This window comes from Aethalodelphis obliquidens, unplaced genomic scaffold, assembly GCF_003676395.1.
Source record: "Aethalodelphis obliquidens isolate GAN/ISIS:26980383/991018 unplaced genomic scaffold, ASM367639v1 scaffold60, whole genome shotgun sequence".
Taxonomy (NCBI): Eukaryota; Metazoa; Chordata; class Mammalia; order Artiodactyla; family Delphinidae; genus Aethalodelphis; species Aethalodelphis obliquidens.
In genome coordinates, this window is record NW_020838004.1 from 2935370 (window position 1) to 3007458 (window position 72089).

Consider the following 72089-nt stretch of genomic DNA (forward strand, 5'->3'; position numbering starts at 1 on the left):
TCAGACAAAGTAGACTTTAAAACAAAGTCTGTAATAAAAAAACAAAGAAAGGCATTATATAATTATAAAGGGATCAATACAGGAGAGTATTTAACATTTGTAAACATATATGCACCTAATTTGGAACGCCTAAATATATAAAGCAAATATTAACAGCCATAAAGGGAGAAATTGACAATAATATAATGAGTAGGGGACTTTAACATCCCACTTACATCAATGGACAGATCATCCAGACAGAACATCAGTAATGAAACAGTGGCCTTAAATGACACATTAGACCAGTTGGATTTAATAGATAACCTCAGGACATTCTATCCAAAACCAGCAGACTACACATTCTTTTCAAGTGCACATGGAGCATTCTCTAGGATAGATCACATACTAGGCCACAAAACAAAACAAGTCTCAACAAATTCAGAGAACAGAAAATTATATTAAGCATCTTTTCCAAGCAATGGTATGAAACTAGAAATCAATTACAGGAAGAAAAATGGGAAAAACTCAAACATATGGAGACTACACAATATGCTACTAAAAAAACCAATGGGTCAATGAAGAAATTAAAGAGGAAATTAAAAAAATACCTTGAGACAAGTGAAAATAAAAACAAAACTTTCCAAAATATATGGGACAGAGCAAAAGTCATTCTAAGAGGGAAATATACAGCAATACAGGCCTACCTCAAGAAACAAGAAAAATCTCAAACAACCTAACCTTTTCATCTAAAGTAGAAAAAGAACAAAGCCCAGGGCTTCCCTGGTGGCATAGTGGTTGAGAGTCTGCCTGCCGATGCAGGGGACATGGGTTCGTGCCCCGGTCCGGGAAGATCCCACATGCCGCGGAGCAGCTGGGCCCATGAGCCATGGCCGCTGAGCCTGCGCGTCCGGAGCCTGTGCTCCGCCATGGGAGAGGCCACAACAGTGAGAGGCCTGCGTACTGAAGAAAAAAAAAAAAAAAGAGCTCATACAACTCAACATCAAAGAAACCCCAAACAAACCAAAACAAAACCAGAAACAACCTGATTAAAAAGTGGGCAAACCTGAATAGACATTTTTCCAAAGAAGACATACAAATGACCAACAGGCAAATGAAAAGATGCTCAACATCACTAATCATCAGGGAAATGCAAATCAAAACCACAATAAGATATCACCTCACACCTGTCAGAATGGCTATTGTCAAAAAGACAACAAATAATAAATGTTGGTGAGGATGTGGAGAAAAGGGAAATGTAGTTCAATGTTGGTGGGAATGTAAGTTGGTACAACCAGTATGAAAAACACTATAGAGGTTCCTCAAAAAATTAAAATAGAAGTACCATATGATTCTGCTACTGGACATATACCCTAAGAAAGCAAAAATACTAATTTGCACCCCAATGTTCATAGCAGCATTTTTTGCAGTAGTCAAGATATGGAAGCAACCTAAGTGTCTATCAACAGATGAATGGATAGTGATGTGATACACACACACACACACACACACACACACACACACAGAGGAATATTATTCAGTCATAAGAATGAATGATATTTTGCCATTTGCAACAACATGGATAGACCTGGAAGGTATTATGCTTAGTGAAATAAGTCAGACAAAGACAATATTGTGTTTTCACTTATATGTGGAATCTAAAAAATAAAAATAAATGAATATAACAAAACAGAAACAGATTCATAGACACAGAAAATAAACTAATGGTTACCAGTGGGGAGAAGACTGGAGAGAGGGGCAAGATAGAGGTAGGGAATTAGAGGTACAAACCACTAGATATAAAGTAAATAACATACAAGGATGTAATGTACATCACAGGGAATATAACTAATATTTTACAATTACTTTAAATGGAGTATAATCTATAAAAATATTGAATCACTGTGTTGTACAATTAAAACTAATATAACATTATAAACTATACTCCAGTAAAAAATAATGAATGGAAATAGATCAATTAGACACTCAACCCAAAAAATCAGAAAAAGAGAACCACAAACAAACCTAAGGAAAATGTAAGAATGGAATTAATAATAACTAAAAAAAGAAGTTGATGAATTAAAAACTAAAAAGGCTTCCTTTTCCCAAAAGATCTTCCCCATTCACTTCTCAAAGTACCAAATTTTACCCTTGAAACAATGGAAAATTTTGTGATGGAAATGACAGATAAGGTGAAAAACAAAAATAAACAAATACATGACCCAAAAAACCAAGATTTAGATTTTTAAAAAGCAGAGAAGGAATGTGAAAACACTTTTGATAAAATGATACACAAAGAAGAAGGTCCGCTGTTAGTCTGATGGGATAGTTAACATAGGTTATCAAATTATTATCATTTTTGAAGATAACCTGCCCGTTACGCTAAGCTCCATCACATAGTCATAATAACAACTAACACTAATTTAGATTCTACAATACCACAGCACAGAGAAGTGAAGGAACCTGTCCCAACTCACACAGCCAGGCAGTAGGGACAGCCGAGGTTTGACCGCAGGTAGTCTGGCTCCAGAGTCTGTGCTCAGTGTCTGTGCCTCTGATAGTCTTTGACCTCATAATCCCACTCCTAGGCTTTTATTCCAAGAAACAAATTCAAAACTTAAAGAAAAGCCAATGCACAAAAATGTTAGCATTAGCATATTTGAAACAAAAATTAGTAATAAACTAGATGTAAAAGAGACCCAGAAGTGTTAATAATAACAGCAACAATTTATTGAGCACATGTCCTTACGTACCAGACACCAACCTTATGCACATCACTGTATTTAATCCTCATAGCAGAGTGATCATCCCCACGTTATCAATGAAGAAATGGAGGCTTAGGAAGGTTAAGTCACCTGCCCAAGTTCATAGAGCGAGTTAAGTGACAGAGTAACAATTCAAACGCAGGCTTGCTAATTCCAAATCCCCTGCTTTCAACCTCCGTTGAGCAGTGATTGCATCTTTCCCAACCTGGCCCTGACCTTAACTAACTAAAAGTACCTCAAAGAGCAAATCAAGGAAGGTGGGGCTTTGGGGAAAGCAGAATAGGGTCAGGTCATGTAGGTCCTCTCCACTCCCTGGTGGCAGAGACCCAGGCATTCTTCTGTGTCCCAACAGGACTTCCCTCCGTCATTTCTGAAAGGATATATAGGGGATTTGCTCTGCCAGCAAGTGTGAAGGGCAGTGTCTGCAGTGCAAGTCCCAGGTAGAGGCAGCAGGACAGAATGCAATAATCTAGAAGAGAAGAGAAGAGAAGAGCATCTTCCTTTCTGAGCCTAAAGGAGAGCCATGTCTTCCCAATCTCTATACTCCTCTGGATGTAGGGTGAGAACTGGACATAGAGGTGCCAGATATAGCAATTAAAAATGCAGGGTGCCCAACTAAATCTGAATTTCAGATAAATAACAAATAGTTGCATGAACCATGCAGTATTTTATCTGGCAATCTTAACTGGGCATCATGTTTTTCTTTTGTAAGAATGGGACTGCCACTTTCAAAAGATCATGTGTGCACATGACATTGCTCTGTCTTGTTTCCTCACTAGAGGGTCAAACCTTACTTCCTCACTAGAGGGTCAGCGCTGAGGTCTTCTTTGATACCACCTCTGTGCCTAGCCTGGCACACAATAAGCACTCCCTAAATTCATCTCAACCCTAAATGTATTTTGAAATGGATGAATGGCAGAGGAATTGACAATTTATAATTATGAAGTAGAATATTTAGAAATAGATTATCCATGATTTCAACATCTCTCTGAAGAGTGACCTCCTCTGTGAAGCCTTTCCAGATACTCATCTGTATTAGAGCTTCCAGAGAAAAAGCACCAATAGGATGCATATATAGAGATAGAGATACAGATGGGGAGAGAGAGAGAGATCGATCGATTGATTGACTGATTATAAGGAATGGGTTCATGCAATTATGGAGACAGACAAGTCCCAAGATTGGCAGTCAGCGAGCTGGACACCCAGGAGAGCTGGTGGTGTAGTTCTAGTCTGAAGGCCAGCAGTCTTGAATCGATGTCTCAGTTTGAGCGAGAAGGCAGGAAAAAAAGATCAGGGTCCCAGCTCAAAGGTAGTCAAGCAGGAGGAATTCCCTCCTATTCTGGGGAAGGTCACCCTTTTTGTTCTATTCAGACCTTCAGTTGATTGGGTGAGGTCCATCCACATTAGGGAGGGCAATCCGCTTTACTCAATCCATCATTTGAAATGTTAAACTCATCCAAAAACATCCTCACGGACACACTCAATATAATGTTTGACCAAATATCTGAGCACCAGTCAAGTCAACACATAAAATTGAACACCACACCATCCCCAAGCAGAATTAGCTACCCCCCTATGGGCTTGTGTAACAGTATGAAGGACAGGTGTATTTAAGGAAAGGTACAGGCATGGCTGTAGGCACTTTAAAGTGGTTAGTAGCACCATAAGTGCTGGCTATTCTTAACTCCTCTACCAAAAGACTCTTCTAGTATTTTTGAACCTTTACACGTGCCCCTGTGATGACTCCATATATATGCCCAGCTCATTGTGAGTTCCTTCAGAACAGAAACTTAGTGCCTAACACAAAATAAAATCTCTTTACTTTTCTTTTAAATCTGTCTGTCCTCTTCTTTGAGCACTGCTTTTATAGACAAGGTGCATTTGATTCGGGTGTCCTCAATTAGGAAGGCATCCCTTTGAAAACTCATGTCAATGCTGCTATTAGCCTTGCTATCATTAGCCCCATTTTACAGACTAAGAAACAGAAACTTTGTATTACTTTCCCAATGCTGTTTGAGAAATTACCACAGACCTAGTGGCTTAAAACAATGCAATTTATTCTCTTACAATTCTGGAGGCCAGAAGTCTATCATCAGTTTTACGAGACTAAAATCAATCAGAAGGGTTGGTTCCTTCTGGAGGTTCCAGGAGAGTCTGTTCCTTGCCTCTTCTAGCTTCTAGAGGCTGTCGTGGCTTGTGGCTGCATCACTCCTATCTCTGTTTCCATCTTCACATTGCCTTCTCCCACTTTATCTTCAAGCCTCCCTCTCATAAGGGTTCCTCTGATTACACTGGGCACACCAAGATAATCCAGGATCTCCCCATCTCAAAATCCTAATGTAATCACATCTGCAAAGTCCCTTTTGCAACACAAGGTAACAGTCACAGGTTCCAGGGATTAGGATCTTTGGGAGATATTATTCAGCCTCCTACCACAGGCACTGCATGACTTGCTGAGAACCATAGCTAGTGAATGGCAGAGCAAGGATGTAAACCAAAGACTTTTGTTTTCAAATTGAAAATCACCACATTAAACTGTGTTGTCTGTTGACACATTATTGAGCACTGGTTCTTCAAATTAATTTCAAGTGGGAACTTGGATTGATTGGATGCATGACAGGACATTTGGAGAATAGGGAAAGGCTATGGATGCCCAGGTAGAAAGCCACAGTGAGAACCCTAAGCTTCCGTGAGGTACCTTGTAGAGGGCATTTAGAAAGATGAAGGGGGATGGAGAACCACCAGAAACTTTAGCTAACCTGGGGCAGGGCTTATATGCAATGCCACCAGCCTGTGGAACTTTTACTAGAGATGAGCCCTCCTTAAGACTCCAAAATTGGAGCACTTAAGAATACCCAGGGCTGGGCTTCCCTGGTGGCGCAGTGGTTGAGAGTCCGCCTGCCGATGCAGGGACATGGGTTCGTGCCCCGGTCCGCGAAGATCCCACATGCCGCGGAGCGGCTGGGCCCGTGAGCCACGGCTGCTGAGCCTGCGCGTCCGGAGCCTGTGCTCCGCAACGGGAGAGGCCGCAACAGTGAGAGGGCCGCGTACCGCAAAAAAGGAAGAAAAACAAACTGTGGACTCAGACCTGCAGCAGCTTGTTGAAAAGCAGAACCTCGGGCCCAACCCAAACCAACTGAATCAGAATCTGCTTTTTAACAAGATTCCCAGGTGACTTGTATGCACATTAACTTTTGAGAAGCATTGGCTTTTATCACAGCCTATCGCCTCTGTGCACATGGGAAAGTGGAGCTGTTAATGCATTTCAGCCCAAGGCATCATTATGATCTGAAACTGGTCATTCTTAAAGAGATGCTGTAAACTACACAGGCTGACTGATGTAAAACACAGAGGAAAGCTCTGAGTCAAAATGCCCTCAAGGTTATCTGCTGTAGAATTGGGATATCCTAGGTTCATTAAAAGAAACAATTCCAAGCCACAAGGACAAGCGTCAAGGACATCCTTTGAACATGGCCTCTGTTCAATTTAAAAAATCTGGAAAACATCCAAGTATGATCTTCGAGCTATAGCCAGGCAATGCTAAAAGCTACTGTTCGGTCAGAATAAGCTGAAAATAAATGTAAATGTCACCTGAATACAATATAAGAATGTATGTCATCCAAAGGTTAGCACATTAATAGAAGATGTAAAGTATGAGAAGTCATTATGAAGCTTTATTCAATTTTTTTTAGAAAAATCAATTACTTGAAAAAACTGTATATGAATTGTGTTCTGATTTGGTTAAGCCAGACATAGATACATTTATTCATTCAACTGGTAAAACATTTGTTGAATCCCTCCTGTGTGCCAGGTACAGTGACTATAAAGATAAAATAGACACAGTATTTGCTCTCAAGAAATTCACAGAAGAGACACATAGGGTTTGTTCCTTTAAAAAAGTGCAATACGAGATAATAATCACAGGGTAATAAGTGCAAGGTAGTTACTGTGGATAATAAGTACAGGGTAATAGGTACAGGGTATTAAGTCACAATCTATGAAAGAAGTAAAGAGAAAGAAGCAACAATGTTGTTGAGTAAAGTAGAAGCAATAGAAAATTTAGGAAATACAAAAAGCAGGAAATAAAAAATAAAAAGCGTATATTGTCCCACTACAGGATTTCACAGTTAAAATTTTGCCATATTCCCTTTGGGAATTTTCCCCATGCATGTATATCCAAAAGTATTTACTTCTGATTTACAGGTTGAACCATCTGGAATTGCTCCTTCTACAGGTTACAAATGATTGTCTACTGCCAACTTCAGATGGTTCAACCTAACACTTTCAAAAATGTCCGGGATAACGTATCATAGTAAAACATAAAAAACAGGTCATTTTTTTTTTAAGTGAGAACAAAAAGTACTTGAACAGCAGCTGTATAAATGGTCTCAGGCATCTGAGATCCATTATTAAAATTCTCTTTATGATTAAAGGAATTTACCTGGAAAAATGAACTTTTCCTTCCAGTGAAACAAAATGAATTTATTATTTCAAATGATGCTCCTTACATGACTCTCCTTTAGAGCAAAAACTATAATACTATATCTTCACTCAACAGTGGCCTAATTTAATGCTGGGAGAGAACTTCAAGAAGCTGAGGGGCTGGAAAACTACCAAGACTCTCAGTCTCAGAAACTGCTTCAAGTAAGCTTTTAACTGGTGTGAATTCATAGTCAAATTAGCTCTTAAATTCTCTTGAAATGCGGGTAATCTATGTCATTAATTAAAGAGCACTCCATGTGTTTTAGGTACCAGAGTTAACTTTCTTCTCTGACAGTTTATTTAGGAACCTAATTGTTGCCCAAGCCAAAGGTCATTTCTGTGTCACGTAGGGCTGCTCAGGGAGTGAGGGCAGAGATGTGCTCAGGTAACTTCTTTGAAGAGGTGTCACAGCATCAGGCCTAGTGAAGCTGGAATGCTGAATATCTTTCAGGGTCATTATTTTTTTTATTTGCTTACTTTTCTTTTTTAAAATTTTTATTTTATGTTAGAGTATAGTTGATTAACAATGTGGTGTTAGTTTCAGGTGTACAGCAAAGTGATTCAGTTATCCATATACACGTATCTATTCTTTTTCAAATTCTTTTGTCGTTTAGGTTATTACAGGATATTGAGCAGAGTGCCCCATGCTGTACAGTAGGTCCTTGTTGGTTATCTATTTTATCTTATTTTTTTTAAGTCTTTATGAATTTGTTACAATATTGCTTCTGTTTTATGTTTTGGTTTTTTGGCCAAGAGGCGTGTTGGATCCTAGCTTCCTGACCAGGGATCAAACCCACACCCCCTGCATTGGAAGGTGAAGTCCCAACCACTGGACCACCAGGGAAGTCCCCGGTTATCTATTTTAAATATAGCAGTATGTACATGTCAATCCCAAACTCCCAATCTATCCCTCCCCCCACCCTTTCCCTCTGGTAACCATAAATTCATTCTCTAGAGCTACCATGTGACCCAGCAATTCCACTCCTGGGCATATATTTGGAGAAAAACATGGTTCAAAAGGGTACATGCACCCCAATGTTCATTGCAGTGCTGTTTACAATAGCCAAGACATGGAAGCAACGTAAATGTCCATTGACAGAGGAATGGATAAAGAAGATGTGGTACATATATATATGGTGGAATATTACTCAGCCATTAAAAAGAATGAAATAATGCCATTTGCAGCAACATGGATAGACCTGGAGATTATCATACTAAGTGAAGTATGATATTGCTTATATGAGGAATCTTTTAAAAAATGATACAAATGAACTTATTTTCAGGGTCCTTTAGTGTGTTCAGCATTTCTGTGACCTTGCCTTATCCCTAATGACATAGCTATCATCTCAATCTTCCTGGTTTCTGCTAACGTCCATTCTCCTAAGCCTTTTCTCTTATTTTTACTTCTTTTATATTTCTGTTACTTCCATCCTCTCTCTCTAAAAATGTCACATTCAACATACCCTCCAGGGAGAGAGGATTTGATTCAGTCAAGCCAAACAATATGGAACATCCTTGTTGAACAGGCTGAGCTGACCACTCAGGCTAAGGGTGAGGAGTAAGGGCTCTAGAGTGAGGCAAACAGAAAGGTGGGTTCAAGCCCCAGCAGCCCCACTTACCAGCCTGTGACATTGGACCAGTTACTAAGCCTCTGTGATGATGTGGGCTGGTCATGAGACACACAGTTAAAGTTGGATGATTACTGACAACTTTTGCAATCCTGTCAGGGTATCTCTGTAACTATATGTGTATTGTTATTAGGATGCATTTGATAATATTCTGGCCAATCTCATAGGACTGTTGTGAAGATGAAATAAAACAATCCAACGGAGACCTCAGCATAGTGTTTGACTCACAGACTTAAGTGCTCAATAAATGTTTAGTTCTATTACTATGCTCAGTTCTTGACAATTACTTTTGACCCTGATTTCTGGTTCAATCAATTTTGGCCAGGTAACAGGGTCACATGACACTAATCCAGGTAACTTTGGGTGCGAGGAACCATCTTTTTTCTGGAAGAGAAGATGAACATGGCGTGCGCTTAGTGCTTTACACATTGTGTTCAGGAAATGGAATGCATTTAGCATCATCAGCCTGGAGATATAGTTTGGGCTTTACATAATTAAAGACATTATTACAAACTGTCCTCCTACACCATAAAAGGAAAGAAATAGGAAAACAGCATCCCAAGGGACGGTCCAGGTTTTGTCTACTTTTATTTCATAGTTATTTCCTAGGCATAAATCTTGATGCCACAGTTAGATTGAGAGCTTGAGAACAGAAAACCATACATTTTAATTTCTTTTTATTTCCTAAGTTCCTAGGCAAATAAAAAATAGATTTTTCAAAGAGCACTTGTGACCTGTCTTATTGAAGACAAACATTTGCTTAGCAGTAAATGGAAAATAACCTGCATTTTTCCTTCTCTCCTTTTTTTTTTTAACATCTTTATTGGAGTATAATTGCTTTACAATGGTGTGTTAGTTTCTGCTTTATAACAAAGTGAATTAGCCATACATATACATACATCCCCATATCTCTTCCCTCTTGCATCTCCCTCCCTCCCACCCTTCGTATCCCATCCCTCCAAGTGGTCACAAAGCACCGAGCTGATCTCCCTGTGCTATGCAGCTGCTTCCCACTAGTTATCGATTTTACATTTAGCAGTGTATATATGTCCATGCCACTCTCTCACTTTGTCCCAGCTTACCCTTCCCCCTCCCTGTGTCCACAAGTCCATTTCTAGTAGGTCTGCATCTTTATACCTGTCCTGCCCCTAGGTTCTTCATAACCATTTTTTTTTAGATACCATATATATATGTTAGCATACGGTATTTGTTTTTCTCTTTCTGACTTACTTCACTCTATATGACACACTCTAGATCCATTCACCTCACTACAAATAACTCAATTTCGTTTCTTTTTAAGGCTGAGTAATATTGCATTGTATATATGTGCCACATCTTCTTTATCCATTTATTATTATTTTTTTTTATGAGAACTCAGGTCTCTTTCTCCTATTCATATTAGTTTGGACCCAGAGGATATTTATTTATTTATTATTATTTTTTTAAACATCTTTATTGGGGTATAATTGCTTTACAATGGTATGCTAGTTTCAGCTTCACAACAAAATGAATCAGCTATATATATACATATGTTCCCATATCTCTTCCCGCTTGCATCTCCCTCCCTCCAACCCTCCCTATCCCACCCCTCCAGGCGGTCACAAAGCACCGAGCTGATCTCCCTGTGCTATGCGGCTGCTTCCCACTAGCTATCTACCTTACGTTTGGTAGTGTATATATGTCCATGCCTCTTTATCGCTTTGTCACCGTTTACCCTTCCCCCTCCCCATAGCCTCAAGTCCATTCTCTAGTAAGTCTGTGTCTTTATTCCTGTTTCACCCCTAGGTTTTTCATGACATTGTATTTTTTTCTTAAATTCCATATATATGTGTTAGCATACGGTATTTGTCTCTCTCTTTCTGACTTACTTCACTCTGTATGACAGACTCTAGGTCTATCCACCTCATTACAAATAGCTCAATTTCGTCTCTTTTTATGGCTGAGTAATATTCCATTGTATATATGTGCCACATCTTCTTTATCCATTCATCCGATGATGGACACTTAGGTTGTTTCCATCTCTGGGCTATTGTAAATAGAGCTGCAATGAACATTGTGGTGCATGACTCTTTGAATTATGGTTTTCTAAGGGTATATGCCCAATAGTGGGATTGATGAGTCATATGGTAGTTCTGTTTTTAGGTTTCTAAGGAATCTCCATACTGTTCTCCATAGTGGCTGTATCAATTTACATTCCCACCCACAGTGCAAGAGGGGTTCCCTTTTCTCCACATCCTCTCCAGCATTTATTGTTTGTAGATTTTTTGATGATGGCCGTTCCGACTTGTGTGAGGTGATACCTCATTGTAGTTTTGATTTGCATTTCTCTAATGATTAGTGATGTTGAGCATCCTTATGTGTGTTTATTGGCAATCTGTATATCTTCTTTGGAGAAATGTCTATTTAGGTCTTCTGCCCATTTTTGGATTGGGCTGTTTGTTGTTTTGATATTGAGCTGCATAAGCTGCTTGTAAATTTTGGATATTAATCCATTGTCAGTTGCTTCATTTGCAAATGTTTTCTCCCATTCTGAGTGTTGTCTTTTTGTTTTATATATGGTGTCCTTTGTTGTGCAAAAACTTTTAAGTTTCATTAGGTGCCATTTGTTTATTTTTGTTTTTATTTCCATTTCTCCAGCAGGTGGGTCAAAAAGGATCTTGCTGTCATAGAGTGTTCTCCCTGTGTTTTCCTCTAAGAGTTTTATAGTGTCCAGTCTTACATTTGGGTCTCTAATCCATTCTGAGTTTATTTTTGTGTATGGTGTTAGGGAGTGTTCTACTTTCATTCTTTTACATGTAGCTGTCCAGTTTTCCCAGCACCACTTATTGAAGAGGCTGTCTTTTCTCCATTGTATATTCTTGCCTCCTTTATCAAAAATAAGGTGACCGTATGTGCTGGGTTTATCTCTGGGCTTTCTATCCTGTTCCATTGATCTATATTTCTGTTTTTGTGCCAGTACCATACTGTCTTGATTACTGTAACTTTGTAATATAGACTGAAGTCCAGGAGCCTGATTCCTCCAGCTCCATTTTTCTTTCTCAAGATTGATTTTGATATTCGGGGTCTTCTGTGTTTCCAAAAAAATTGTGAATTTTTTTGTTCTAGTTCTGTGAAAAATGCAACTGGTAGTTTGATTGGGATTCCATTGAATCTGTAGATTGCTTTGGGTAGTAGTCATTTTCACACTGTTGATTCTTCCAGTCCAAGAACATGGTATATCTCTCCATCTGTTTGTATTATCTGTAATTTCTTTCATCAGTGTCTTATAGTTTTCTGAGTACAGATCTTTTACCTCTTTAGGTAGGTTTATTCCTATGTATTTTATTCTTTTTGTTGCAATGGTAAATGGGAGTGTTTCCTTAATTTCTCTTTCAGATTTTTCATCATTAGTGTATAGGAATGCAAGAGATTTCTGTGCATTAATTTTGTATCCTGCTACTTTACAAAATTCACTGATTAGCTCTAGTAGCTTTCAGGTTGCATCTTTAGGATTCTCTATGTATAGTATCATGTCATCTGCAAACAGTGACAGTTTTACTTCTTCTTTTCCAGTTTGGATTCCTTTTACTTCTTTTACTTCTGTGATTGATGTGGCTAAAACTTCCAAAACTATGTTGAATAACAGTGGTGAGAGTGGGCAACTTTGTCTTGTTCCTGATCTTAGTGGAAATGGTTTCAGTTTTTCACCATAAGGATGATGTTGGCTGTGGGTTTGTCATATATGGCCTTTATTATGTTCAGGTAGGTTTCCTCTATGCCTACTTTCTGGAGGATTTTTATCATAAATGTGTGTTGTATTTTGTCAAAAGCTTTTTCTGCATCTTTTGAGATGATCATATGGTTTTTCTCCTTCAATTTGTTAATATGGTTTATCACATTGATTGATTTGCATATATTGAAGAATCCTTGCATTCCTGGGATAAAGCCCACTTGATCATGGTGTATGATCCTTTTAATGTGATGTTGGATCTGTTTGCTAGTATGTTGTTAAGGATTTTTACAGCTATGTTCATCAGTGATATTGGTCTGTACTTTTCTTTCTTTGTGACATCTTTGCTTGGGTTTTGGTATCAGGGTTATGGTGGCCTCGTAGAATGAGGGAGGGAGTGTTCCTCCCTCTGCTATATTTTTGAAGAGTTTGAGAAGGATAGGTGTTAGCTCTTCTCTAAATGTTTAATAGAATTTGCCCGTGAAGCCATCTGGTCCTGGGCTTTTGTTTGTTGGAAAATATTTAATCACAGTTTCAATTTCAGTGCTTGTGATTGGTCTGTTTATATTTTCTGTTTCTTCCTGGTTCAGTCTCAGAAGGTTGTGCTTTTCTAAGAATTTGTCCAATTCTTCCAGGTTGTCCGTTTTATTGGCATATAGTTGCTTGTAGTAATCTCTCATGATCCTTTGTATTTCTGCAGTGTCTGTTGTTACTTCTTCTTTTTCATTTCTAATTCTATTGATTTGAGTCTTCTCCATTTTTTCCTTGATGAGTCTAGCTAATGGTTTATCAATTTTGTTTATCTTCTCAAAGAAGCAGCTTTTAGTTTTACTGATCTTTGCTATCATTTCCTTCATTTCTTTTTCATTTATTTCTGTGCAGATTTTTATGGTTTCTTTCCTTCTGCTAACTCTGGGGTTTTTTTATTCTTCTTTCTCTAATTGCTTTAGGTGTAAGGTTAGGTTGTTTATTTGAGATGTTTCTTGTTTCTTAAGGTAGGATTGTAATTAAACTTCCCTTTTACAACTGCCTTTGACGCATTCCATAGTGTTGGGTCATCATGTTTTCGTTGTCATTTGTTTCTTTTTTTTTTTGATTTCCTCTTTGATTTCTTCAGTGATCTCTTGGTTATTAAGTAGTGTATTGTTTAGCCTCCATGTGTTTGTATTTTTTACAGATTTTTTCCTGTAATTGATATCTAGTCTCATACCATTGTGGTTGGAAAAGATACTTGATACAATTTCAGTTTTCTTACATTTACCAGAGCTTGATTTGTGACCCAAGATATGATCTATCCTGGTGAATGTGCCATGAGCACTTGAGAACAAAGTGTATTCCGTTGTTTTTGGATGGAATGTTCTATAAATATCAATTAAGCCCATCTTGTTTAATATATCATTTAAAGCTTGTGTTTCCTTAGTTGTTTTCATTTTGGTTGATCTATCCATTGGTGAAAGTGCAGTGTTAAAGTCCCCTACTATGATTGTGTTAACTGTCGATTTTCCCTTTTATGGCTGTTAGCATTTGCCTTATGTATTGAGGTGCTCCTGTGTTGGGTTGCATAAATATTTACAATTGTTATATCTTCTTTTTCGATTGAACTCTTGATCATTATGTAGTGTCCTTCTTTGTCTCCTGTAATAATCCTTATTTTAAAGTCTATTTTGTCTAATATGAGAATTGCTACTCCAGCTTTCTTTTGATTTCCATTTGCATGGAATGTCTCTTTCCATCCCCTCACTTACAGTTTGTATGTGTCCCTAGGTCTGAAGTGAGTCTCTTGTAGACAGCATATGTACTGGTCTTGTTTTTGTATCCATTCAGCCAGTCTATATCTTTTGGTTGGAGCATTTAATCCATTTACATTTAACGTAATTATCAGTGTGTATGTTCCTGTTACTAGTTTCTTAATTGGTTGGGGTTTGTTATTGTAGGTCTTTTCCTTCTCTTGTGTTTCCTGCCTAGAGAAGTTCCTTTAGCATTTGTTGTAAAGCTGCTTTGTTGGTGCTGAATTCTCTTAGCTTTCGAATTCTCTTTTTTGCTTGTCTATAAAGGTTTTAATTTCTCTGTCAAATCTGAATGGGATCCTTGCTGGGTAGAGTAATCTTGGTTGTAGGTTTTTCCCTTTCATCACTTTAAATCTGTGCTGCCACTCCCTTCTGGATTGCAGAGTTTCTGCTGAAAGATCAGCTGTTAAACTTTTTGGGATTCCCTTGTATGTTATTTGTTGTTTTTCCCTTGCTGCTTTTAATATATTTTCTTTGTGTTTAATTTTTGATAATTTGATTAATATGTGTCCTGGCGTGTTTCTCCTTGGATTTATCCTATATGGGACTCTCTGTGCCTGCTGGACTTGATTAACTATTTCCTTTCCCATTTTAGGGAAGTTTGCAACTATAATCTCTTCAAATCCCTTTCTTTTTCTCTTCTTCTTCTGGGACCCCTATAATTCGAATGTTGGTGCGTTTAATGTTGTCACAGAGGTCTCTGAGACTGTCCTCAATTCTTTTTATTCTTTTTTCTTTATTCTGCTCTGCAGCAATTATTTCCACTATTTTGTCTTCCAGGTCACTTATCCATTCTTCTTCCTCAGTTATTCTGCTATTGATTCCTTCTAGAGAATTTTTAAGTTCATTTATTGTGTTGTTCATCATTTTTTGTTTGCTCTTTAGTTCTTCTAGGTCCTTGTTAAACATTTCTTGTACTTTCTCCATTCTATTTCCAAGATTGTGGATCACTTTTACTATCATTACTGTGAATTCTTTTTCAGGTAGACTGCCTATTTCCTCTTCATTTGTTTGGTCTGGTGGGTTTTTACTTTGCTCCTTCATCTGCTGTGTGTTTCTCTTTCTTCTCATTTTCCTTAACTTACTGTGTTTGGTGTCTCCTTTTCTCAGGTTGCATGTTCATAGCTCCCGTTGTTTTTGGTGTCTGCCCCCAGTGGCTAAGGTTGGTTCAGTTGGTTGTGTAGGCTTCCTGGTGGAGGGACTAGTGCCTGTGTTCTGGTAGATGAGGCTGGATCTTCTCTTTCTGGTGGGCAGGTCTGCATCCAGTGGTGTGTTTTGAGGTGGCTGTGACATTTTTATGATTTTAGGCAGCCTTTCTGCTAGTTGGTGGGGTTGTGTTCCTGTCTTGCTAGTTATTTGGCATAGAGTGTCCAGCACTGTAGTTTGCTGGTTATTGAGTGGAGCTGGGTCTTGGCATTGAGATGGAGATCTCTGGGAGATTTTCGCCGTTTGATATTATGTGGAGCTGGGTGGTCTCTGGTGGACCAATGTCCTGTACTTGGCTCTTCCACCTCAGAGACACAGGCCTGACACCTGGCCGGAGCACCAAGATTCTGTCATCCACATGGCTCAGAATAAAAGGGAGAAAAAAAGAAAGAATGAACTAATAATAATAATAAAATAAAGTTATTAAAATAAAAAATATTTATAAAAAATTTACAAGTAATAAAAAAGGAAACAAAGAAAGAATGAAGAGAGCAACCAAACCAAAAAACAAATCCACCAATGATAAGAAGCGCTAAAAACTATACTAAAAAATAAACAAACATAAAAAAAAGGGCAGACAGAACCCTAGGACAAATGGTAAAAGCAAAGCTATACAGACAAAATTACACACAGAAGCATACACATACACACTCACAAAAAGAGGAAAAGGAAAAATATATATATATCTTGCTCTCAACGTCCACTGCCTCAATTTGGGATGATTCGTTGTCTATTTGGGTATTCCACAGATTAAGGTACATCAAGTTGATTGTGGAGATTTAATCGGCTGCTCCTGAAGCTGCTGGGAGAGATTTCCCTTTCTCTTCTTTGTTAGCACAGCTCCCGGGGTTCAGCTTTGGATCTGGCCCTGCCTCTGCATGTAGGTCGCCTGAGGCGTCTGTTCTTCGCTCGGACAGGACGGGGTTAAAGGAGCAACTGATTCGGGGGCTCTGGCTCACTCAGGCCGGGGGGGAGGGAGGGGCACGATGTGGGGTGAGCCTGCGGCAGTGGAGCCCAGCGGGACGTTGCACCAGCCTTAGGTGCCCCTTGCGTTCTCCCGGGGAAGTTGTCCCTGGATCACGGGACCCTGGCAGTGGCGGGCTTCACAGGCTCCCCAGAAGCGGGGGTGTGGAGAGTGACCTGTGCTCGCACACAGGCTTCTTGGTGGCGGCAGCAGCAGCCTTAGCGTCTCATGCCCGTCTCTGGGGTCCGCGCTGATAGATGCGGCCCGCGCCCGTTTCTGGAGCTCCTTTACGCCGCGCTGTTAATCCCCTCTCCTCCGGCACCAGGAAACAAAGAGGGAAGAAAAATTCTCTTGCCTCTTAGGCAGCTCCAGACTTTTTCCTGGACTCCCTCCCGGCTAGCCGTGGTGAACTAACCCCTTCAGGCTGTGTTCACGCTGCCAACCCCAGTCCTCTCCCTGGGATCTGTCCTCCGAAGCCCGAGCCTCAGCTCCCAGCCCCGCCCGCCCCGGCGCGTGAGCAGACAAGCCTCTCGAGCTGGTGAGTGCCAGCCGGCCCTGATCCTCTGTGCAGCAATCTCTCCGCTTTGCCCTCCGCACCTCTGTTGCTGTGCTCTCCTCCATGGCTCCGAAGCTTACCCTCTCCGTCACCCGCAGTCTCCGCCCGCGAAGGGGCTTCCTAGTGTGTGGAAACCTTTCCTTCTTCACAGCTGCCTCGCACTGGTGCAGGTCCCGTCCCTACTCTTTTGTCTCTATTTTTCCTTTTTTCTTTTGCCCTACCCAGGTACGTGGGGAGTTTCTTGCCTTTTGGGAGGTCTGAGGTCTTCTGCCAGCGTTCAATAGGTGTTCTGTAGGAGTTGTTCCACGTGTAGATGTATTTCTGATGTATTTGTGGGGAGGAGGATGATCTCCATGTCTTACTTTGCCACCATCTTGAAGGTACCCTGCTTTCTCTCCTTTTTTCTTTCCTTCTTTCTTTCTTCCTCCCTTCCTTCCTCCCTCCCTCCCTCTTTCTTTCTTCCCTTCTCTCTTCCTTCCTTCCTTCTTCCCTTCCTTCCTTCCTTCCTTCCTTCCTTTCTTTCTTTCTTCTATTTTTTTACAGCGTTCAAGGTACAGCTAGAGCAGAAATTATCCAGAGTCCTTTAAAAATGTTGTGCTCTCCTAGCCCGAGGTGCCACTTTTATCACAGTGGCTTAACAGATCTTAAGGATTACTTAGACAACAATAGAGGCCCAGGTCACTTCTATTTTTTGTGCATTAAAAAATATTTTTAAGTCAAAAGAAGATTATAAAACACAAAACAATGCAATACAACTCTATTATTTCTAAGACAATTGAAAGATATACACAAGTATTAATCAATGAAGGAAGTATAACAAAAATAATTTAATGGTCAGTTTATAGCATTTCTATAGTTTAGTCTTAAAATTATAAAAGGAAAAGGAGAAAATATAGTAAGATAAATACATTAACTGACAGTATACTATAGATGGTGTGGTCTGGCAATGAGATACACATGTTTAAGTTGTATGATCTTTGACAACTTAGAATCTTGTCAGGGTGTCTCTGTTGAGACAGAGACATTATTATTATAGTGTAATGTATTATATTACATTATAATAACAATAATGTAAACATTATTATTTTTAATGGTAATGTTTACATTATTATTTGTAAACAAAGTCTTGAAGTCCCTCCCCAACTCCCAGTCAAGTATAATGATTTCATCTGTTGCAATGTCAGTAGTGTCTACTCATAGATGTTCAGAATTTGAAGGACCTTGGAAGTCTTCTTGTCCACCCCCATTCTCCCATTCAGCTTTCTTCTCCTCCCTCCTCCCTCCCCACTCTGCCACATCTGCTTTTAGTATTCAGTGAAAATGAGTCAACATTTTTGGTAATCAGCAAAGTGATCCAAACTCTCTAAACCTGCGAAAGCAAGTCTATAATCTGGCCCCTCCTTGCATTCTGAAAACTGTGCACTACAGGTGGACTGTTCTGGGAGTCCTTCATGCTCCTGTGGTAAATCTTAATCCATTTTACCTCCTCTGCCAGAATCCCTTTTCTTCTACTCCTTTTCCTCTCTCCTCCCTCATTATCAGTCTGACATCAAGCCTTGTCTATTCTTTCTTATTATTTATTTATTTTTATTTATGTTATTTTATTTTATTTTTTTGGCCGTGGCACGTGGCTTGCGAGATCTTAGTTCCCTGACCAATAATCGAACCCAGGCCCCCAGCACTGGAAACTCAGAGTCCGAGCCACTGGACCTCCAGGGAATTCCCATCCATTCTTTATTTAAAGTATTGATTTTTATCTTTTGGATAATGGACCGTGTAGAATAAAAACAGTTGGGTTATAGGTACTTTACATCGTTGCTCTTTTGTTGCTTTGTTATCTCTAGAAGGTTAAGTAACTCTACTAAGGTTTCAAAGCTACTAAGTGATATAGTGTTTGAACCTAGGTTTTCTAACTCCAGTGTCAGTGATTTTAAAACACTATGCTATATTGCCCTACAGGGAGGCTAATGAAACTTATAAAACTTACTGTCCATAGAAAAATACATAGATAAACTATACATAAAGTCTAAACTTGAGGGTTCAGAATTCTATAGTTATCCTTGTAGCCCCAAATGGTCCACAGATTAAGAAATTTTGCTTTAAAGTATTTCTTGGGTTCACTTTTTTCTCTATCCTCATTGCCATTACCCATGCCCAGCTCCCCATAACATTTATCCTTTTCAATTTATTCTGCTGGCATCTTAATCATTCTAAGCGCTGCTTTCATCATATCATGCCTCTGCTGAAAACATCCAAAGCAATGGTGGAGATGAACCTTTGCACATTTTAATCATCTACTTAACAATATATAATTTTTTAGGTGCTGTTTTATCCACTATACTGTAAAATCCATGGAAGGCAGGGATAATGTTTGATTTGTCTACAATTATATAGTAATTCATAAGCACACGATAAATATTTGTTGCGTGGCTGGATTTTTGGACACTCTCCTACATGAATAGTGGTAATGTAAACTGTAGGGAAATTTGCCAATGTATTTCTATGCATAGAAAAACTGCTGGGGAGACACAAATAATGTTCATAGTAGATAACACTGAGAAGTGGGATTATGGAGGGCTTTTATTTTCTGGGTCATCTAAAAAAATAATCCAGCTCCAGTCTTCTCCCTTAACCTACTTAAGCATATCTTTTACTTCCTTTCTTCCTTCCTTCCTTCCCCCCATCCCTTTGGCTTGTCTTTAAAAGGTCCTTCAAAGTCTGAACCCATCTTACCAGATCTCCCACTGGTCTCTCATTTGAAAGCTCTCCTGCAGTTAATTTATCCATCCACCCATACGAGCAGCATTTAATGAGGGCTCATGCCTTGCCAGGCTGCATGAAGTGGGGAAGCAGACACATGAACGATTCATTACAGTGCAGCGTGGTTAGTGCTGCATCTGAGACACGTACAAAGGGCTGTCGGAGCGCTAAGGAGGAAGTGATTAACTTCTGCCCGGGTGCCGAAGGAGGTGGGGAGCACCCTGGGAAAGGAAGCCATCTTTAAACTTGACCTTGAAGAGGGATTCAGCCAGGCTGAAAAGTGGAGGAAAAATATTCTAGGCAGAGTGAGCAGCCCATGAATAACTTCATGACACCTATAATTTCATATATGTCGCAGGAAATATATGTGTGTATTTCACATGGGGTGAAGTACTGTGTGCCTGGATCACAGGAGTCCGAAGGCAGGAGTGAGTGTCCAAAACTAAGCAACCTCAAGTCTCGTTCCCTTCATTAAGTCTTCCTAGGAGCTCCTGGTACCCTGTGGCCTCTCCTTTCTTGTAGAGCTATTGACCGATTATTTGACACTTGATTCAAGACTTCTTTCATTATCCTCTTATACTGCCCCATCTGGTTTGCATCCTTCTTAAGAGCAAAGAATACTCCTTATGTTTGTTTCTCTAGTATCCATTTCAATGACTGACTGATGTACTCTTTGGTGCATAGTAAGTTGTTAAAACTCAATGCTGACTGATAGGTGGCCTTTAGCTTCTGTGTTTTCAGCTACAAGGCTGTCTGGATAGCCACACGAAGATGGTTAATCCTGAAGGTGACTGCCTGGGGCATTTTGATATGCCACTGAGATAAGTACTGACGTGCAATCACCCTAGACAGTCTTTTGAATCTTCTCTCACAGTAAAAAGGGCAGACCCATCACTGGTGCAGAACCAGAGTTTCTATAAATAAGGGCTGCTGTGGCCCCATCAGACCTTTCAATACTGACTGGAGAGCTTGCAGTGTTTACTAAACTCCTGAGATCACTGAAGTCCGAAGTAATATCTCATGCCTCATTAATCTCCAGTGTTTGAAGTAATCGCTAATGTGCAATAAATCTCTAGTCTCTGAAGGTTTAAACCACACAGATGTGTTGTTTCAGATGAATAATGACCGACCTGACTTTGCCATTCAGTCAATGAATGCTTAGGGAATAGCTACCATGTTCAAAGCACTGCATTGGGCTTTTTCCCTGTGACCCATGCTTCTGTGTCCTATCTACTGTATGTCATAGTGAAAAATGAACTGTCTCACACAAAAACATATAGTGGACTGGAAGGTCTATGAATGCAAATTAAGGGATTATTTTAGTGCTCAAATAGATTAAGGAAACTTTTCCCGTTAGTTTAAAAGTAAGGACTTAGAGATTCTTTCCTCCCTTCCTCCTTCCTTCTTTCCTTCCTTCCTTTCATAAATGCTTATACAGAACCTATAATGTATCAGATACTGTACTTGAAACCACAGATATGATTATAAAAAAAAGGGACATGAGAGGTACAGATTTCCAGGTATGAAATAAATGTCAGGGGGATGTAATATACAGCATAGTGACTATAGTTAATAATATTGTGTTGCATATTTGAAAGTGGCTAAAAGAGTAAACTTTAAAAGTTCTCATCACAAGAAAAAAAAATTTTTAACTATGTCTGATGATGAATGTTAACTAAACTTATTGTGTTGATCATTCCACAATATACACAAATCTTGAATCATAACATTGTACATCTGAAACTAATATAATGTTATATGTCAATTATACCTCAATTTTTTAAAAAAAGAGAGAGATGCAATTTTTGCCCATATGGAGCAAAAATACCTTGTGCATAGTAGGCAGGGTCATCTAGAGCTTTAACATTTTACCATCCTTTACTGAATATTGATTTTATGCCAGCCATTAATTATGGATAAGATATGTGGAGTGAATTATGTATGTTCATTACTTTAAAATGTGTTTTTTGTTTAGATGCTAATGATGTGTATTTAGAACATAGAATTAAAAGACTTCAGTTCTAGTCTCCATTGTAGTAAGTTTGTGAGCTGAGAAAAATCATTTCCTCCTTTGTACCTTAGTTTCCTTACCTATACAATTGAGAGAGTGGCAAGTACCGAATTCCTGGAGGTTTGGGAGAACATGTAAGATAACTCTCTATGCCTTTTTACTTGCTTTTCTCACTCTCTATATTGTCTTTCCCATCTCCCCATCCCTTCTGCTTGATAAATTTCTACTTATCTTTGAAACCCAGACTTAAGTAAGTATCACTTCATGTAAGAAGTCCTCCTCTTTCTTTCCCTGATGATACAGAGCACTCTCCTTCTGGCCATCATTGTACCCATCCAAGCTTTGATATTGCAATTACCACATGATTATCATGCAGAAGGGCAGAGCCTCTGTCTTATTCACATGTTCTGTACCTAGCATAGTGCCTGGCCCATAACCATTGCTTTAAATTCTGCTGAATAAATGAATGAAAAATATGTTGAGAAAATGCTTCATAACTTCCAAAGTATTAAACAAAAGTAAGATATTACCATCGTCATTATGCTTGCCATTTGAGTAGGACTCAATTCATCTTTACAAAATATAACATTAATTTGGCCTAATTCTTCTATGTAATGGAGGCGGACATTATACTGCTAACAAACACATCGGTTCTCCTCTCCTTCTGACCACGTAGGGGAATTATGCTTCCCTGCCCACCCCCCAACCCTCCCCAGAACATAATAAACATGTGATTTGCTTTAGCCAATGAAATGCATGGCATGCATCACTTGCTTGCAGAAGCATTTCATTGCCAGTGCTTGACTGTGCAGCTCTCCTTTCCCCCTGCCCCCCCACCCCGCATTGGTGGTCCTGGAAGTACCTTTTGACATGGAGGTACCATGAGATTGAAGCAGTCCAGCATCCTGACCTTGCACCACATAGAGAACCCCTGTGTGCAGAACCACCCAGACCAAAAGGAAACTTGGTATGACTGAGCACTTAACATGTATTCTATTAATCCTCTGAGATTTTGCCATTTTTTATTACCATGGCATAATCTAACTTATCCTGGCTGATAAAATCATCAACTCATTTCTGTGAAAAAATATTTACTGAGAATATAAACATGGTAATAATAAAAACCAAAAGCATGAAAAAAAAACACTTATCTGAAAAGTATACATTTCAGAGTCCAAACATAATCCAAAGAATCTAGTTTACTTTACAAGGGTGTTAAACCTCTCTTAACTTGAGTCTCCGTCTCAAAATCTAGAGAAATTTCTCTTGTACTCGGCGCTGAAGCAGGGACCAAATCCCATACTTACATCAGAGGGAAATTATATGCAACTAAAATATTTTTTGAAACAAGGCATTTGCCATAAATTGTTTTAAATAAATAAGCTTAGGTTCTTCCACCAACATGATCACTGTAACATGTTCTGTTCACTGTACCCCTTACCTAACTGTGAATGGTAATGTGAATTGCCTCATGATTTTCCACTCCATGAGTGCAAAAGAGGAAAACACTGTTTTTATGAAATTAGTTATGTTTCATTTTTTGTTTTACTGTGAAATATATACATACACATACTTACATACACACAAAGTACATGAAACATATGTTTACAGTTTAACAAAAAAAAACTATGAAGTGAAACTGAGATAGCCACAACTCAGGTCAAGAATAGAACATTGCCAGGACTCTAGAAGTTCCCCCCCATATGTTCCTCTAGATGGAGGAAATCACTGGGATAATCATTTTCTTCCTTTTCCTTGTAGTTTTACATCTGTGCTTATTTTTAAATTTGTTATATCATATGAATTGTGGCATAATTTATGGATAACAATGTACACCATATAAAGAATAGTTTACTGAGTTTTGCAAATGTATATACCTATGTTACCACCACCTCAATCAAGATACAGAATTTCCACCTAGAAACAAATGGCAATGAAAACACGATGACCCAAAACCTATGGGATGAAGGAAAAGCAATTCTAAGAAGAAAGTTTACAGCAATACAATCCTACCACAAGAAACAAGAAAAATCTCAAATAAACAACCTAACCTTACATCTACAGCAACTAGAGAAAGAAGAACAAACAAAACCCAAAGTTAGTATCAATAGAAGGAAAGAAATCATAAAGATCAGAGCAGAAATAAATGAAATAGAAACAAAATAGCAAAGATCAATAAAACTAAAAACTTGTTCTTTGAGAAGATAAACAAAATTGATAAACCTTTAGCCAGACTTATCAAGAAAGAAAAGGAGAGGACTCAAATTAAAAAAAAAATAGAAAAGAAAAAGGAGAAGTTACAAATGACACCACAGAAATACAAAGGATCATAAGAGACAACTATGAGCAACTATATGCCAATGAAATGGACAACCTTGAAGAAATGGACAAATTCTTAGAAAAGTACAAACTTCCAAAACTGAACCAGGAAGAAATAGAATATATGAAAAGACCAATCACAAGTAATGAAATTGAAACTGTGATTAAAAATCATACAACAAACAAAAGTCCAGGACCAGATGGCTTCACAGGTGAATTCTATCAAACATTTAGAGAATAGCTAACACCTATCCTTCTCAAACTCTTTCAAAAAATTGCAGAGAGTGGAACACTTCCAAACTCATTCTATGAGGCCACCATCACCTTGATACCAAAACCAGACAAAGATACTACAAAAAAAGAAAATTACAGACCAATATCACTGATGAACACAGATACAAAAATCCTCAACAAAATACTAGCAAACAGAATCCAACAGCACATTAAAAGGATCATACACCATGATCAGGTGGGGTTTATCCCAGTGATGCAAGGATTCTTCAATATATGCAAATCAATCAATGCAATCCACCATATTAACAAATTGAATAAATAAAAACCATATGATCATCTCAATAGATGCTGAAAAAGCTTTTGACAAAATTCAACACCCATTTATGATAAAAACTCTCCAGAAAGTGGGCATAGAGGGAATTTACCTCAATATAATAAAGGCCATATATGACAAACCCACAGCAAACATTATTCTCAATAGTGAAAAACTGAAAGCATTTCCTCTAAGTTCAGGAATAAGACAACATAGTTTTGGAAGTCCTAGCCATGGCAATGAGAGAAGAAAAAGAAATAAAAGGAATCCAAATTGGAAAAGAAGAAGTAAAACTGTCACTGTTTGCCGATGACATGATACTATACATAGAGAATCCTAAAGATGCAACCTGAAAACTACTAGAGCTAATCAGTGAATTTTGTAAAGTAGCAGGATACAAAATTAATGCACAGAAATCTCTTGAATTCCTCTACACTAATGATGAAAAATCTGAAAGAGAAATTAAGGAAACACTCCCACTTACCATTGCAACAAAAAGAATAAAATACCTAGGAATAAACCTGCCTAAGGAGGTAAAAGACCTGTACTCAGAAAACTATAAGACACTGATGAAGAAACTAAAGATGATACTGACAGATGGAGAGATATACCATGTTCTTGGATTGGAAGAATCAATATTATGAAAATGCATATACTACCCAAAGCAATCTACAGATTCAGTGCAATCGCTGTCAAATTACCAATGGCATTTTTTACAGAACTAGAACAAAAAATCTTAAAATCTGTATGGAGACACAAAAGACCCCAAATAGCCAAAGCAATCTTGAGGGAAAAAAATGGAGCTGGAGGAATCAGACTCTCTGACTTCAAAATATACTACAAAGCTACAGTAACCAAGACAGTGTGGTACTGCCACAAAAACAGAAATATAGATCAATGGAACAGGATAGAAAGCCCAGAGATAAAACCACACACCTATGGTCACCTAATCTATGACAAAGGAGGCAAGAATATTCAATGGAGAAAAGACAGCCTCTTCAATAAGTGGTGCTGGGAAAACTGGACAGCTACATGTAAAAGAATGAAATTAGAACACTCCCTAACAACATGCACAAAAATAAACTCAAAATGGATTAAAGACCTAAATGTAAGGCCAGACACTATCAAACTATTAGAGGAAAACATAGGAAGAACACTCTATGACATAAATCACAGCAAGATCCTTTTTGACCCACCTCCTAGAGAAATGGAAATAAAAACAAAAATAAACAAATGGGACCTAGTGAAACTCCTCGGGTAGGAGACATGGAATTTGATCCCCATTGGAATGCAAGGCTATCAGAACCGAGACTCATTTATAAAGTTTTGTTTCTTCTGGACCAATAAAAGTAATCAGGGCAAAAGTGACTTGAAGTTCTCCCTGAGTTTTAAGTTTCCTTAGATTTTGACTCAGTGAATACTTGTTATGTGTGATTGCTTTTTTATGCCTAGGAAGGTTATTTTTAATCCAGCATTTAAAATTTAAAATGGAACGAGATACAGTAGTCTCTCCTTAGCCACAAGGGATACATTCCAAGAGCCCCTGTGGATGCCTGAAACTGCAGATAGTACCAAACACTATATATAGTATGTTTTTCCCTATACTTACATACCTATGATAAAGTTTAATTTATAAATTAGGCACAGTAAGAGATTAACAATAATAATAAATAGAAAAATTATAACAGTATATTATAATAAAACTTATGTGAACGTGGTCTCCCTCTCTCTCTCTCTCTCAATATCTTATTGTACAAATTTAATGACTTTTCCATTTCCATCTTAACTAAGCACTTATCACACGCTCTGGCCATAACTTTTTTTTTTTTTTTTTTTTTTGCGGCACACGGGCCTCTCCCTGTTGTGGCCTCTCCCGTTGCGGAGCACAGGCTCCGGACGCGCAGGCTCAGCGGCCATGGCTCACGGGCCCAGCCGCTCTGCGGCATGTGGGATCTTCCTGGACTGGGGCACGAACCCGTGTCCCCTGCATCGGCAGGCGGACTCTCAACCACTGCACCACCAGGGAAGCCCTGGCCGTAACTCTTGCAGTCTGAGTCGCAATAAGAAAAACTAAAATGAATTTCTTTTTCCTTCTTCACAATTTCACAAATAGAAGATTTGTCTTTGCCGTAGATCCTAGCAACCTCAGTACATAATTGTTTTTCTTTCCTTATTAAGTCAAGAACATTCACCTTTTCACTTAAAGGGAGAACTTTACAGCTTCTTTTTGGCATATCTGAATTGCCAGCATCACTATTCCTGTACTTTGGGGCCACTATTAAGTAATGAAATACCTTGACCATTGATCTGAAAACCAAGACAACTATTAAGTGACTAAGGGCAGGATACACTGGGCAAAGAGGTGATTCACATCCCAGGTGGGACAGAGGACAGCACAAGATTTCATCATGCTGTTCAGGATGGTGTGCAATTTAAAATTTATGAATTGTTTATTTCTGGAATTTTCCATTTAACATTTTCAGACCATGGCTGTTCGCAGGTAACTGAAACCTCAGAAGGTGAAACTGCACATAATGGGAGGGCTGCTCTACCATTTCATACCCATTAGGATGTCTACTATCAAAACAAGAAAATAACAAGTTGGTAAGTATTTGAAGAAATTGGAACCCTTGAATACTGTTTGTAGGAATGTAAAATTGTGCAGCTATTGTGGAAGACACTATGGTGGTTCATCAAACAATTAAAAATAGAATTATCATATGATCCAGAATTCTACTTCTGGGTATATATCCAAAAGAATTGAAAGCAGGGTCTTGAGGAGATATTTGCATTTCTTCGTGTCTAGCAGCATTATTCATAATAACCAAAAGGTAGAAGCAACCCAAGTGCTCATTGACACATGAATAGCTAAACAAAATGTGGTTTATACATAGAATGGAATATTGTTCAGTTCTAAAGAGGAATAAATGCTGACATACGCTGCAACATGGATGAATCTTGAAGACATTGTGCCAAATGAACTAAATCAATCAAAAAAGAACAAATACTGTGTGATTCCACATATATGAAGCACTTAGAGGATTCAAATTCATAGAGACAGAAAGTAGAATGGTGGTTGCCAGGAGCTGGGGTGAGGACAGAATGGAGAGTTGTTTTTCAATGTGCACAGAATTCTAGTTTTGGCAGACGAAAAGATGGAAAGCCAACACCCCATCATGTAAAAACTCTCAGTAAACCAGGAATAGAGGGGAACCTTCTCAACTTGGTTAAGGCTATCTACAAACCCCTTGTGACTAACATCATGCTTAATGGTGAGAGACTTGAAGCTTTCTCATTAAGATCAGGTATAAGGTAAAGGATATTGCCATTCATCACTCCTTTTCAACATCATAGTAGAAGTCCTCGCTAACTCAATAAGGCAAGAAAAGGAAATAAAAGGTATGCAGATTGGGAAGGAGGATACAAAACTGTCCTCATTTGCAGATGACATGATTGTCTATATAGAAAGCCCAAAAGAATTAACAAAAAAACACCCTGGAACTAAGTGATTATAGTAAGGTTGCAGGGTACAAGGTTATCATACAAAAGTCAATTGCTCTTCTATATACCAACAATGAACAAGTGGAATATGAAATAAAAAATACAATACCATTTACATTACTACTCCTAAAAATGAAATACTTTGGTAAAACCTAATAAAATATATTTAAGATCTATATGAGGAAAATTACAAAACCCTGATGAAAAAATCAAAGAAGAACTAAATAAATGGAGAAATATTCCATGTTCATGGATAGGAATACTTAATATTGTCAGGATGCCATATCTTCCCACCTTGATTTTTGGATTCAATGTGATCCCAATGAAAATTCCAGCGAATTATTTTATGGATATTGACAGACTAATTCTAAAGTTTATGTGGAGAGGCAAAAGACCCAGAATAGCTAATACATATTGAAGGAGAATAAAGTTGGAGGACTTACACTGCCCTTAATATAAAGCTACAGTAATCAAGACAGAGTGATATTGGAGAAAAAATAGACAAATGGATCAAAAGAACAGAATAGAGGGCTCAGAAATAGACCCTCATAAATATAGTCAACTTATATTTGACAAAGGAGGAAAGGCAATACAATGGAGCCAAGATAGTCTCTTCAACAAATGGTGCTAGAAAAATTGGACAGCCACATGAAAAAAATGAATCTAGACACAGACCTTATACCCTTCACAAAAATTAACTCAAAATGAATCATAGATAGACCTAAATGTAAAATGCAAAAATACAAAGCTCCTAGAAAATAATATAGGAGAAAACCTAGATGATCTTGTGTATGGTGATATCTTTTTAGATACAACACCAAAGACATGATCCAATGGAAGAAATAATTGATAAGCTGAACTTAGTTAAAATTAAAAACTTCTGCTATGTGAAAGAATATCAAAATTGGAAGACAAGCCACAGTAGGAAGAAAACATTTGCAAAAGACACATCTGATAAAGGACCGTTATCCAAAATATACAAAAAACTCTTAAAACTCAGCAATAAGAAAACAAACAGCCCAATTAAAAACTGGGCCAAACACCTCAACAGACACTTCACTGAAGAAGATATATAGATGACAAATAAGCATATGAAAAGATACTCCACATACGTCATCACGAAAATGCAAATTAAAACTAGATACCACCACACACCTACTAGAATGGCAGAAATCCAGAACACCAAATGCTGTCAAAGATGTGAAGCAAAAAGAACTCTCATTCATTGCTGGTGGTACAGCCACTTTGGCAGATTGTTTGGAGGTTTCTTACAAAACTAAACATGCTCTTACCATACAGTCCAGCGTTCATGCTCCTTGGTATTTACCTAAACGAGATGAAAACCTATGTCCACACAAAACCCTGGACATTGATATTTATAGACGCTTTATTCATAATTGCCAAAGCTGGGAAGCAAACAAGATGTCCTTCAGTAGATGAATGGGTAAACTATGGTGCCTCCAGACATTGGAATATTACTCAGTGCTAAAAAGAAATGAGTTACCAAGCCATAAAAAGACATGGAGAAATATTAAATGCATATTACTAAGTGAAAGAAGCCAATGTGAGAAGACTACATACTGTATTATTCCAACTATATGACATTCTGCAAAAGTCAAAACTATGGAGACAGTAAAAAGATCAGTGGTTGTGGGGGAGTGAGGGGAGGTGGGGAAAGAGAAGAGATGACTGGGCAGAGCACAGGGGTGGTGACAATACTCTGTATGATATAATGATGCATGTATGTAATTATACATTTGTCACACTCTAGAGTGTGTGCTCACTCACAAGAGTGAGCCCTAAGGTAAATTATGGACTTTGGATGATTGTGATATGTTAATGTATGTTCACGCTTCGTAAGAAATGTACCATTCTGGCGAGTGGTGTTGAGAATGGATGAGGCTATGCATGTGTGGGAGCAGAGTTTACAAGACATCTCTGCACCTTCCTTTCAATTTTATTATAAACCTAAAACTTCTCTAAAAAAATAAAATTTTTAAGTGAAAAAAAAGAGGTTCTAGAAATGGATGGTGGTGATGATTGCACAACATTGTGAAAATACTTAATACCACTAAACTGTACGTACACTTAAAAATGGTTAAGATGGTAAATTTTATGTTATATATATTTTGCTACATTGAAAAACATTCTAGAAGGAGGATTGGCCCAAAGAAACTTGCTGATTATTACTAGAAATGGAAGTTGGGCGCTCACATTTATACTTAATATCTACTCTGTGCCAAGGATGATCATGTGTTTTACATTATTACTTCACATAATTAGTAATAATTTAAGTGAGAGCTACTTGTCTATTTGTCTTTGGTTTTGTTTTTGCGGTACGCAGGCCTCTTACTCTTGTGGCCTCTCCCGTTGCGGAGCACAGGCTCCGGACGCGCAGGCTCAGCGGCCATGGCTCACGGGCCCTAGCCGCTCCGCGGCATGTGGGATCTTCCCGGACCGGGGCACGAACCCGTGTCCCCTGCATCGGCAGGCGGACTCCCAACCACTGCGCCACCAGGGAAGCCCTACTTGTCTATTTGGCAAGCAGTCACTGAGCACTTAGTGTGTAGGCGTTGAGCTAGGGTTTGGAGATTCAACAGCAAACAGCACTAGTGCAGCCCATGGCTGGAAGGGCTAAGAGTCTCAGGTTCTACTGCAGGATGCAGACCCCTTACAGCACAAGATGGGAAGAACAGAAGAGGAGCATCTACCCCTGGCTCCTACGTTCCAGGTCCTGCTATACATCTACATACATTATCTCATCGAATCCCCCAGCAAGTCTAAGAGTTAGGCAGTATTATCCCCATTTTAAAAAGGATGACCTTGAATTTCAGATCTAACATACCTAAGATTATACAACTGCTTAAGTAAGTGGTAGAGCTGAAATGCCAAGACCAAGTTTGTTATCCAAGGCCCGTGTCCTCTATACACAAGGGTTTCCAAAATTGTTCTGTCAATCAAGCTGCCTCAAGGCAGAGTTTCCCCGTGAATAAAGAAAAGAAAACAGTAAGGACAATACAGTGAGTTTTCTATTTAAAAGAACACTTTATTCCATTAATAGGCTATTCTATATACTGTAATTTGTCCCCTTTTACAGTTTAGAACTAAATGTTTTTTTTCTCATATGAACTGATGGGGATAATAAATGGTAGTTGTTACTCTTTTTTAGGATCCTGATGTCCAAACTCTATTCCTATATTTGGAAAATTCTGCACTTTATAAATCTCATTGGGAAGCCCTGCCTACCTCCAGCCCTGGAAGCTCAGTTTCCTAATCTTCCTTGCAGTGAGGACACAAGCCCCTGAGCTACGCTCCACTAATGGTAAGTTCATACCAGTCTTTGAACCGAAAACGGCACTGTGAAGCAAGGACTGCCCAGCAACCATTCTGGGGAGGGACGGTGGCAGCAGCAGTGGCTATATCTACTTCCAAGGGCCACGTGTCAGTTCTCAGAGCCATCCAGTGGCAGCATTGGTGATCTTAGTGATTAACCTATGGTGTCGACTGCTTAATGGCACTGGCAGTGGCTGTGCGATCTTCATCACATCAAAGATTTGGACAGTGTTCTTGATAGCTTGGCCCTAAGTCTGCAGCCCTCCTGGTGATTCTGTGAGCCACACAAAACTCTCATCATAAATTCTTTCCTACTTAAATCTGACAGAATTTAGTTTCTATCGCTTGCAGCTAAGAACCCTCGCTCTGAGAGTAGTTACTTGATTGTTTGTTCTAATACCCATTCTTGACAAACTAAAGGGGGTCACATTAAGCAGTTCCCCCAGTTTTTGAAAAGAAAAGAATATTGGTTTACGGAATAAAAAATATTTAGGAACCACGGTTATATACTATAAAATCCTAAGTTGTGCATTCAAAGCTCTATTTAATGAGCAATGAAAATGACCTAAACAGAACTGGTATCATCTTGAACTAGTACAGTGACTAAACAGAACTCTGGATAACCACATGGTCTATATTATTCAGTTGTTAATATAGCCAAATTAACCAGACTGACTTAGCAAACAAACCAGATTGACTATATGTCTAGGTAATTGCTTTCTCAGCTGCTGTGAGATGTTTGATCCAGTTAACAATATAGATCAGCTCCTCTTTTTAAAAGGTTAAAGCAGCATGTAATTAACTAATTACTGTATTGATTTATTATATTTACTTACTGAGTAGAGCTATAGGTTTTCACCAAGCCAGATGCCTGGCGTGCACGAAAGACATGAAGCTTATGATCTCAATTATCAACCATTCTTTCCATCTCCCCTGCCACCGCCATTAGTGGCCAACCACTATGACTTTTCGTCTGGGCTTTTGTAATTGCTCCCTAGCTAATTTCCTTTTTTTCTACTCGTGCTCTTCAGCAGTCCATTTTCCATTGAGGAACTAGGGTATTCTTCTAAAACATTAATTGGGTCATATTACCGCTCTGCTATAAATCCTTCAAAAATGTTTCCAGTATCCTTAGCTTTAAGTCCAAAGTGCCTAACACAACCAGGAAGGACCCACATAATCAGTTTATATTTCTAAACTTTTCTCACTGCTGCCACCTGCCCCTTGCCCCAATGTCCCAAATGTACTGTCCTCTCCATTCCTAAAATGCTTTCATCTCTTCCTGACTCAAGGCCTTTAATGATTCCTTCTTCCTGGCATGTTTTTGCTCCCCCTGTTCATCTGGCTAGCCCCTACTTAGACCTCCTGTTTTAGATTTCACTTCCTAAGGGACACCTTCTTTGACCACTCGAGACAGACCACTGATTGACTCTCTCAACACATCTGAAAGTTTTCTTTCATAGCTCTGATTGCAATCTGTAATTCTACATTTACATGCTGTTTACTTGTTTAATGTCTGTTTCCTCTATAATAGTCTGTAAGTTTAAGAAGACAGGGACCAGGCCTTTACCACCTGACGTTCAACAAAGCACCTTGTATGGGCTCCTTAAACATTTGTTGAATGAATGAATTAGCAGACGAATCCAAGGCTTATATAATCCCATGTCAAAATGTTGTTCTGGACAGGAAGTGTTCTGGACAGGAAGAAAAAGAGGGAACTCAGAGGAGCCTGGAAAGCCAAGGAAAGGCTCCTGGGGCCGGGGGCCCTTCAGGGAGACCCCAAAGGGTGCGTAAGATGTGAACAGGCTCTGAAGAGACCTGTGGGGAGAAGCTTCATTGCTAAGGAAAGGGAGGAGCCAGGAGAAAGGTGGCCAGTTGGCAGGAGAGAGTGAGAGAGGTCACACCTGGATGTCACCTGGATCTGGAGCTTGCTCTTGGGTGCCGGTGAGTAGATGGCTTCCAAGTGTACAGTAAGGCCATGAAGCAATTTCTTATTAATCCTGTCTCTTCAGTAGACACATTCATGCAGTGAAACTACTCAGGATGTAGACCACCAGGTGTGTGGTGTGGGCATTACGGCAGACACTGCAGGCTGGCTCCCTCCATCCCATGCCAGCCCCTGACAGGGGTGTGCTTGCTTCGTGCTGGAGCCTGCAAAGTTAAGATTACATGCCCAGACTCCCTTCAGCTTGATCTAGAGTCTGTCAGGCAGATAGACCCGTGCCACATTTGGGAGGAAGTGACATCATGCATAAGAGGCCACGCTTCTGCTGCTTTTTGCAAGCACAGTTGTCAAAGCACTTGCTTTTTTGCGGCAGCTGTAGCAGAGGTCTGAGAGTCAGTCACTAGCTTCCTGGATATTGAAGGCAAGGCACAGAGTATCCCTTTTGCTCACGCAGATCATGGCCACGGGAAAGTGATTCCAGGGTGAAAACTCTTGGAGAGCATATGATTTATGGATCTCTCTTAACTAATACAAGATTCAAAAGTCACTTTAGAATACAAAGACAGTGTCAATTCAATAATTTAAAATGCTCTCTGAACTTGATTTAAATTTAAAATCAACAAAACCAGGTCCTGCTATAGACTGGCCACCTGCAGGGCATTCTAGGGTGTGGTCCTTCTTTCTTTCCTCGTTCTTTATCCAGCTTGTTTTCCAGCATATGATCCCTTGGGGAGTGGATATCAGAGAGGTTGGAAGGGAAAGGAGAGTTTCTCATTTGACTGGTACTTTGTAATATGGCTTCATACTTTCTGGGTCTGGCAGATGTTTAAAGTTACTCACTTTTAGAGGTTCTCTAGAGACCTTGATATCATAGTGGTCTTTCACCTGCAGTTTCTCTGATCTGGGCGAACACATGCTATGCCTGCAGTTCCTTCCTCTACAAGCTCTAGGGAATGGGTGATCCAGCTCAGTATCATTTCTGTTGAGGTCTCTTTGTTTCTACGATGATCCTAATGGAAAGGATTAAAGATGGTTCTCCCACTGGCTCTCAAGTTCACACATATAGCCCACATCCCGGCCACAGGAAACATTCCCACATTCCTTGTCCCCAAAACTCTGTGAGTGCAGGTCCATCATAGCATAGCAGCAACCCTCCGTCACTCTGCCACCAAAACAGCTTGCCAACCCATCTCCAGCCTGTAGATTTTGAGGAGAGGAGTCAAGCCACATCCATGCTGATTCTGTAACTGCAGGGGAAACAGCAAGCTACCCAAATGATTCCCTTTCGGCCCCTCTTACTCAGTTTGTGTTAGGTGTTGACTGAAAAAAACCCCACACAACGTAAAAGTTGCAAGTTATGTTTTATCCTGAGACCTTACTGAAGATTATAGCCCAGGAGATAAGCTCTCAGATAGCTCCAAGGAACTGTTCCAAGGAGGTAAGGGAGAAGCCATGAAATATAAGAGTTTTTGCTCAGAAACAAAAACAAACATGTAGTTGACCATCAAAAGATTACTGCTAATCCCAAGAAACAGACATATCAAGTTAATGATTTTAGTGCTTTTCAAAGTGTGAGAAGATCCAAGAGTCTGGGCTCATTGGAATTATACTTTTGATATGCATCTTAACTATCTATGGCCAAAATATGTTTTTCTCCATTGGAATTCCCCCCAGGGCACACCATGGGCGGGGTGGAGGGGGGCATGGCTGCAATGGCTGATGGCTTGATGGCGGGCGACATTCTTTGTTAACTGAAGTGCAGGTGACATTCTTTGCCCCCATAGGAGTAGACACCCTTCCCCCTTAGGATGGGGGCTTGAGACTCATAGCACACCAGCATCTCTTTCTTTAAAAAATTTTCACACCTAATCCTCTCTCTCTACCCTCTACTATTTTAAGTCCTTGATAGGATTAACTCATCTAATCAGTTCCCTGCCATCTCTTACACCTACTTTGACATTTCTGCAGAGTAATCTATTTTGCAACTCACTGATCATATTGTTGCTACATGTATACATGTATTCTTAACATTTTTTTACATCATCTCTCCCCACCTCTAATTTCTGCCTTTCTAAGAGAACATTGCTTTGGGGGGATATTCATCCCATCTCTAGCCCCTAGCACGGATCCTGACTAGTATAATCCAATCATAGTACTTTTACCCCTCTTACCAATGATTGAATCAGGAATTAAGGTTTAAGCTAATCAGGAAAGTATTCTCCTGGTCTGTTATTATCTCAGGTTGAGCTTATGTCCTAAATTAGCCCAGTTATATCAAAAGGCAAGAGGTTCCTTCTCTATTTCACCTGCTTGGTATAAGAAAGGAAGTGTGTTGTGGTAGTTGCTACTGGCAGCCTTCTTGTGATCATGAGGAAAACTATCCTGAGGACAATACCAAACTATGGAGGAGACAAAGCTGAGACCTGGAAAGCTTTTTTTTTTTTTTAAAGGTCAGCAGATTTTTTTTTTAATAAACTTATTTTATTTATTTTTGGCTGCGTTGGGTCTTCATTGCTGCACACGGGCTTTCTCTAGTTGTGGCGAGCAGGGGCTACTCTTCGTTGCAGTGCGCTGGCTTCTCATTGTGGTGGCTTCTCTTGTTGTGGAGCAAGGGCTCTATGCGGGCTCAGTAGTTGTGGCTCACAGGCTCAGTAGTTGTGACACGCAGGCTCTAGAGCACAGGCTCAGTAGTTGTGGCGCACGGGCTTAGTTGCTCTGCGTCATGTGGGATCTTCCCGGACCAGGGCTTGACCCGTGTCCCCTGCATTGGCAGGCAGATTCTTAACCACTGCGCCACCAGGAAAGCCCCTGGAAAGCTTATTATGGTATGGCTGGGATTGTTCTACTTTTAGACTTCTTGTTGTAAGAGGAAATAAAAGTCTTTATTATTTTAGCCAATCTGAGTCAGAGTTTTTGTTATTAACAAGGAAAAGCCAGGATCTTCCATAGATTCCCTGTCAGATCATGAGTCCTGAACCATTCCCCGTGGAAATGGAAACATCCAGTGATGGAAAACAATTAGTATAGCATAGGTCACTTGTTTCTTCCAAGTGACTTTCAAGAACCAAAGGACTGCCCCACAATTTGGGGAAGAGGAAGAGGTAAAAGAAATGCCAGAGAGGCAAACAGCCCACTGAGACTAATAGGCAAAAGCTTTTTAAAGTAACTTCTGAAATAATTCTCTATTATGGCTGCAGTTTTAATGTCCCAGTTGCCTGGGCCCTGTTAGCAGCACCTGGGCAATTAATGTTATTTGAGATAATTACTTCACATGCATTGTAGAAGCCCACTATGCTTATTTCCTTCCAAGTGAAATCTTTAACCTAAATTTTATTAGTTTTTGAGGCTAGTAGGTATTTTGAAAAATGCAAATGTATTTTATAGAAAGATACCCCACCAACACATGAACTTATGAACTTCATTTTCAATGAAATAAATGTCTTTATGGGAAATTGCTGTTTCCAGCCAACAAGGCTCTTCAGTTAACCATTTTGTTTTTATTCTATTAGAGTATTTAATTCTATCAGTTTGGTAAATTACCTATGTACTCTGTCTATTTCTGGGAAGCTCAAGATCTCTTTGTGAGTATGTTGATGTGTTTGATGTGAAGAAATATAATCATGCTACAAGCAATGCCAGTTTGTCTGGCTACCTATAGCATCAATGATAAAAATAGACGGAATGAGAGACTTAGGATGGCATCATCTGTATTACGGTTGGAGGAATGATCAATAATCTCTGAATGTTATTTGTATCTTCCCCCTCCACCACTTTAGTTCAGACTCTCATTATCTTGCTGGATAACTACAAAGCCACTGAAGTGGTATCTTTTTAATCTCCTGTCTTCCCCCTCTCTGGTCCAGTCTTCACACAGTTTCCAGATACATCTTACAGGCACACAGCTCCCATCACATCACTGTCTCACTCAAGAGCCTTTAGGGACCCTCTACTGCCAGCCAAAATCAATGGCATTCAGGGCCCTGGTATTTAAGGGCTTTCTAATGTGACCCAAACACACTTTTCAAACATGTCTCCCAATCATTCCCTGCATGCACTGTATGATTTAAACCACTAGACTGTTTGCTGTTCCCCAAATATCTTTCCTGCTCACACTTCTCTGAGCCTTGCCTGTAATCTTTCTCCTATGATGATTGTTGTCTTATTCTGTTTGGGCTGCTGTAACAAAAAAATCATAGACTGAGTGCCTTAAACAACAAACATTTATTTCTCACAGTTCTGAAGTCTGAGAAGTCTGAGATCAAGGCACTGGCAGATTTGGTGTCTGGTGAGGGTCCGCTTCCTGTTATAGACAGCTGTCTCCTCGCTGTGTCCTCACATGGGTAGCACTTGGATGAAGTTGTGTGAGAAGGGAAGTCCATCACTGCTGGAGAAAGTCCAGAAGTTACAATGTGGGGGCAACCATCTAGGAGGAAAAGAGCAAGAGACCTCACAGAAGAGGAGGATAGGAGAGGGTGATAAGTCTCTGGGTCAGAGAGCTCGGAAGGACCATAGCAGCTTGGGATCTCATAACCACAGGGCTCTACCTTATCAGGACATGACAGGTATCATGACAACCTTGGGAAAGGTTTCACAGGGTATACAAAGCAGTTGGGCTCTAAATGGCTAAAAATCTGCTTATTGGGGCTATTTTTAAAAGAATTGGATGTGTACAATTTTGAGCATGATGCCAGTAGACTTTTGAACGAATAGATCTCAACATGCGGTGAAGTGATAAACAACCCACGGGTCAATAGACCAAGATCATCTTTTATAACATGTTTGTATAACTCATTTATATAATGTATTGGGTGATAACTAGCAGTCAGTGCCACAGCAACCATTTAAAAATTAAATTAAGTATTAAATATGCACATTTTAGGAAGTATCCAGCAAAGGACAATACATATTTTTTACTTATTTATTTATTTATTTTTTATTTATTTATTTATTATTATTTTTTTTTTGCTGTACGCGGGCCTCTCACTGTTGTGGCCTCTCCCGTTGTGGAGCACAGGCTCCGGACGCGCAGGCTCAGCGGCCATGGCTCACGGGCCCAGCCGCTCCGCGGCATGTGGGATCTTCCCAGACTGGGGCACGAACCTGTGTCCCCTGCATCGGCAGACGGACTCTCAACCACTGCGCCACCAGGGAAGCCCTGTTTATTTATTTTTAAAATTTATATTTATTTATTTATTTCTGGCTGCATTGTGTCTTCGTTGCTGTGCGCGGGCTTTCTCTAGTTGCAGTGAGCGGAGGCTACTCTTTTGTTGCAGTACGCTTCTCTTGTTGCACTTCTTTTGTTGTGGAGCACGGGCTCTAGGCATACGGGCTTCAGTAGTTGTGGCACGCAGGCTCAGTAGTTGTGGCTCGTGGGCTCTAGAGCGCAGGCTCAGTAGTTGTGGCGCATGGGCTTAGTTGCTCCGCGGCATGTGGGATCTTCCTGGACCAGGGCTCGAACCCGTGTCCCCTGCATTGGCAGGTGGATTCTTAACCACTGTGCCACCAGGGAAGCCCAATACATAGTTTTTAGAATGATAAACTAGGAAAGAATGAAACCGATTTGATTAGTGATGGCAGTACTTGGGAATGGAGAATGGGGAGAATAAAGTGAGCCTGAGATGTCCTACTGTATTTTTACTTAGAGGGAACTCATCACTCACTCTCCCCCTTTTCTCCCAAATAAACCCATGGGAACTCTAATCAGAGTTCAACCCAAGATACCCACGTTAAGGTGATGTTCAGTATGATGGGGAACAGAGGTTCCCCAATGCTACGATCACACTAATGATGCCCCCTGATGGCTGCTGTGTAAGATGTTTTCATGAAAGGACTTCCCTTCCCAATGAAACAGGTGAAAATGTTGGTTAGAATGTATTATTCTTCCATGGGGTGATGTCCTATTAGAATTGTCTATGTAATCACAATTTAAAATGTCCCACAATTTATATTATTCCCCTAAAGAGTAAATCTTTTTTGGGAGGGTTGTTTTAATACAGAAAGCTCCTACAGTTTGGACTCGTTTTCTACAGTTACGAGTAGATAAATACCTCAATTATTTGTTAGCATATAAGTCCAGAAGCACACACAACGATTCTTTACAAAATGAGAGGTTAGCATATTAGAAATTCACAAGTCCCTTAAGAAGTTTCTGGGACATGAGTCAAAATATAAGATTTTAATTATTGCTTAAAACTCCCTGGGATGTTTCCTAAGTTAGTTTGAAGAGGTAGTTTTAATCGTGTGACCCTTGAATCTATTTTTTGTTCACAAATATTTATTGAGTACTTGCTATGTGCCGAGCACTGGGCCAGAAAATGGGGACATGGCAATGAACAAGTTCAATGTGATTGCTGCTCTAATAGTATGGGGAATGATGCGGTGGTCATAAAGGTGCCCAAAACATTTGCCCCTGAAATTGAAGATTCTGACAAGGTAAGACAAAAATCAGTATTTTTACAGTTTTATTTTCTTCTGATCTGGGCTCCCCTGAGGCTGGAACTGATTGATTCCAGTCGTAAATCCTGTTGGAGACAAAGTGGGTGTTATTACCAAACATAAAATAGATAGCTAGTGGGAAGCAGCTGCATAGCTCAGGGAGATCAGCTCAGTGCTTTGTGACCACCTAGAGGAGTGAGATAGGGAGGGGGGGAGGGAGGGAGACGCAAGAGGGAAGAGGTATGGGGACATATGTATATGTATAACTGATTCACTTTGTTATAAAGCAGAAACTAACACACCACTGTAAAGGAATTATACTCCAATAAAGATGTTAAAAAATAATAATAATACAAACAAATGAATATGTCAAAACAGACACAGACTCACAGATATAGAAAACAAACTAATGGTTACCAAAGGGGAGAGGGAAGGGGGGAGGGACAAATTAGGGGCATGGGATTAAGAGATACAAACCACAATGTATAAAATAGATAAGCAACAAGGATATATTGTATAGCACAGGGAATTATAGCCATTATCTTGTAATAAGCTATAATGGATTATAATCTGTAAAAATACTGAATCACTGTGCTGTACACCTGAAACTAATATAGTATTTTAAATCAACTATACTTCAATAAAAAAGTATATAAAGTAAAAAAAAAAAAAAGGTGGGGGGGAATTGATAGCTGTGTAAGCGTATTAGTGGTTTGGGGACTTGAGGTGAAGCTCCAATTTGCTTCATTCAAGGTCCCTGATCTACCTCAAGGAGCCCACTTCACAGCATCCCACACTCTGACTTATCAAAATATTCATTTGACCTTGAAAACATTCTTGTGGATGTCATGCAGCTAGCAAACAATAAAGTATTTGAACAAAATGTTTGCATCAGTGACTCCAAATTGACACAAACTGTAGATTGCCTAGGATGAGAAACCTCTCAAAGGCTCATTTTATTTAGTGCCTGCAGGGTTTTGTTATTCTCTGTGCTAAAGATGACAAGCAGCAGTTAATTAAAGAACTGACATCCTTCAGTTCTCTTTTCTCACTAGTTGCAATATTCCTCTTTCTCCCCCAGCTCCCATCCACACTCCTGCCATTCCCAAAAAAAGTGCAAATGAAAGGTTTCACAGTCCTCATGTGAATAATCTGGGGGCAGATACAGTTCTCCTCATCAACCACTTTACAGCAAAGTCAAATCGTGTGCCCTGTTATGTTAAATTTTGATCTTTTTAACACAGGAAAAAATCATTTTGATAAAGGTCAATGCCTCCTTGATATTTATACACTTGAACCATATTGAAAATGCATTTTGAAATTCTGAAATCTTGAATTAATATGACAACGTGCAAAGACTGTGTGACACCATTTGTAATTCATTAGCACATACTTTACAATATATTAGCATCAAATGTGGAAGGCTCTGTCATGGTCCTGGGAAGCCTGGGAGTTTCATCCTGCTTTAGTCTCTAGCACCTTAAGGTTTTGACATGGATGACCAGAGACAATTCCAAATGATTCTTGCAGATCAGGAATAAATTAATTTATCCAGAAACCTGCTAGGTATAATATATGAGCCTGAGAAACATGCAGCCATCCAGCATATGTTTGTCTAGTTTCAAGCAGATTTTGAATACCAGACTGCCATAATGGGAATGAATTGTGACATGAACCTGGTAAATTGGGGACTGCATCTGCTGTCCTGCACCTGGCATGTGGCGTCCTCACATAGTGACTCTGCAAATGATTAAAGATCCCTACAGTTCACATCATTTTGAAATAGTGCCTGGGTAACCTCACATGTATCGTCAACAGCTCCTGGAACAGATGGAAATCTAACAGTGTCATAGATTTCGTAAGTTGTTCTTTGCTGATGCTAAAACCCACTGGACTATTTATTTTAAGGACTTATTGTCTTGGGAATCGGAAAACCAGTCTCTGATTTACAGATACTCACAGTGTCTAAAACAGTGATTTAATGACTATACTTAGTTTGACTATTACCTAAAATATTTAAATTTTAGCTCTTAAAATTTCCCAAATCCCCCCAAATCCTTTGACATCATAAAATATTCAGAATTCCCCTGAACTTGAAAACTTTTGTAAGGAATACAGCCTAGGAGTTTATGTTTAAAAATATTTATAAGGCTGTTTCTGGTTTTGCCATTATTAAAAAGAAAGCTGAATCCTCTGGATTTTGGAATTGACAGGGCTGCTTCATGTTTATTATTAATCTCTGTGACCAACCTACTTGGAATTGTAGTGCAACATTTTTGATCTGTTGTATAGTGTGTGCGTGTACGTGTATGTGCATGTGCATATATGCACACACATGTATAAGTGTTCAGATCTTTATGGAGCAAAACAAATGCACTAGTGCATGCGTGAATGTGGGCTTATCCTTGTGATCATTGTTGCCTGAACAAGCCAGCTTGTTCTTTTTTGTTTGTTTGTGTTTTTGTTTTGTTTTTTTGATAAGCCAATTTTTATTGTTTTTATTTTTTAACATCTTTATTAGAGTATAATTGCTTTACAATGGTGTGTCAGTTTCTGCTTTATAACAAAGTGAATCAGCAATACATATACATATGTCCCCATATCTCTTCCCTCTTGCATCTCCCTTCATCCCACCCTCCCTATCCCACCCCTCTAGGTGGTCACAAAGCACTGAGCTGATCCCCTGTGCTATGCGGCTGCTTCCCACTAGCTATCTATTTTATGTTTGGGAGTGTATATATGTCCATGCCACTCTCTCACTTTGTCACAGCTTACCCTTCCCCCTCCCCATATCCTCAAATCCATTCTCTACTAGGTCTGCATCTTTATTCCCATCTTGCCCCTAGGTTCTTCTGACCATTTTCTTTTTTTTTTAGATTCCCTATATATGTGTTAGCATACGGTATTTGTTTTTCTCTTTCTAACTTACTTCACTCTGTATGACAGTCTCTAGGTCCATCCACCTCACTACAAATAACTCAGTTTCATTCCTTTTTATGGCTGAGTAATATTCCACTGTATATATATGCCACATCTTCTTTATCCATTCATCTGTCGATGGACATTTAGGTTGTTTACAGTTCTTGGCTATTGTACATAGTGCTGCTATGCACATTGGGGTGCACGTATCTTTTTGAATTAGAGTTTTTGTATTTTCTGGATATATGCCCAGTAGTGGGATTGCTGGGTCATATGGTAATTCTATTTTTAGTTTTTTAAGAAGCCTCCATACTGTTCTCCATAGTGGCTGTATCAATTTACATTCCCACCAACAGTGCAAGAGGGTTCCCTTTTCTCCACACCCTCTCCAGCATTTATTGTTTGTAGATTTTTTGATGATGGCCATTCTGACTGGTGTGAGAGGATATCTCATTATAGTTTTCATTTGCATTTCTCTAATTATTAATGATGTTGAGCATTCTTTCATGTGTTTGTTGACAATCTGTATATCTTCTTCGGAGAAATGTCTATTTAGGTCTTCTGCCCATTTTTGAATTGGGTTGTTTGTTTTCTTGATATTGAGCTGCATGAGATGCCTGAATGTTTTGGAGATTAATCCTTTGTCAGTTGCTTCATTTGCAAATATTTTCTCCCATTCTGAGGGTTCTCTTTTGGTCTTGTTTATGGTTTCCTTTGCTGTGCAAAAGCTTTTAAGTTTCATTAGGTCCCATTTGTTTATTTTTGTTTTTATTTCCATTTCTCTAGGAGGTGGGTCAAAAAGGATTTTGCTGTGATTTATGTCATAGAGTGTTCTGCCTATGTTTTCCTCTAAGACTTTGATGGTGTCTGGCCTTACATTTAAGTCTTTAATCCACTGTGAGTTTATTTTTGTGTATGGTGTTAGGGAGTGTTCTAATTGCATTCTTTTACATGTAGCTGTCCAGTTTTCCCAGCACCACTTATTGAAGAGACTGTCTTTCTCCACTGTATATTCTTCTTCCTTTATCAAAGATAAGGTGACCATATATGTGTGGGTTTATCTCTGGGCTTTCTATCCTGTTCCATTGATCTATATTTCTGTTTTGGTGCCAGTACCATACTGTCTTGATTACTGTAGCTTTGTAGTATAGTCTGAAGTCAGGGAGCCTGATTCCTCCAGCTCCATTTTTCTTTCTCAAGATTGCTTTGGCTATTTGGGGTCTTTTGTGTTTCCATGCAAATTGTGAAATGTTTTATTCTAGTTCTGTGAAAAATGCCAGTGGTAGTTTGATAGGGATTGCATTGAATTCGTAGGTTGCTTTGGGTAGCAGAGTCATTTTCACAATGTTGATTCTTCCAATCCAAGAACATGGTATATCTCTCCATCTATTTGTATCATCTTTAATTTCTTTCATCAGTGTCATACAATTTTCTGCATACAGGTCTTTTGTCTCCTTAGGTAGGTTTATTCCTAGATATTTTATTCTTTTTGTTGCAGTGGTAAATGGGAGTGTTTTCTTAATTTCACTTTCAGATTTTTCATCATTAATGTATAGGAATGCAAGAGATTTCTGTGCATTAATTTTGTATGTTGCTGCTTTACCAAAATCATTGGTTAGCTCTAGTAGTTTTCTGGCAGCATCTTTAGGATTCTCTATGTATAGTATCATGTCATCTGCAAACAGTGACAGCTTTACTTCTTCTTTTCCGATTTGGATTCCTTTTATTTCTTTTTCTTCTTGGATTGCTGTGGCTAAAACTTCCAAAACTATGTTGAATAATAGTGGTGAGAGTGAGCAGCCTTGTCTTGTTCCTGATCTTAGTGGAAATGGTTTCAGTTTTTCACCATTGAGGATGATGTTGGCTGTGGGTTTGTCATATATGGCCTTTATTATATTGAGGAAAGTTCCCTCTATGCCTACTTTCTGGAGGGTTTTTATCATAAATGGTTGTTGAATTTTGTCAGAAGCTTTCTCTGCATCTATTGAGATGATCATATGGATTTTCTCCTTCAATTTGTTAGTATGGTGTATCACGTTGATTGATTTGCTTATAGTGATTCTTATCCTTGCATTCCTGGGATAAACCCCACTTGATCATAGTGTATGATCCTTTTAATGTGCTTTTGGATTCTGTTTGCTAGTATTTTGTTGAGGATCTTTGCATCTATGTTCATCAGTGATATTGGCCTGTAGTTTTCTTTCTTTGTGACGTCTTTGTCTGGTTTTGGTATCAGAGTGATGGTAGCCTTGTAGAATGAGTTTGGGAGTGTTCCTCCCTCTGCTATATTTTGGAAGAGTTTGAGAAGGATAGGTGTTAGCTCTTCTCTAAATGTTCGGTAGAATTCGCCTGTGAAGCCATCTGGTCCTTGGCTTTTGTTTGTTGGAAGTTTTTTAATCACAGTTTCAATTTCAGTGCTTGTGACTGGTCTGTTCATATTTTCTATTTCTTCCTGGTTCAGTCTGGGAAGGTTGTGCATTTCTAAGAATTTGTCCATTTCTTCCAGGTTGTCCCTTTTACTGGCATATAGTTGCTTGTAGTAATCTCTCATGATCCTTTGTATTTCTGCAGTATCAGTTGTTACTTCTTTTTCATTTCTAATTCTATTGATTTGAGTCTTCTCCCTTTTTTCTTCATAAGTCTGGCTAATGGTTTATCAATTTTGTTTATCTTCTCAAAGAACCAGCTTTTAGTTTTATTGATCTTTGCTATCGTTTCCTTCATTTCTTTTTCATTTATTTCTGATCTGATCTTTATGATTTCTTTCCTCCTGCTAACTTTGGGGGTTTTTTGTTCTTCTTTCTTTAATTGCTTTAGGTGTAAGGTTAGGTTGTTTATTTGAGATGTTTCTTGTTTCTTAAGATAGGCTTGTATAGCTATAAACTTCCATCTTAGAACTGCTTTTGCTGCATCCCATAGGTTTTGGGTCATTGTGTTTTCATTGTCATTTGTTTCTAGATATTTTTTGATTTCCTCTTTGATTTCTTCAGTGATCTCTTGGTTATTAAGTAGTGTGTTGTTTAGCTTCCATGTGTTTGTATTTCTTACAGATTTTTTCCTGTAATTGATATCTAGTCTCATAGCATTGTGGTCGGAAAAGATACTTGATATGATTTCAATTTTCTTAAATTGACCAAGGCTTGATTTGTGACCCAAGATATGATCTGTCCTGGAGAATGTTCCATGAGCACTTGAGAAGAATGTGTATTCTGTTGTTTTTGGATGGAATGTTGTATAAATATCCATTAAGTCCATCTTGTTTAATGTGTCACTTAAAGCTTGTGTTTCCTTATTTATTTTCATTTTGGATTATCTGTCCATTGGTGAAAGTGGGGTGTTAAAGTTCCCTACTATGATTTTGTTACTGTCGTTTCCCCTTTTATGGCTGCTAGTATTTGCCTTATGTATTGAGGTGCTCATATGTTGGGTGCATAAATATTTACAATTGTTACATCTTCTTGTTGGATTGACCCCTTGATCATTATGTAGTGTCCTTCTTTGTCTCTTGTAATAGTCTTTGTTTTAAAGTCTATTTTGTCTGATATGAGAATTGCTACTCCAGCTTCCTTCTGATTTCCATTTGCATGGAATGTCTTTTTCCGTCCCCTCACTTACAGTCTGTATGTGTCCCTAGGTCTGAAGTGGGTCTCTTGTAGACAGCATATGTACCGGTCTTGTTTTTGTATTCATTCAGCCAGTCTATGTCTTTTGGTGGGAGCATTTAATCAATTTACATTTAAGGTATGTATGTTCCTGTTACCATTTTCTTAATTGTTTTGGGTTTATTATTGTAGGTGTTTTCCTTCTGTTGTGTTTCCTGCCTAGAGAAGTTCCTTTAGCATTTGTTGTAAAGCTGCTTTGGTGGTGCTGAATTCTCTTAGCTTTTGCTTGTCTGTAAAGCTTTTAATTTCTCCATCAAATCTGAATGAGATCCTTGCTGGGTCGAGTAATCTTGGTTGTAGGTTTTTCTCTTTCATCACTTTAAATCTGTGCTGCCACTCCCTTCTGGATTGCAGAGTTTCTGCTGAAAGATCAGCTGTTAAACTTTTTGGGATTCCCTTATGTGTTACGTGTTGTTTTTCCCTTCTGCTTTTAATATTTGTTCCTTGTATTTAATTTTTGATAGTTTGACTAATATGTGTCTTGGCATGTTTCTGCTTGGATTTATCCTGTATGGGACTCTCTGTGCTTCCTGGAGTTGATTAACTATTTCCTTTCCCATATTAGGGAAGTTTTCAACTACAGTCTCTTCAAATATTTTCTCAGTCCCTTTCTTTTTCTCTTCTTCTTCTGGGACCCCTATAATTCAAATGTTGGTGCATTTACTGTTGTCCCAGAGGTCTCTGAGACTGTCCTCAATATTTTTCATTCTTTTTTCTTTTCTCTGCTCTATTCTGCAGTAGTTATTTCCACTATTTTATCTTCCAGGTCACTTATCCGTTCTTCTGCCTCAGTTATTCTGCTATTAATCCCTTCTAGAATATATTTAATTTCATTTATTGTGTTGTTTATCATTGTTTTTTTGCTCTTTCATTCTTCTAGGTCCTGGTTAAACTTTTGTTGTATTTTCTCCATTCTATTTCCAAGATTTTGGATCATCTTTACTATCATTATTCTGAATTCTTTTTCAGGTAGACTGCCTATTTCCTCTTCATTTGTTAGGTCTGATAGGTTTTTGCCTTGCTCCTTCATCTGCTGTGTGTTTCTCTGTCTTCTCATTTTGCTTAACTTACTGTGTTTGGGGTTCCTTTTTGCAGGCTGCAGGTTCATAGTTTCTGCTGTTTTTGGTGTCTGTCCCCAGGGGCTAAGGTTGTTTCAATGGGCTGTGTAGGCTTCCTGGTGGAGGGGACTAGTGCCTGTGTTCTGGTGAATGACGCTGGATCTTGTCTTTCTGGTGGGCAGGTCCACATCTGGTGTTGTGTTTTGGGGTGTCTGTGGCCTTATGATTTTAGGCAGCCTCTCTTTTATTTTTTTAAAAAAACATATCAACATTTTATACTATACTGTTTTAAATTTTTATATTTTACCTTCTTTGTCTTGAACCTTCTTAGGGTAAAAAATGGCATAAAAGTATAAATAAGTACATGTTAGCTTTAATTACTTATCATAATGGCCACCACCTGTTTAGCATCTTACTGTGGCAACTTGTCCCTGCCAAGCCCTGTGGTATGTGCTTTCCATGCTTTGTTCTATTTAATTTTTGCCATAATTCCATGAGATAAGTATTATGTTCAGATTCTTTTAGTTGTAAATGATAGGAACACAAGTCAAACTAGTTTAAGCAAAACGAATTTACTGGCTCAATTAGCCAAAGGATCTGGGGGTAGTGGTTCAGCTGGATCCAGGGCTCAAACAGTGCTATTAAGGTACTATCTGTATCCCTACCTCTAACCCTACCCTCATCCCCGTCCCTACCTCTAGCTCCACCCTTGTCCCTATCCCTACTTCCAACTCTATCTCTATGCCTATCTCTAACTGTATTCCTATTCCTATCCCTAACTCTACTCCTCTCCTCAGCTCTATCTCTATCCTCTCCTCTGTCTCGAGCTCCATCTATATCCCTTTCCTTATCCCCATCTCTATCTCGCCAAAATCTCTCTTCCTATAGCAATCATGGTGGGCGTCAATAGACTCAAACTTATATTCTACCCCCTTAGTAACCCAAACAAAAGGGAAGCATCTTCTCTACAGTCTGGGAGTAAAATCCCAGGGAATTGTCTGATTGGCTCCCTTGGGCGTTCTGCCTCTCCCTGAAGTTGAGATTGATTAGGGAGGTGGGCAATGTGGTTGACCAGGCCCAGGTCATATCCAACCATGCGAATAGAACAGAGCTCAACCCCTACTGAGCTAAGCACGTGGAGTGAGTGTCCCTACGGGAAGGTAGAAAAATGCCTGGCAGGCAAAAATGGAAGATTTCTGTTCTCTCCTCGCAGATGAGAAAACTGAGCTCAAAGAGATTACTTCATTTTCCCAAGGACACATGAGAGGTAAGTCATGGGGCTGGGATTCAACTCCAGTTCTGTCTGACTCTACAGTCTTTGTCCCCTAACACTCTGCTGAATTACCTTCCTTTATACAGTACTAAAAAGTAAACAGTAAACCTTCAAAGTTTAAAAGATGATGAACCAGAAATAAAGAAAAATAATTACTTTGCCCAAATTTGTGAGATAGGGCTAAGGCTGTGATCTGAATTGCCCCCACCCCCCATATCCTACCCAACCAAGTTAAGTATCCTTACCAAAAAAGTATACTATTCCTTTTTATACATTGTTCAAAAACAAACAACTAAAAACATATGTGAGTCACTTTATGCCTTTAGGGAGTTTACGTTTCATTTTTCTTGAAGCTTTGTTCTTTACATAGATAGTTCCTATAAAGATATTTTATACTCAGCTTCTTAATACCTTTTTCTAACTAGACATAATCATAGCAACCTTAAACTACTCAAATGGATTCCTACGTGAACTCTACTTGTCTTGGCACTGCTTTAACACTGGTCATGTTTTTTGGTTAAAAAAACCTCTACCCTAAGAGAATACAGGCTACCCTTCCTACATTCTTTCTATGTTTAACACTCATCCATAGGAATTCTAAAAGGTTAAGACATGCCACATCAATATTAAGGGATTGGGTGCAGGGAAGGATCTTAGAGATGATTAAACCCAATCATCTCATTTCACAGATGAGAGAAATGAGATTCAGAGGTTAAGTGGCTTACCCAAAGTCGCTCCACTGCTTTGGCAGAATTTGGGAACCTAGTTTTTCTGATGCTTTGTCTAACACTGTGTCGTTACCCACATTGCCCCATATCTCATTTACCATGCCCTGCTGGGTCTTCCTCTCCAGGACCTGAGACGCAACCTCCTCTGAGACTTTGTGGGCCAGAAAATTCAAGCTATAAACATGTGCCCTTGCCCATTAGCCATGTGATTAAAATAAAGACGAGACAGACACAATCAAATTCCAAGGAATAGGAAAGTGTGACTGAAAAATGCCAGGGTAAAGGTGTGGAGGTGGTTCAAGATGGCAGAGTAGGAAGATCCTGAGCTCACCTCCTCCCATGGACACACCAAATTTACAACTACATATGGGGAAACTACCTCTGAGAACAGCCTGAAGACTAGCAAAAAAGAGGGCTACAACTAAAGATAAAGGGTAGGGACTTCCCTGGCGGTCCAGTGGTTAAGACTCCACACTTCCACTGCAGGGGGCACAGGTTCCATCCCCAGTAGGGGAACTAAGATACCTCATGCCACGTGGTGGCCAAAAAATAAATAAGTAAAAAGGTAAAGGGTAAAAGCCACATTGAGATGAATAGGAGGGGTGGAGACACGGTCTGGCTGGGATCCACATCCCACAGGCCGAAGGGAAATCACAGCCTCAGAGGTTCCCCCTGAGGAGCAAGGGCTCCAAATCCCACATTGGGGTCCCCAGCCCGGGGCACCCACACAGGGAAGATGAGCCCCCATGACATCCGGCTTTGAAAACAAGTGGGACTTATATCCAAGTGGGCCAGAGGGCTGTAGGAAACTGAGAATCCACACTTAAGGGGCACGCACAAAAACTCCAAGGCCCAGCACAGAAGCAGCAGTATGAAAGGCACCTAGAGATTCATTGACCAAGTTTAGGGTATGTGCCTGAGGGCAGGGATCTGATGGAACTTTTTCTTATAAAGGAGCTGGTGGATGCCAGTTTTGTTGTTTGGTTGGTTGGGTTTTTTTCTTTCTAGCTCACCCTCTACCTAGCTGGCCCAGTGCTGGCAGGTGCCATTACTGAGTCTCCCCATGCAACCAATTAACCCTGGATTCACCCATGAACCCAACAGCACGGTGCTCTTCCAAAGCAGCCCCCACACTTCACCAGGCCTGGCAGGTGCCCTTGGCTGGCATTGGAGCCAGGCAACCGAAACAAAAGGAAAAATAAACAAATGGGACTATATCAAACTAAAAACGCTTTTACACCGAGAAGAAAAATATCAACTAAATATAAAGGCAGCCTACCAAATGGGAAAAATATTTGCAAAAATGTCTGATAAGAGGTTAATATCCAAAATATATGAATAACTCATACAACTCAATATTTTTCTTTAAAAAAACCCAGCAATCCACTTAAAAAATGGGTGGATGTTCTGAATAGACATTTTTCCAAAGAAGACATACAGATGGCCAACAGGTACATGAAAAGATGCTCAACATCACGAATCATCAGGGAAATGCAAATCAAAACCACAGTGAGATACCACCTCACACCTGTTAAGATGGTAGTTATCAAGTACACAATAAATAACAAGTGTTGGCAAGTAGGCAGAGAAAGGGAACCCTTGTGCACTGCTGGTGAGAATGTGAATTGGTGCAGCCACTATGGAAAACACTGTGGAGGTTCTGCAAAACATTAAAAACAGAACTACCATAAGATCCAGCAATTCCACTTCTGGGTATTTACCTTAAGAAAACAAATTTTCACTAATTTGAAAGGATATATGCACCCTTATATTCACTGCAGCATTATTTACAAAAGCCAAGATATGGAAGCAACCTGAATGCTCATGGATAGATGAGTGGACAAAGAAGATGTAACACACACACACACACACACACACACACACACACACACACACACACACTGGAATATTACTCAGCCATAAAAAAGAATAAAATTTTGCCATTTGTGACAGCATGGATGCACCTAGAGGTATTATGCTAAGTGAAATGAGTCGGATAAGGACAAATATTGTATAATTTCACTTATATGTGGAATCTAAACAAAACAAATGAGCAAACAAAACAGAAATGGATTCATTGATACAAAGAACAAACAGGCGATTGCCGGGGAGGAGGAGGCAGAGTTTGGCAAAATAGGTGAACGGGATTAAGAGGTACAAACTTCCAGTTATAAAATAAATGAGTCACAAGATGTAATAGACAACATAAGGAATATAGTCAATAATACTGTAATAATTTTGTATGTAACAAATGATTACTAGAATTATTGTGTTGATCATTTTGTCATGTATTTGATTGTCAAATCACTATGTTGAACACTTGAATCTAATATAATACTTTACATCAACTGTACTTCAATTTGAGAAAAAAAAGTGAGAGAGCAGGAAGAATCAAAGACAGTGCAGATGTGTCCTGCTTGAGGAATAGCACAGATGTCATGGCTGTGTCAGGAAACTCTGAGGGAACCCACTAGCTCCTGTTCTACACATTTCACATAAGGCTTTCATCTCGTAGCTAACGTCTTTCTGTACCTTTACAATGAAGACAGTAGACTCAGAGAAAAATGTATTCCTTCTATTCAATTTCATGTCTACCCTAAAGCTGTTTAGAAAGTGATTTTTTGATATACCTCTCTCTACATAAAACAATGGTCCAACCTGTAGAAATAGTAGAGAGGGTTATTAGATCTCTAATTAGTTCTCAATTGTTCTGCATTTCATAAAAAGGTTGGAAATAAATCCAGTTAAACATTTTCTTTAATGCCAGGAGATTTTAACAGATGCTGTACTTGATGAATTTAAGTATGCTTCTTGAATCTTGTACAGAAACTCATTTTCATTATAGAACAAATAATTCTACCACTGTGTCATAGAAATGAAAAAAGAAAGAAAGAACACCAAGATAAAAGAGTGCCAATAAGTCCTTGCAAATGACTGTTAAAAATTGTCCAGATAATTCTGGTATTCTATTTTTCTATCCCAAAGCATTTCTGTTCTCTTCCTTTTAATAATTCCTTTTCCAAAGGTGTTCAAACCACAATAAATTGTCATGTTGTCATAGTAGCCTCATCTCCAGATGTGAATTAATTATATGTTGACTTGAAGGAACATGATTTTCTTATAAAATGCTAGGCCGATACTGCTAGTGAAGAGATTAAGCTACTTTGAAAACTCTGAGGTAATAAAATTCTATTAATCATAGTGCTGTAAAGCTTCAAAGTATATCTTCATGTTAATGTTCAGAAACCTAAATGACTTCTTTCAACTGTAGCAGTTTCACTGGAATAACAGAGTTCTATAGTACTGACGTACATCCTTTAATAAAGGTATTTCTCAGAATTAGGATATATGTTCTAATTCTGTATACCGTGAAACATATTCTGGGCTTTCTTTCACTTAAGTTCAGAAATGCAAGGCCAGGCCTACACAAGACTGAGCATTTCCTCTTAGGCCAAGAATGGCAAAGAGTTTTCAACTGAAGACTGAACTCCAATATATCTAAAAATAAGTGTTGGGAACGACTGTGAGTGAGATTCCAGCCTCTGTAGGGAATGAGAGCTTTATCGGTTGGTGATGTCTCCCACAGACAAAAAAAGGAGATGCAGCACTCTGTGGTGCATTTATACTCTCCAAAAGATAGTTCTTATTGTCTCTTTGTTTTCTTTTGTTTCAGTTTTAATTTTTATCAAACTTATATATGTACATAGCTAGAAAGTCAAATAGTCATGGTTAGAAAGCCCAAGAGAAAGACAAAAATCAGTAGTTTCCTGATCAACCTCTTCCCACCCTTGATTTTCACTCCCAGAGGTAACCATTTCAAGTTCTTTAGCTATTCTTTTCGTATTTGCCTCTGTAGTTCTGAGAGTTGTTAGGTACTTGGAAACAACAGACTGACTCTAGACATGGGGTAGCTCATGGGGATGCTAAGCTTCCAAGAACAGTGATTAAACCATACAGCAGACTCCCCTGAAAAAAGACACATTCTACCACCACGGGCCCCATGGATGTCAATTCTGCTCTGGAACTCAACCTTGTGGCCGCCCTCCAAAGCTGAATTGCTCTGCTACAGCCCTCACCAGCCAAATGCTTTCCATATGGGATCACCTTCCTCAAGTTGCTCACTTCTAGATCAGAATCTCACGGGAGTGAGTCTGCTGGCAGAGCCCAGGTCACATGGGTCTGCGCTAGCTGAAAAGGACACTGGAACAGAATTTGGGAGTTTATTTTGGGGATACAGGATTCATATGGCAGTAAATTCCCCAAATATAACAGTATGTTGTTCAAAAGGAGTTAGACAGCCTGAAAAGAAATGACAAATACCTACCACAGCTTTCTAATGAGCAAGTTTATTCTACTATTTATTAATTTTGTATTTTAGAGATTTTCTAGGCTCTCCCCACTGTTGAAGATACATCATGACACCCCTGGACACCACACAGACTCCTCCTTCATCTACCCACACATTTATCTATATCATATTTTTAAATAGATCAGTATTTGAGTTTGCATTATTTTGTCTATGTGAACATTATTTTTATCTTAGCTAAGTACTGTATTATATTCTTTTCTTTTATAATGTTATGTTTTCCCTAGAATTAATAGTTAACTTTTTTCATTTGATAACTTTCTATATACCTATCATTAATGCATTCTAAACTTTATTCCAGAATTGTAATTTCTTGTATCATATTTTAAAATTTCTAAGGTCTATTTGGTTTTCTAAATGTTCTTTTTATAACTTTTGTGTGCATGTGTCATGGATGTAATGGAGGGATGTAATCATCCGTGAAGATGATTATAGTTTTTTGTTTTTGTTTTTTCTGCTTCCTATGTTGTTTCATCTGTGCTAACTTTTTCTATTTGTTTTGGTCTGTCTGCTGTTAAAAGTTTCCCCAAATCTCTTGTTATTCTTATTTTGCTCATATTTAAGAAAGAGGACTTAAAATTGTGAGAAGAGAGAATAGGGCCTATTAAAGACTTGGCTTCACTGAAGGATAATGAGTAGAACACAGCTATTTCATCAGGGGTCTCCCAAGTGCAAGTAGTTTATTTTGTTTTTCTCATTTTCCTCTTTGGCTGATCACTTTCCTCAGAGAGGAATCCTATAATCTCCTGCCTTTAAATATGACTGCCAGCATTCTAAGAGCTGAGCCATGGAAGAGGTTGTTTAGAATAGAGGCTTTCATTCAGTTCCCCTGTTTTTGGTATGGTACTCCGTCCTCCTCTCTGCTGAATGCCCTAAGTCTGGAGACCTCTGGTTTGACATCTCCAGAGAGTAAACCTCTAGTTTTCTGCCAGATTCAAGAAGAGGCAGTTATCCAGCTGGGGAATGGTATAGAGGGAAGGATCTGGGTACACCCTATGTAGATGTTCAATCAACACTCTGTTTTCTTCCCTACCTGTTCCGCAATATTTTGAAGTACTTGGTGGATTCAATTCCTGAGCTTTCTTTTCTGGAAATCCCTGGCATGAGTTGACGTACTTCAGCTCTTGTAGGCTTAGATTTCAGCTTCCCCTGGTCTAAGGAGTCAGTCACCACTAATCCATCAGCTTTCCAGCTGCCAAAATTACACCACTGTCTTCCTTCCTGTTCTTTCTCTTCCTGTTCCCTTCCCTTTCTCTCTCCTCCTTCTCTCTCTCATTCTCTCTCTCTCTCTTGCAATCTCTCTCTCTCTCTCCCTCTCTCTTTCTCTATCAGTATCTACCTCCCTCCCCCTCTTCTTCTATTTCTCTGTGTGTGTGTATGTGTGTGTGTGTGTGTGTGTCTATCTCATCTTCTATTGACATTGTAGTGGAATTTCAGGAGAGGAGAGTAGGGAAGGTATGTTTCAATCTTCTGTATTAATCAGAAATCCTTTGTTATATATTCTTTCTTAAAATCTTGTCAACACCCTGTCATCCAACAGATAGAATTGAAATTATGTTTTTCACAATTTACAGGGCTGATTTTATCCACTTTCAACAAATCAGGTCTTCAGTACTAACAAACTGGTGTTCCTGTTGGGCTTTTGATCATTATGTTGAGATCTGGGTAAGGTCTCATCTCCATTCTCTTCCAATCTCAATCCAATGTTTATAGCTAAAAGTTAAATCTCTCCCTGTTATGCACACTTGCTACCTTCTAATTATATAAGCAATACATGTTTATTTTAGCAAGTTTGGAATCACAGAAAGACACAAAGAAGGAGTAAAAAATTACTTGTAATTATTCCTCTTTTTCAATGTAATGTGTAAAACTCCTCTGCAGTCCACTAGGTTCATTTCCAACCACCTACCATACCTCTGTAAGTACTATCAACATTTTCATCTGTAAGCTTCTAGAAACTTTTATGCTTACACCTACATATGTAAGATTTGGTTGCAAAATAAAAAAATCACGCTATATATAAAATAAAATAAAAAAATCACGCTATATATATAAATATATAAAAAATAAAAATAAAATAAAAAATCACGCTATATATATCATTGCTTGCTCTGTTCTTTTTAATTAATGATATATCAACAATGCTTTTCTAAGTTAGTATTTTTTAACATACCTCATTATTTTTAATGGGTATCGATATGGTTTTAAAATACATTCACAAAGTAAAAGAAGTCCATTAATTCTTGATACTCCTTTCCAAAAGGTGGAGCCTAATTCCCCTCCCCTGAGTGTGGACTGAACTTAGTGACTCGCTTCTAATGAATAGAATGTGGTGGAAGTGACATTATGTGACTTCTGAGACTAGATCATAAAAGGCATAGCAGCTTCCCCTTTTCTCTTTCTCTCTCAGATCACTCATTCTGAGAGAAGCCAGTTTTTTGTCATGAGGACACTCAAGAAGCCCTGAAGAAAGACCTATATGGCCAGGAACTAAGGTCCCATGCCAACAGCCAGTGAGGAACAGTGGCCCTCTGACAGTACACATTCAAGTGAACCATCTTGGCAGTGGATTCTCCAGCCCCACTGAAGCCTTTAAAAGAATGCCACGGGAGGAGTTTGGGATTAACATATATACACTATTGTATATAAAATAGATAAACAGCAAGGACCTACTGTATAGCACAGGGAACTGTACTCAATATCTTGTAATACCTATAATGGAACTATAATGGAAAATAATCTGAGAAAGATTATATATATATATATATATATATATATATATATATATATATATATAACTGAGTCACTTCGCTGTACACTTGAAACTAACACAACTTTGTAAATTAACTATACTTCAATTTACAAAAGTGAAAACAGCCCCACTGACATCTTGACTATAATCTCATGAGAGACCCTGAGCCAAAGCCACCCAGTTAAGTTGCTTCCTGATTCTTGACCCACAGCAATTGTGATATAATAAATGGTTGTTATAAGCTGCTATGTTTTGGAGTAATTTGTTACACAGCAGTAGATAATGATACTGATTTTGATACCTGGAAGTTGGGTGCTATCCTAATAAGTACCTAAAAATGTGGAAGTGGCTTTGGAACTGGGTAGTGGGCAAAGGCTGTAAAGGCTTTGAGGAGAGTGTCAGAAAGTGTTAATAGAGGCCTGGTTGCCATAGGGAGACTCTGGTGAGAGCTTACAGGAAAGTGAGGAACAGCTTTAGGGAAACTGGAGAAAAGGGGATCCTTGTTACATAGTGGCAGAAAGTTTAGTAAGACTGTCCCCTGTGGTAATGTGGAAAGTAGAAAATGTACATGATGTGCCAGGTAATCTAGTTAAGGACATTTCCAGGTAAAATGCTGAAGGTGCCACCTGGTTTCTTCTTGCTGATTGTAATGAAATATGAGAGGAAAGAGAGAAACCAAAGGAAGGATTGTCAAACACAAAGAAGCCAGAACTGGATGGTTTTTAAAAATTCTGTCTTCGCAGATGGCAAACAAAACTAAAATGAAGAAATGGGTTTGCAGCAAAGATCAATTCCAGGCCACTGCCAAGAAAGCCTAGTTTAGAGATGAGGCTAAGAGTATAGCTTTAAAATACTTTGCTTATGACCTCAGGAAGATCTAAGATGGTGCCTCAGAGAACTGTTCAAACAACAGAGCTTTGAAGAAGCTAAAGGGTACTGTCCTTCCATAGTTCAGCAGAAGTTCAAGGTAGAGAAGAATTTACCTTGAAGAGATTTGTGGGTGTGGCTTTTGTCTAATGAAGTAAACCCTGATAAGATTCATGGCAGGCCCACAGAGTTTCTAAAAATAATTATAATTACAGAAATAACACCAGCTTAGACTGAAGGAGATAGTACACAATGAAAACAGGCATTTGGAACTCCAAAATTTTACTGAGAAAACTACACAGCTCCAAAATAGGCTAACTTTCAAGGAATGAATCAGGAAAGTAGAAAATGTACCTGATGTACCAGGTGACCTTCAGAGGTTCTTGAAGCCAAGAGCCATGAACAATCATTCCTGGTCAGGAGTAGGAATGAGTTTGAATCAAGAACTTCTAACATGTAGCTGAATGGATTTCAGAATTGCTATGGAACAGTGACTGCTTTGGACATCTCATTTTTTCTCTTTTTGAACAAGAATGTCCAGAGTGGTTATCCTGTGCCTGTCCCGTATATATATAGGATGAGTTATCCCCTCATGTATGTATTTATGTATGTGTATATGGATGTATATATATATGGATAACTTGTCTCTTTAGTTCACAGGGCTTGAGATCTAAGGAACCATACTCAAGGAGTTTCACTTAAGGAATGACACCTGACAAGCCAAAGCCTCACCTGGATCTGATTAAGTTGACATGTTTCTGGACTTTAAACCGATGCAATAAATTGTTGAAACAGGTTGGTTGGGGGATGTTGGAAGGGGATGAGTATATTTTCTATGTGAGAATAATTTTAATCTGTGGCCAGAGGACAAGTTAAAGAGTTTTAAAATACATCCATAAATCATTCAACACACTTTCCTCCAAAAATGGAGCCTAATTCACTTTCCCTTGAGCTTAGACTGGATTTGTTGACTTGGTGCTGATGAATAGAATATTATAGAAGTGATAATGTGTGATCTCCAAGACTAGTTCATAAAAGGCATTGCAGCTTCCTTCTTGCTGTCTTTTAGATCATTTTTCCTGAGAGAAGCCAGCTGCCATGTCATGAGGATGCCCAAGAAGCTCCATGGAAAGGTTCACACGGTCCATGTAGAGAGGGACTGAGGTCCTCTGCCAACAGACAGGAGTGGGCCATCTTGGAAGCAGATCCTTCAGTCCCAGTCAAGTCTTCAAAGCCTCCAGTCCTGTTCAACATCCTGACTGTAATCTCATGAGAGACTCTGAGCCAGAAGCACCCAGCTAAGCCAAAACCAAATTCATGACCCTTAAAGAAATAAGGTAATAGATATTTGTTGTTTTCAACTGATAATTTTGGGGGTAATTTGTTACACAGCAATACATAGCTAATACAGGTGTACACTATTCTGTTGCTCTCCCCCTTCCTTTTTTGCTACTATAAACAATGCTGCAACAAAACCTCTTTGTATGTATATCTTTATGTCCTCAAGAAATTATTTCTATAGGATAAATTCTTAAAATTGGAATTTTAGGCTTGCACATTTTAAATTTAGGTAGATATTGTTAAATTGCCTCCCCAGAATAATTGTAACAATTTATACTCTCCCAAACAGTAGATGAGAATGTCTCTCTCTCTTTGCCAATTTTAAATGTTATTAGTCTTTCTAATTTTTCTCAATCCTATTTGATATTTTTATTAATTTGTATTCTTTATTGGTGAGGATGAGCATTTTTTTGTATATTTATGATTTTAAAAAGCACCTTGCTTATCATATGAATTTCTCTTTGCATGCTCCTACCCCTTGATCTTTCCTCTCCCACAATGCCTAGCATATAGTTCACATTACATAAATGTGCTGTTTTTGAATGGATGAATAATGGAATAGTAAATGAAATTTCGACACACAGAAAGTCTTTATTTAACCCCATGGGATTGACTTTTAATTGGGAAAAATACCTTAGCAACCAATTAATTTAATTACCTTTCCCTTTCCCTTTATCAATATTTAATTATCATTCAGGTGTTCTCTGAATAAGCTCTTTATTTTAACTTGTCCAGGCTAATTTGCTTCTAAAAGTTTTTCTCTCTGAATATATAAAACACAGCAGAATAGTTATATAACAAATAATAACACTACAATAGAAACAACCATGTAGTGATGCTAGTTCCAACTCTATTCTTAGGTACCTACTGAGTGACAAGCACAGCACATTAAATACATCATTGACCTAATTTAATATTTACTACAGCCCTGTAACTACTGTTATTTCCCACTATGGAACGAGGAAACTAATATTCAGTGAAATTAAATAAATTAGCCCGTCATATGGCTGTTAAATAACAGAGTTGGGATTCAAACTCTCATCTGTTTGAATTCAAAGCCCATCTTCTTTCTGTAATGCTCAGCTGAATTTCTCAGAAATAAATCACTTGTATAGTTGTATTTTAATATTGTATATTCAAAGGAAAAGAAGGGTTCAAGATAAGAATTCCACAATTTTAAATGATGAACATTGAAATTATATATTTTTTCCTGCTTGGAGGGCACTGTCTACTGCTATTGATTCTTTTTTCAGAAGAATGAATTTCCTTTCCTTCATTGTTAACAAACCTAATTCAGCCATCGACAGGTAAGTGACTTAGCCCCAGTTAAAGTGAGAAATGCAATTGAAACATTTAACAATGAAAAGAGAAAAAAAAAAAAGAAAATGTGGTTTCTTCTCACAATGATCATCAGTCTCTACCATCTAAGGATCTATGTCAAGCTGAGAAAATTCTCCCAGTCAGTTCAGATATAGGACTGCATAATGAATTTCAGCACAACCCCATGATAATGAGATTGATGCCTTCTTTACAAAGCAATTTACAAACTTTCAGAGATAATTTTGGTTTCTGGATGTTGAGGTTACCATAAACTGAAGGCAAGTATACTTTTCAGGTGACACTCCACAATGTTCCATCAGAATGATGTAAATTTATTTTTTAGACATGATCAATCCCTAAATTGTCAAAAGTTGTTTTCTAACAAGTTTTCTGTAGAATCAAGCACTGTAGAATGCAAGCAGGTGGGGAGTAAGCGGCACTATATGTAAGGGCACTGGGAACTAGATTTCATGGTACATATTTCTCTGCTTCCTTTTCTGAGACATATCTAAGAGGTTTCATCATTTTTGTCCAGGAAAAGGAAAAGAGAAAAATGTTCTGGTTTTCTTTTTTCCTATTGAATGTGGCAAACTCATGTTCCCTCAACACTGAACTCAGATGCCTCCTGGAATAACGTTTTATTATAGGCATAACAACTCATATTAGGTAGCAACAGGGACAGTGCTAACATGCTTTATACCAGGAACGAAAAGAGGCATAATGGTGGCAACATGATGAGTAGTCTTGCAACACAAACCTAAGAAACAAAGGTACTAGGAGTCACTTTCCTTCAACCTTCATGTTTCACATGCTCATTGAAGGGTGACACTAAAATGGATAAAACACTGATATCTCTCTAAAACAGGAGCTGCAGTCTCTCGTGGTGACGATAGAATGTTTATCCATTGAAATTTGTTTCTTCATGTATCTCTAATTCAGTTTTACTCAGCCACCTGCACATTAACCACTGTTTATAGGATAACTAGGAAACATGACACTCAGAGATACACAGAAAGTAATTCTCAATTCATAGAAGTCATTTCAATAAAATTAAATAACAATAAAATAATGATAGTTAGATTTCCTAATATAAAATCTGTGTTCTAAATATATTTTAAAGCCATATTCTCTTACTCTACACATTGCTATAGTCTGTTCTTTAATCTCTCACTAACAACACCATCTATAGCAGATGGGGGCTGATCTTGAAGCATTATTTATTTAACTCATTCATAATTTTTACTGTTGCTGTTTCTAAAAATAAAGAGCTGAGGAAACTTAAAGAACATTTATATATAATATGATACGAAAAAATTTTAAATAATGTAGAAAAGACTTCCATTTCTGGCAGCATGTTTGATTAGGTATACTGAACAACCCTCCTTATCAAAACAAATAAAATATAAAATATAAATATATTGCTGAGTTGGAAAGAAAGAACGGAACCGATAGATTTATAAACCCAAGTAGAAGCAAGACCTCTAACAAGGGAGTGAATGCTAACAGCAGCTTTGCCCTGAGTGTTTCTTCTTACACTGTGATGACTGTGGGCAGAAGGGCAATGGATATAAAGCCCAGGACCAGCCCAGGTGAGGATTCCAATAGAAGACCCCTGCAAAAAACTGGGATCCCCAAAGTCTACTCTCACTATAAAAGTAAATGACAGACAAAGAGTAAACTTTAATGCATACAAATTTTTAAAAAGTGATTTAGGGGGTTGAAGGATCCCAGGATGGAATGCAAAATGTGACATTCTAACTGTATTATAAATGTATGAAAGAGGTAAGGGGAAAAGGTACTGATCTAAGTAACTTTGGGTATGAATAGAATCTGTAAAAAAGGCAAAATTAACTGTACATAAGTACTGTACTCTAATTGATAAAGTTGTTTTTCAGAGGATACAGGTTAACGCTTCCAATACTGCGATACCTGTATACTTATGCAGTTGAGTAATTAAGTAAATAGATGGTGGATGGTGGGAGCCAGTTTTTTCCTGTTGGAATAGGAGTTTACACATAAGCAAGGAGAGGAGGTTAGAATGATCCACATAATAGGTTAGTTGGAGATTACAATGGGAACTCATGTTTAGCCTAATAAAGAAACAAATGGTTACATACAGAAGCATTCATAGATACTTGTAGATATAGACATTTATAGATATAGATGAGCCTGGAACATCTTATAATGCCAGAAAGTCATGAAGTGCTTTAAAAAAACCCAAAACTAAACTAAACTAAAACCCACAATGATGAGAGTATGTCAAAGGGACATAGAAGTTAACTGAAAGAATTCCCAATGGCCAAAGCTGGAACAATTTGAGAAACAAACTAAATAAAAAAGCTTTGAATTATAATTCAAAGTATACAATAAATATCCATGAGTCCATACAGATATAAATAAATGATAGAGATGAGACAAAACTTCCATGCAGAGGAATTTCAAATAATTTATATAGAGACCCTACCCTTAAGGAGGTGATGGAGCAAAACTCCTTACTCCTTAAGTGTGGGCTCTACCTAATAACTTCCATCCAAAGAGCACAGAGTGGAAAGGGAGGGGAGAGTAACTTTACAGTGGGGAGACCTGACAAACACTATCTCAATCAGGTGACCAAGATCAACACCCACAATCATAAACCATGTTGACAGTAGGTACCCTTGATACAACATGATGAAAATGGCAGTTTACTTCTGTGATCTTCTTCCCCCAAACCCATAATCCCAGTCTAATCATGAGAAAAACACAAGACAAATTCCAATTGAAGGACATTCTACAAAATACCTGACCAGCACTTCTCAAAACTGTCAAGATCATCAAAAACAAGGAAATTCTTAGAAGCTGTCACAGCCAAGAGATGCCTAAGCAGACATGATAACTAAAGGTAATGTGTTATCCTGGGTGGGATCTTGCAACAGAAAAAAGGATGTTAGGTAAAAACTAAGGAAATCTGAGTAAAGTACAAACTGTAGTTAATAATAATACATCAGCATTTGTTTATTAATTGTAACAAATGGACCATAATAATAAAAGATGTCAATAATAAGGGCTATTGGATGTGGGGTATATGGGAACTCTCTGTATTAGCTTCATAATTTTTCTGTAAATCTAAAACTATTCTAAAATAAAAGACACTTATTTTTGGTCACAAAAATGGAACAGCAGAACACATACCTATCTTAACTTTGACCCTAAGTGAAGGAAAATTCTTTCTCTGGAAATTTATATCATAAGTTGTCCCTACACTTATTTTTCATTCATTCATATTACCTGTGTTGTCTTAAAAATCTCCTGTCAAGGGCTTCCCTGGTGGCGTAGTGGTTGAGAGTCCGCCTGCCGATGCAGGGGACACGGGTTCGTGCCCCGGTCCGGGAAGATCCCACATGCCGCGGAGCGGCTAGGCCCGTGAGCCATGGCCACTGAGCCTGCGCATCCGGAGCCTGTGCTCCGCAACAGGAGAGGCCACAACAGTGAGAGGCCCATGTACCACACACACACAAAAAAATCTCCCATCAAAAATTTAATATAAAATAATTTGGGGTTGGTTATGCCGTAAGGCAACTCTCAAAAGCAAATGCAAATCCTCTGGAAGAATTTAACCTCAATTCTAGCCTCAAATATGTCCCAGAAATAAATCCCCCCCCAAATTATCTTATAGTCAAAACTCATAAAACATACAAGAAAATAAGATAACATGATAAGAAATAGCAGTAATAGATCCCAACATTTCAGAGATTGGAATTATAAGACACAGAATAGAAAATGACTATGATTAATATGTTTAAAAATTAAAAGAGAAACCTGAATAATTTGACAAAGAAATGGAACTCATAAAAAGTGACAAAGATGATTTGTGAAATAACCAAATTTCAAATTCAACAAATACTTCTTGAGTACCCACTAAATGCAAGGGCATGTACTAGATACTTTCATATATAGTATCTATTTTTATTTTCATAACAACAAATAATTCTATTAATAAGTACTAAAGTTGTAAACCTTCATCTTAAAATATTTTCCAATATTTTGTCTTTTCCCTACAATCTGGAAAATTTCTTCTGATCTATTTTCCAGTTCACAAATTCTCTCTGTACTTGTATCAAATCTACTATTACACGCATCTGCTGTGTTCTTAATTTTTGTTATTAGTAATTTTTTTAGCTTTAGAATTTCTATTTGGTTCCTTTTCAAATACGCCAAGTTGCTTTTTATATTTAGCACTCCTTACAGATTTTTCAATCTTATTTTTATTTCTTTAATCATATTATCCATATTTTTATAATCTTTGTCTGATTCCAATTATAAATCTTCTGTGGTTCTGTTTCTGTGGTCTGTACTTTCTACCAGTTTTCCCTGATGGTATCTTGTTTCCTGGTCCTAGATTACATTTGCGTCTGTTCTGCTATTTGAGAAATTATTCTTAGGAAGAATTTGAGGCCTAGAATGATTTTAATCTTCACCAGAGAATATTTTTGCTAACTTTCTCCAGGTGTTTTAATCTACCAGTCCAACACTGCCTTATCCATGCTCAGAGACTAAGATTGTCCTGAATTACTTAGGTGATCCAAAGCTGGGCTGCAGGTTAGTGAGAGGACTGATTTATTTCCACTTCCCATTTTCCTGAGGGCAAAGCTCTTTGGGATTCCAGCTTAAAGGTAGAGGGTATTTATTGACTCCTTATCTGGGGTGAGCCCAGGCTTTGTCTTTTGGCCGCTTTGCTTCCCAAGACTACCAGAACTGCTGCTCAGTTTTGTGCTTATTCCTTCCAGAACATCGAATGCCTTCCAGGCAAAAGCAGCATTGAGCTCTGGGCTCACTTCTCTAGGTTCTTGCCTTTCTTCGATTTTGACCCAATAATTTCTCACTATCATATTAGCTCGAGACCTGAAAGGTTTTAACAGAGATGAGCTTTTGGAAAGAGTTGACCCCTGGCTCCAAATTTGTCTTCCCCGTTGGGAACCTTTCACATCAGTATTAACCCTGCCATGCCTGATTCCAGGAAATAAGCTATTCCACCCATGAAACTTTAGCTCGAGACTGTAAAAAATCTTTGGTTCCCTTTAATATCCAAGAGAGGGTTACATTTTCAAAACCACAAAGCAAAACACTAAGGACCTCTAAGAAGGAAAACTATAGGAAAAAATCATGGTAGCCATTTTCCAAAAAATTTAGTTTTGTTTTCTGAACCTAAAATGAGATCCGGTGTTCCTAATTCCCATCAGGAGGACGTGCTTCTGTGGCACCTGGGCCCCTGGCCAGCCCACACAAAGAGGCCCTCCCATCAAACCTGAATTGTCTGAATTCTCTTTGGAGAAGCAGCCCTGATGAGGAGAATTGACAGGACTGTGAGTCATGATGCAGTGAAAGGCCTCACCCTGCCTGGCTAAGGGGCCTAGTTATGCTTTGCTCCAATCCCTCTCCCAATGCAGAGAAGGTTAATGAGGATTTTGAGGGAGGAGACTTTCATAGTCCCTCTCAAATCACACCCAAATTACTTAGAATCTCTCTCATTGTATGACCCTTCACACTTAACAAAGGGCTTTAGTACATGGACCAGGCACCCGTATTCCAGGGCTATGCTGTCCAATGTGGTAGCCACCAGTCATGTGTGGCTATTGAGCACTTGAATATGGCTCTAGGAACTGATCGTGCTGGAAGTATAAACTACACACCAGATTTTGAAGACTAAGTGTAGAAAAAAAGAATGTAAAATATCTCAATTTTTTATACTGACTATATGTTGAAAACATATTTTGGATATGTTGGGTTAAATAAATATGCTTTTCAAATTAACTTCACCTGTTTCTTTTTACTTTTTAAGTTTGACTACTAGAATATTTTAAATTACATGGGTGGATAGGTGGTATGCATTATATTTCTATGGGACAGTGCTGTCTCTAGGGTGGCCTTGGTTCTAAAGACCGAATCTCCTTTTCCTGAATGGCTATTTTCTCAACTGGAATATGCATTGAAGCATCTCCAGAAAACTCCCTCAACCTGCTTCCACTTATAGAAGTGGCAAGATACCATAAGGAAAAAACCTGGATTCTAATCTCTATTTTTGTCATTAACTAGAAATAAAACTAGTCAAATCATTTTAATTCTTTGGGTCTGAGTTTCTTTATATAAAATGAAGGGTTGGACTAGGTGCCCTTAATGAATTCTTCCGATTCTATGGTTATTTTATAATTATTATTATTAAAATTTTTTTCTAAAATATTTTCCATGCATAAGGTAGTCATAACTTTTCATTGTAATATATATATAATTTTTTAGCCTTCTTTTGAAAATGATATAAAAATAAATATTCCCATGTTGATAAAAAGACAGACACAAAGATAATTTATATAACCTTCCATATATTAAAGTTGTATGTTTGTTTTCTGTACTACTATTATAAATTTTGGCATGAAAACTGTTTTGTTAATGAAGGTTTTTCAATGTTTAAGGTTCAGTCTATAATGATTATTATTTATTCTACATAATTCATCCCTTATCTTTTCTTCCAAACACCATCCTCGATCCTCTCCTCATCCCTTTCAAAACAATTTCACCTGAAAAGATCTAATAATAGGTACATTTCTGGGTAAATTCAAGGCTTTGCAGTTCTTACTTGATGGCGGGGAGTCATGGAGCAGTGAGGATGGGGGGAGGGTAGGTCTTTGCATTTTAAGTTTTAAGTCTCACCCTGAAATGAAACCTTTATTCCTATTAAATTGAATGGGGTATTTCTATTCTGTATTGAAATTTTCTTTAAATCTGTCATAGTATGTGAACTCTCACATACCTATGCTTTGCAAGCCCTGCTCACATTCATTCTTTCTTGTGAAAATATGGCTTTAAATACATCTACAGTTACCTGTGCAAGATTCTGACTGCTAAAGAAACCTGCTCAACCTTAATTTTAGGACAGAGTTTGAAGAGCACTGGATTTGAAGTAAGATGATCTTCGTTCATATCTTAGCTGCACTTGAACTAGATGAATCCTCTTGGACAAAATTTTTTTATTCTCCCTAAACCTTAGGTTCCTAATATGCTAAAAAGAGCTACAATAACACCTGTCACACTTGTGTTGCATGGTACACTTTGAGCATATAAGGAGCTAATGAACATGAAAGTACTTACCAATGGTAAAGAGCTACACAGCAAGAGTGATGTTGGGCATCCTGAAACTTCATTAAATTTCATTCCTAGTTCCATTTTCCCTTCCTGGGGTCAGAATAAATACATTGATCCATTCAGTTGAGACAAGAATAGAGAATATGACTAAGGTTTACAGAATAATGGAAGGTCTCAAGTTAAGATAAAATGATCACTTTCTTCATTCAAACATAATGAGAACTATGAAACACTTATTAGCACTAATGACCTGAGTTACTTTACACAATTCATCTATGAAACTCAATTTGTCGAGAAACAGCAAATGTTATTTTGGAATTTGGATGGAGGAATTGAGGTCAGTATTAAATTGATAGCCATATTAAAGTAGCAAATTAATGTTAATATTATGAAAGTGGAGTGCAAATAAAAGATTTTAAGAATTAGGAATTAATCGACTGAATGTATTGCAAGGAATTCTGTCCCTAAAATAGATGCTAGAATATTTTCCAAACACAAAATCTAAGTGCTTAAAATATCACTCGTGGCATCAGTAGAAAAAAAAATGGGTATATATATATATATGTGTGTGTGTGTGTGTGTGTGTACGTACAAGTATTTATGCATATATTCTTTCCTATCATTTCTTTGAAATCAGAACCATGAAACAGAGCTTCTGTCATCAGTTATACTTGGAATTTGGTGGAAAAAAGAAAGAATTTGGAATCAATCACCCTGAGTTCCGTCCGTGTTCCCCCACTTAGGAGGTATTTCCTTCTTCCTAAAAGGGAAGCAACACTATCTGCTCCGTCTAACTCCCAGAGTTGCTCTAAGGACCCAATGCGCTGGATGCGAAAGACAGGTACAGTTGCTGCTGAAAGTAAAGCTCTTCCTAGCTGGGGCCACTTTGGTGACTCGAAAGGCAGCTCTCTTTGCCGTAAGTCTATTTCTTTTTCGTATCATTTCAAATGTGGGTAAGAGGAGGGGGAAGCCAGGGGGATTTAAGGAACCTGGATGCAGAACCCTCCCTCCCCCCAGCTGTTTACACTTTGTTCCCTCGTTATTTCGTTCATTCATTCGACAAATATTTCTCGGATCCCCGTCGAGTGCGGACACTCTGCTAAGCAGTGGGAGCCACAAAGTGGACAGCACCCAGAATGTGGTCTCGGGGAGCCCTCCGTCGGCTGAGCAGACCCCACACGCAGAACTGCAGGGCGGCGAGGTCCCGGGTAGCCCGGCAAGGCGCGGCAGCCGCGGCTTCCCGCGGGTCAGCCCGCCGCGCCGCCGAGCCCATCCCCCGCCTCACCCGCCGCAGCAGCGAGTTCGGCCGCGTCCCCATGGCAGCCAGCGGCGGGTCTGCGGAGGCGGCGGGCCGGGAGCGAGAGGCCGTAACGGCCTCGGAGGCCGCGCGGCGGGCGGGCGGGCCCGGGCGGCGGGCGGCGGGGCCCCTCGGGGCGGGCCGGGCTGGCGGTGGCCCCGGCGTTCCTACTCTCGGGGCTTCAGACCTCTCGGGAGAGCGCGGCGCAGCGCAGGTAACCCTCCTCGGACCCTTTAGCCCAGCTTGCCCAAGAGGGGCGGGGGACCCCCAACAGACAGGCTATTCCGCGGAGGCTGGCCTTGAACCCTCCCGGGGGGCGCGGGCTGCGGGGCGGGTGGAGAGAGGCTCGGACTGACCCTGTAGAATTCAGAACAGAGATTCTCCCTAAACTGGAAGGTCTGTGTTCTAGTTGTGTGGCTTTGGGCAAGTCACTTGGCTCGTCTGTGCCTCAGTTTCCCTGATGTTAAAGTGAGGGATTTGAGAACCTACAAAATGAAATTATTCATCTGAACGTACTGGTCGAGTTTTCATTGCCCATTCCTGCTCCTCGCCCTTCTGCTCCACTCGCAATTCCAGGGTCTCTCTTTAATCCCTTTGATTTGAGAGGGACTTGAGCCCGCCTGTCTTCCTCCTCTTTCTACCATCTTGAATGCTGTTTAACTTTTATTCAGAGGAGTCAAAGTCCTTTTCAATATTTGTCCATTTATCCTCATAGATTTTTTTCTTTTTAATTAAAACTACATTGCTGGGAAAACCATTTTTTTTTTTACGAAGTACTAACATCACTATTTTGTCAAAAGGGTGAGCAGGTGCCCACAGAGCCACTGAGGAGTTGTTAAGATTTCTATTTTTCTATTTTTATTTTCTTTTTCTATTTTTATTTTCTATTTCTATTTTTCTATTTTTAGGCAATTTTACGTTTTTTGTCCTAAATCTCGTGGTATATTCATTCTAACTAAATCCAGACAGGACCAAAGAAAGAATCTACTCAAATAAAGGCAGACCTTAAGGGGAACCAGCAGGAAGGAAATCTTGAGTCCCTTCAGCTGGGACCCGTCTGGAGTAGGAATTCTGTTTTACTCATCTCATGTGTTGGCACTTTGCAAAGTACCTGGCATCAAGCTGTTGTTCATTAGATAGTGAATGAATGTTCACTTCAGTCAGTAGCATCTATTTCAACTCATCACTAAGCCAGTAAATGCACGGGGCACACACACACATGCAAGTTTCTACGTTTTGTGGAACCAAGAGTACTACACTCAGAAAAACTCATATAACGACATGGTTTGCCAGTAGCAAAATTTTCTTGTTTTATAGGTTAATAAATGTAAGCATTTTAGGAATCTAGATCATTTTTTTCCTCCTCACAGATTAAAAATCAAGAAATACAAACCAGATGCAGCAGTTTCTTGACATGGAGAACCAAGCCCATAATACAGTGGAGTAAGTGCTGAGACATTGCTTTTTAATTACGTGGGTACTTAATTATGCCAAAATCTCCCTGATGATATGTGAATTTTGAAATTTAGTATTAATAGAGGATGTACCAGTTATTTTTGGTGAGGAGGTTGGGAGAAACTCAAGTGACTTTAATTAAGAATCTATAGTTTGAGTCTTTCCAGTTTTGACTATGGATCTGTAGTCAAAAATCACCATTTTCCAACTTTTAGTGAAATTTTCCAGTTTTCTAGGGTGATGGATGCCCACATAGGCCTCATGTGCTCTTGGGTTTCCACAGTGCAGCAGCTCCTGGCCAGCTTGCTCCTTTCCTGCTGCCTTGAGTGTCCAAGCATCCCTCCAGTGCTTGCCCTTAAGGCTGAACTCAAAACGTAAACATAGCCTCAAAACAGATTTAGCTCCTCAAAACTGCAGCAAGAACTGGATATTTTACCAAACGTTTCAGGAAGAGATAAGGAATAGAGTTTGTATGGCATTTGCCATTGTAAAAAATTAAATTCTTTTTGACAAATGTCTGTCCTACCCTGCCACCAGCACCATAAAGTTTTCTCTTCCTACTGTTTCATTAGCCAACTGGCCACTGGCTGACCCTAGAACTTAGGGAGTTGAGAGGGAGTGGAGATAAGTGGGAGAGGGATTGGGGATAGGGGTGATACTATAGTGCCTGATCTTGACTGTGACTCACTTTGGCACTAGTCAAACACTCCAGATATCTTACTTTCAGTTATTCCACTCAGACTGTGACTTTGACATCAGGCTAAAAGCTGCACAATTCTTAAACTTCTACTGCATACTCCTTAGAACAGCCCTGCTAGGTATCATTCTCATTTTACCTGCTAGGTATCATTCTCATTTTACAACTAACAAAATGGAGCATATTAGTTAGAGTATAGTCTAAGCTCTTGTGACAAAGAGACCCCCAAATACAGAGGTTTAAAAAAGATTGAAGTGTATTTCTGTTTCATCCACAAGACCAGAGATGAGCAGACCAGGGCTGGTAGGGCAGCTCCGCCATTCTCACTACATGATTTCCAGCTCTGGGCCTGAAGTGATTGCTTTAGCTCCCACCGTCATAACTGTGCTCCTGCCAGAGGGAAGGGGGAAGGGCAAGAGGAGAGAGTAAGACCGGTTCCTCTTAGGAGTATGACCTGGAAGTGACAAGCCTTGCTTCTGTTCACTCCGCATTGGCCAGAACTTAGCCCCAGGGCAAGAGCTAGCTGCAAGGAAGGCTGAGAAATGCAGTCTCTAACTGGGCAGCCATATGGCCAGTTAAAGCTTAGAGGTACTATAATAAAAGGAAAAAGAATGGATATTGGTGAACAACTAGCAGCCTCTGTCACACTGAGTTCAGAAAGGTAGAAAGAAAGAGAAATAAAGCAGGAACTTGGCCCAGAATACACAGCTGGTTTCTGGAGAAGGTAGGATTTGAATTCAGCAGATATGTCTGGCTCCAATCCCAGCATTTTGCTACATTAGAAATGGATGGCAAAAAGATGTGGGGAGCATCCTGCCTGGAACCCATAGCAGAGCCAGGGTAGGGTTCTGAATTGAGCAGGTGGTAAGTCCCTGGTGTGAAGATGGCACTAAGGGCTATGATGCAGATTGAAGGTCTTGAAGCTAAGGGTGGGTACCAGATATCACTTCACTCCTGCAAATCTGAGGCATGGAGACTGCTGTTTCTCTTCATTCTTTTGGAAAAAAGTATGGAGGACTGAATGTATGCCAGGCACAACACTAAGCTCTCTGACTCATACAAAGACCGTTAAGGAACAAACCTTAAAGAACTTAGTATTTAGTAGGGAGCCATAGAGCTCATTTGGGTACAATGTAATTACAAACCAGAAGTGAATGAGAATTACTGGAGGTTTCCATGAGAAAGCCACCACTTACAACAGCAGACATGGGACCAGACCTTGTCGACCTTGGTCTCCAAAGAATGGAGAGCCGGGTTGGCTTTGCCTCTGTGCCATGCACTATTGAGAAATATGTAAAAATTTAGATCATGAAG

The 72089-nt window shown here is 39.0% G+C and overlaps 1 long non-coding RNA gene across 1 annotated transcript; it reads left to right on the forward strand.

Annotated features, from left to right (window-relative positions):
- The first annotated feature begins 31385 nt into the window (after window positions 1-31385).
- Window positions 31386-58305, forward strand: LOC113610045 (uncharacterized). Its single transcript, XR_003428914.1, has 3 exons — window positions 31386-31533; window positions 48777-48830; window positions 58203-58305. It is a non-coding gene; the product is annotated as an uncharacterized LOC113610045 (long non-coding RNA).
- The last annotated feature ends 13784 nt before the right edge of the window (window positions 58306-72089 follow it).